The 72089-nt window shown below is 34.1% G+C and overlaps 2 protein-coding genes and 2 pseudogenes across 2 annotated transcripts; 1 reads left to right on the top strand and 3 right to left on the bottom strand.

Moving 5' to 3' along the window:
• Nucleotides 1-8656: 8656 nt before the first annotated feature.
• Nucleotides 8657-9220, bottom strand: LOC114163557 (uncharacterized). The gene has a single exon (XM_028047863.1). The coding sequence runs from the start codon at nt 9218-9220 to the stop codon at nt 8657-8659; it is 564 nt and encodes a 187-aa protein (XP_027903664.1).
• Nucleotides 9221-15507: 6287 nt separating this feature from the next.
• LOC114163558 (uncharacterized) lies at nt 15508-16071 on the bottom strand. Its single transcript, XM_028047864.1, has one exon. The coding sequence runs from the start codon at nt 16069-16071 to the stop codon at nt 15508-15510; it is 564 nt and encodes a 187-aa protein (XP_027903665.1).
• A 20321-nt stretch (nt 16072-36392) lies between these two features.
• Nucleotides 36393-38068, bottom strand: LOC146883802 (serine/threonine-protein phosphatase 7 long form homolog; annotated as a pseudogene).
• Nucleotides 38069-42748: 4680 nt separating this feature from the next.
• LOC146883803 (uncharacterized) lies at nt 42749-44669 on the top strand (annotated as a pseudogene).
• The last annotated feature ends 27420 nt before the right edge of the window (nt 44670-72089 follow it).

Genomic DNA, 72089 nt, shown 5'->3' on the forward strand with positions numbered 1-72089 from the left:
ATTCAGTGTACACAATATATTAATACAGTCTTACAAAAGATATGACTATAAAAATATATCACTTATACACTTACACTAAACTGATAAAAATATACCTAAACTGACCACCACTAAAGCTCCCACCTAAAATGATGACTCCTCATCCTCTAGAAGTGTCTCTGACATTGCAACCACATATGCTCCCACCATTAAGGTGATCATCGCAAAAGGAAACATAATACACGAGACAAAAACACAAAAAGCAAGGGTAAGCTAATAATGATTTAAAGAAGGTTACATTAGAGTAAGAGCATAATAACAATTAATTATCACAAATTCACACAGGAACATTCCAATACTCACATGCCATTCAACTCCAGACTCAATTATCCGGATATATGCAATTAACATCGGACCTCTTGGTGGCTTGCACCGTGTATGATTCCCAAACTCTACAGAGTTTGGCCTCAAGGGGTTATCACCAATCATCACACCAGGTAAGTCTCCTTCGCGCCAAAGACTTGATCATGTCTAGTGGCTAAGACCTCCTATTACTCCTCACGACATAACTCATTATACTCTATATGAGCCTTAATTGTTATTGGAGCGTCAGGATACCAACCAAAATCGAGTCCTTATGCATACCCTACCTCATCCACAGTTAGAATTTCTCCATGAAATTCCTCCATAATCCACATACAACATGTCCATATTCACCCAATCTCACTCAAAGTATACCAAAACAGTCAAAATAGTCCATTTCAGATCAATTAATGCAATGAAACATATCAAAACAGCAAACACATGAAATCTGGCAGCCAACGCTCAGCCTCAGATTCCAACGCTCAACCTTAGCATTAAATTCGTTTCAGACCTGCAGGGTCCCAGCGTTGGGGCACCGCTCGGCTGGCGCTCAGCCTCATTCTTCTCGCATTTTTCAACGCCAGGCAGCGCTGGGCTACGCTCAGTGCTGATCCTCTCACATTTTTCAAGGCTCAACCTTGAATTCTGAGGCTCAGCCTCACACCAGAAAACAGCACATATTCTGGTTTTCGTTGGGAGATGTTTCACTTGATTTCATGACCCAAATTGGCACCTCCATGGCAATGTTGTCTAGTTTTCAAAATGGTTTTTAAGCAAATTGAGATGATACCAATTAGAGCCATGATTCAAGTGTTCATTTTCCAATTCAACCTCAATTCACACAATGCAATCACAATTTCACTTATACCAAACATCAAACAATTCACAATCTCATAACAATCAAACAGGCAGGCCTAATTACATATAATTACATCTACTGAATTCTTTTAAGTACAATCAATTATTAGCTTCCCTTACCTGACAAAGCGACTTTGTAGACCCAAACCGCTCAAAGAACACCAAAACGCATCTAACTCCACATGATGCTCTGTCTACACATAGAAACATCATAACAACGATTAGGACCTACCATTATGATCACTGATCAGCAAAGACTCATATTGATGATTAAAATGTCGCATGCAAGCGGAAGAGAGCTCGTATGCAACAAAAAACCGAAAAAGACTAAAAAGAGAGCAGAAACTCAACTTACGCAAACAAAGAAACTAATCGGTCCAATTTGAAGAGCTCACCGACAGGATCAAACCTACGGTCTTGGTTCTTCAATCAAACGACCAGAGAGACAGAACCTCTAAAGAGAAGTCAGAGAACTCTAGAAAAGTGGTTTCTAGAGAGATAGTGTGTTTTAAAATAATCAAACTCGTTTATAATGATTCTATTTATACTAAAATCTTTTAATATTAAAATAATCAAGTCTCACTATTTTTAAACCACTATCACTTTTAAAACGCCATTTTCAAGGGTCTTACATATTTTATTAACTTTTTTTTTTCTATAGCACAAGATTTATATTAAAAATCATTTAAAACTTATCAAATTATGTTTTTAAGATAAAAGATTTTCTTTTTCTATCAAGATATAACAAGTTATTCTGTTAAAGATGTAAAAAGATAAAAGATATAACTAGAACATAAAATTCAATCAATGTAATGCAATAACGTCAAGTAATAAACATTGAAAAATTAAATTAAATGATACATCCAATTTGGTATTTTTTATTTTATTTTATGATTACCACAACCATTATTATAATGATATTTTATTCTATAATATTTTCTTAATTATCAATAAAATTACAAATTATTTTCAAGTAATAAAAAAGAAAAACTTAAATGAAATGATACACCACTTTGTTCTTCTTTTTTAACAGTTGAAAAGAATGTGTTATAATCTAACTTACCACAATAGTAAGTACAATTAGGTTAAAAAATTATTGACGTAGCCTAACAATGAACAAATCAAATACAACATTTTAAAAACTAATATATACCATTAACCACCTCTACAGTAATTCTTTTAAATAATTGGTCAGTCATAAGTAATTAGGACTTTCTTGTAGTACAATATTTCAATTAGAAAACTTAAAATGTTATCAAATTTAATAAAAAGTAATAATCTTTTCTATTTTTAATTTAAAATGCTTTTTTAAATATGTATTTATGGTTGAATATTTCTCAATGTTTCTATATATTTATATCTTTTATTTTTTAGACAATGATAATTTTACTAATATTTCATTATCTTATTTTTTTTTATTATATTATATTTCAATTATGAAACTAAAAACATTTATCAAAACAATTAAAAAAGATACTTTTTCTTTATTTTGAATTGAAAATATTTTGAAAATGCTTTTGTATTTTTTAATTTTTTCTCATTTTTTAATATAATTCTATTAAAAGATTTTTAAATTTTCTATTTTTTTTAATATTTATCCCTTAAGATTTTTAGAAAACTTGATGTTATTAATATTTTTTCTTATCATCTTTCTATATCACAAGATTTCAATGAAAACAATTTCAATTTTTATCCAATAAAATAAAAAAAGTAACTTTTTTATTTTTATTTTTTAGTTTAAAATATTTTAAAAATATTTATCTATTTTAAAATATTTCTCGTTTTTGAAATATAATTATACTATGAGCTTTTTAGTTAATTCTATTTTTTAAATTTTAGAAAGTGATACTTTAGTAATATTTTATTAACTTTTTTTTTCTATAGCACAAGATTTCAATTAAAAATCATATAAATCTTATCAAATTATGTTTTTAAGAAAAAAAAGTTTCTTTTTCTTTCAAGATATAACAAGTTATACTTTTAAAGATGTAAAAAGATAAAAGATATAACTAGAACATTAAATTCAATCAATGTAATGGAATAACGTCAAGTAATAAACATTGAAAAATTAAATTAAATGATACATCTAGTTTGGTATTTTTTATTTTATTTTATGAATAAGTTTTATATATTATGATTACCACAACCATTATCATAACAATATTTTATTCTATAATATTTTCTTAATTATCAAATAAATTACAAATTATTTTCAAGTAATAAAAAATAAAAATTTAAATGAAATGATACACCACTTTGTTCTTCTTTTTTAACACTTGAAAAGAATGTGTTATAATCTAACTTACCACAATTGAAGTACAATTTGTAACGTCCCATTTAATTATTAAGCGGAATTAAAAGGAACGTCACACAAAATAGTAATGTAGACTAGACTTGGGGTCCTTAACACAACCCCTACAAACTGGGCACACCATGATGCCAACGGAATCCAGATAAAAGTCTAACAAAATGAGAGTAATAGTAAGGCATAGAGCAATACATCGGCCGTAGCCCTAAAGAAAACCCATGAGGAAAAGTAACATAAGGTCCAGCCCATATGGCTAAGCAGCGGAATCGCCATTTCCTTGCTGACCGCGGGAACCTCGCCCATCTGCTCCCATCAAATGAATTGATGATCATCGCCAAAAAGAAGACCCACATACAAGAAAACCATACTACAAACAGGGTAAGCTAGAGCCAACAACATTTACATCATACAATCAAATATACTTTCACCATCCAATATCCATACAACAACCAAGCATCTTATGACTTTTCAATCAATACACTATGACTCGACTCGACTCATCCGGATACGTATAACCTGGTCGGATTCAGCGGATGATTGCACTTGTGGTGGATACCTCTGCTCACCCCCAAGCTTTGTGTTACAAGTGTTACAATAAATCAATTTCCCTCACCACAAGGTTAGCCCTTAATGAATTTCAGGCCTCCTACTACTCTCACCACAGGAGTCAGTCCGCTCTAGGTGAGACTAACTGACTCCTTAGAGTGTTAGGATGCAACCTTACCTTGAATCCTTACCTAGTTATACAGATGGGGCACCACCATGGACACCCACTAACAGGGGCCATGGAATTACGTCCCGACCACTGAAGCACGACCTTGGGAATCCCACCTAGAGAATCCCAAGGAATTACGCACTAACACGGACCAAACTTCCTTAATCAACCAAACAGGTTCAGCATGCATACACCCAAATATAAACAAACATCTCATACAATTTCTCATGATTCATCGCTTTCGTATTCTCAACCAAGCCATACCAACTCCTTATTCTCGAACCCAGAATATGGAACTCCGTCTCATATCGTTACCATGTCACGTTGATACCAACCCTTTCATGTCTCATGTCGAATTCATACCAAACTCATCATTTCAATTTCATGAATCATCTCATACAATTTTCATGCTAAGTTCGTACCAACCCATTATTCACAATTCATGATTTACCTCACACATGCATACTCATTTGTCTCATATACTCTCATCACACTACTTAAATTCAAGCCATACATTCACCAACCAAGTTAAGAGAACAATCACACTGCGTCCTGCCTTGCCCAACACCTCGCTCAGGCCGAAGGATCTCGCTCAGGCGAGACGTGCTCGCTCAAGCGAGCCCCCTTCACCTAGGCGAGGGCTCGAAAAAAGCATCAAGAAACCAACGCGGGATCTCGCTTAGGCGAGACCCCTCTCGCCTGGGCGAGATGTTCGCTTGCTCAAAAAAATTGAGCGGGTCACTTAGGCGACCTTTCGCGCAATAGGGTTTGGGCGAGTCCCTATTCGTCTCGCCTAGGCGAGACTGGCTCGCTTGGGCAAGATTATCAGGTCTTGCCACTGTTTCACTTGCAGCAGCTATATTTTTCACACCAGCCAATCATGCAAAATATCCCACGCATCAAAACGAATGATTAACCCATACAATCAACAACAAACTCAAGAACAGGCCAAAAAAACAACTTAAATTTGAAACCCTAACTTCCCGTACCTGGAAAAAGGGTTAACTGAAACCTTGACGGCATAACCTCGAGCATGGCAGCTCTAGGAACGAACTAGCGAGCTGAAAACAGAAGGTAAACGGGACAAAGGACAGAGTATTACGAAACTGTAACTGTGAACTACGAAGGAATAGCAATGGAACCCATACAATCTAGAAAGTGGCACTTACGTGGAGTAGGAGTTGGTTCCGAGCTAGTTCGAGAAGGCTTAGGACAAAACCCTAGCAGAGCGTCTTGTGAGAGCAAGAAGGGGATGACGGCTGGCTCTGTGGAATAATGAGAGTAAGTGTGTTACGCCAACTTAGGGTTTTGGTTTTATCACTTGGGTCAGCCCTAGGCCTAAATACAAGGGGCAGCCATTTTACTTTAGTGCAGAAAATAATAAAGCAGATTTTTAATAGGCCTTACATTCTCCCCAACAAGAAAAACTTTCGACCTCGAAAATAAAGACTCACTAGGTAAACAGATGCGGATGTGATTTTCTCATGTCCTCCTCTAACTCCTAAGTCGAGTCACTTATCCTCTGGTCCCAGATGACTTTAACAAGGCTGACCGCTTTTCCTCGGCGTTCCTCAACTTTGCTATCCTCTAAAGCGACGGGTGGTACTTCCACTATGAGGTTTTCCCTGATCTGTATGTCCTCAGCTTCCAACACATGAGCCGGGTCAAACACATACTTCCTCAATTGTGAGACGTGGAACACTGGGTGAAGATTCACCAACTGCGGGGGTAAGGCTATCTCGTAAGCCACCGGCCCAATCCTCCTCGTGATCTGATAGGGGCCAAGGAACTTGGGTGAAAGCTTCCTTGAGTGGAGGGCCCTTCCCACACTCGTGGTTCGGGTCACCCTCAGGAATACATGATCACCAGCTGCGAACTTTAGAGGTCTCCTCCTACGGTCTACATAGGCCTTCTGCCTACTCTAAGAAGCTTGCATCTTATTCCTCACCATTCTCACTTTCTCAGTGGTCTGCTCTAACAATTTTGGTCCAACCAACACCGCTTCCCCATCTTGATACCAACAGAGAGGAGTCCTACACTTCCTGCCATAAAGAGCCTCGTATGGCGCCATGCCGATGCTCGCATGGAAACTGTTGTTGTAGGTGAACTCTATCAAAGGTAATACCTCATCCCAAGCACCTAGATGATCCAATATGCAAGTCCTCAACAAATCTTCTAATGAATGAATCGTCCTCTCAGACTGGCCATCGGTTTGAGGGTGATAAGCTGAGCTCATAGTCAACTTCGTCCCCAAAGCCTCCTGTAAGGTTTGCCAGAACCGGGATGTAAATCGTGGGTCTCTGTCGGAAACTATGCTCGAAGAGACTCCATGCAACCTCACGATCTCCTTAACGTACAGCTGGGCCAACTTGGCCATGGACATCCTCAAGTTCATCACCAAGAAGTGGGCACTCTTGGTCAACCGATCCACTATCACCATGATGGTGTCATGTCCTCTAAAAGTCTGTGGCAAATGGGTTACAAAATCCATGAAGATGCTGTCCCATTTCCACACTGTTATTTCCAAGGGCTGTAGATTCCCACCGGGCCTCTGGTGCTCCACCTTCGCCTTCTGACAAGTTAAACATGCTAATACGAACTGAGCAACATCTCTCTTCATTCCCTGCCACTAGAAGGTTTCCTTAAGATCCTGGTACATCTTAGTCATGCCAGGATGCAGACTAAGACGACTTTTGTGTCGTTCCTCCAGAATTAACTTCTTCACCTTAACATCATCAGGTACGCATACCCTACCCTGAAACCGCAGTATACCATCATCACCCAAAGAAAAATCTCTAGCCTCATCTAACCCAAATTGTTCTCTAACTCTATTAAGACTGGCATCCAATAACTGCCTCTCTCTCACTAAGCCCAAGAAGTTACTAGATATAGTTAGGGTACTACATCTAATGAACTCAGATCCTACCTCCACCTGTAGCTTCATATCTCGAAATTTCTCTAGTAGTTCCACCTCCTTAATCATAAGGTGTGCAGTATGCACTGTCTTCCTACTCAAGGCATATGCCACTACATTCGCCTTCTCGGGGTGATATAGGAGCTCAAAATCATAATCCTTCAAGAATTTCATCCATCTCCTCTGCCTCATGTTCAGTTCCTTCTGGTCAAACAAATACTTAAGGCTCTTATGATCGCTGAACACACGGAACTGAGCACCATAGAGATAATGCCTCCAAATCTTCAAGGCGAACACTATGGCTGCTAACTCTAGGTCATGAGTGGGGTAGTTTCTCTCATGAACCTTAAGTTACCTTGAAGCATATGCCACAGCCTTCTTCTCCTCCATCAATACACAATCAAGCCCGAGGTGGGAGGCGTCACAGTAGACCTCGAACGGCTTCCCGACATCTGGGATCACTAGTATCAGAGCGCTAGTCAATTTTCTCTTCAACTCTTAGAACTTTCCTCACACTTATTTGTCCAAGTGAAGGGTTGGTCCTTCCGAGTAAGCAGTGTCAAGGGTGCCACTATCTTGGAGAATCCCTCTATAAATCTCCTATAGTAGCTTGCTAACCCCACAAAGCTCCTGATCTTTGTGGCCGACTTAGGACTTTCCCACTTTACTACTGCCTCGACCTTTGCTGGGTCCACTGCAATCCCCTGGGCGGATATCACATGCCCCAAAAACTGAACCTCATCCATCCAGAATTTGCACTTTGACAACTTGGCATACAACTGTTTCTCTCTTAGAACACCAAGCACCAACCTCAGGTGTTCTGCATGCTCCTCCTGAGTCTTAGAATAGATAAGGATGTCGTCTATGAAGACCACAACAAACTTATCTAAGAAGGGTCTGAAAATCCAGTTCATGTAGTCCATGAACACTACTGGAGCATTGGTCACACCAAAAGGCATAACGACGTACTCATAGTGTCCATACCGGGATCGGAAGGCCATCTTCTGGACATCATCAGCCTTTACCAAAATCTGATGGTATCCCGACCACAGATCTATCTTCGAGAACACCGATGACCCATGCTGTTGATCCATCAAGTCATCAATCCTCGGAAGCTGATATTTGTTCTTGATAGTCATCTTGTTCAGTTGCCTGTAGTCCACACACAGGCGCGAACTCCCATCCTTCTTCTTCACCAATAACACTGGTGCTCCCCAAGGCGAAGTGTTGGGTCGGATGAATTGTTTCTCCATCAGCTCTTCTATCTGTTTCTTGAGTTCCACTAATTCTGCCGGAGCCATACGATATGGAGCCATCGACACCACGCCCGTTCCTAGTACTAGGTCAATAGAGAACTCTACTTCTCTACTAGGAGGCAACCCTGGTACTTCATCCGAAAACACGTCTTCAAACTCATGTACCACAGGTATGACTGATGGTCTCTCTCTCTCTCTCCCACCTCCATACGGGCGAAGTTTATGAAGCACTGCGCGCCACTCTAGATCTCCCTCGCCACCCCTTAAGGAGAAACCAACTCAAGCTCCTCTGAGTCGGGAAAAAATAACCTCTTCTCCCGACAATCTATCAGAACGTGATTGGCAAAGAGCCAATCCATCCCTAAGATCACCTCCAACTCTTGTAGAGGCAGGCAGATTAGATTTAACTTGTATCTGCGTCCCTCTACCTCTACCGAAAGCCTAACACACAAGGACGACGTTCTGACTAGACCCGACGCCGGGGTAGATACTACAAGTTCAAACTGCAGCTCGCACACCGACATACCCAAATGCTCCACACAAGCAATTGACACAAAAGAGTATGTCGCTCCAGAATCAAACAGTACACACAAAGGTTCACCAGCTATCATGCATCGACCCATAACAAGATTATCTAAGCCTGCAGCCTCTGCCTTGGTCATGGCATACACCCTGCTTGTCGCCTGAGGCCTGTTGCCTCTGTCTCTCCGTTGGTGCTGGTGAGGGGTCTGAACTAGAGGGTGTGTTGTTGTTCTAGCAAGGTTGAGACAGTCCTTCCCAAAGTGGCCTTCCTTGCCATAGTTGTTGCATCTGCGGTAACCCTCCATGCGCGGGCAAGCACTCCTCAGGTGAGTACCTCCACATATATAGCACTGGACTCGACCCTACTTGGGAGGAAGACCCCTAGACCCCTAAGGCTGATGGTGAGGTCTGTCGTATGGTCTCCTCCGCTCGTCATGTCTGGGCTTGGACCCAGATGGTCCACCAATCCTCTGAGGTTGTTGAGATCGCTGGCCCTCCACCTCATTCTTCATCTTCTCTATTACCCTGGCCTTCTCGACCAGAGCAGCAAAATCCTTGATGGACAAGGGTGCTACCATCAAGCGAATGTCGCCGCGGAGTCTATTTTCAAACTTTCAGCATCTCTACTCCTCATCGAGTGGCAAGGTGTAGAAACGGCTAAGATGCTTGAACTTCTCAGCATAATCAGCTACTGACTTCCTTCCCTGGGTGAGCTGGAGGAATTCCACCTCCTTGGCGTATCTGACGTTGTCGGGGAAATACTCTGAGAGGAACTTTCCCCGGAAGGCCTCCCAAGTCATAGGCTCTCCTCTCTCCTCCATGATGGACTTCATGCTCATCCACTAGTGTTCAGCTTCCCCGGTCAGCATGTAGACGGCAAAGGCCAACCTGTTATCTGCTGGGCACATCTTTGCATCGAAGATTCTCTCCAGATCCTTCAGCCACTAATCGACTGCATCTAGACTAGTCTTTCCGTTGAACTTCACGGGGTGGTGTTTCAAGAAGTCTTCCAGACTTCACTCCTTGACTGGTGGTCGTGGCTCTGGGCCAAAAACAGGGGCATTCGCCCTGTTCTTCTCCAACTGGCAGAGTGCCTCCATGTGCTACCGATGGGCATCCTCAACAGCTGCCCTAGCAGCCTCCATCTGCTGCATAACAAGTTGTTGTTGCTCAAATGACGCTGTCTGTCGTTGCATGGATGCTTCGTGCTGTTGCATCATCGCGGTGCTTTGCTGCGTCATGGCAACCACCATCGCCTCTATTGCCCTGGAGATATCGGGCACGTCACCCTGGGACGATTGCGAAGTCCTGCGAGGAGGTGCCATAGTTCACTGGCACACAGAAAATCACTTGGTTAGGCTCGAATAAGGCAAGAATTTAACTAACAACACTCACAAGACACAAAGAAAGTTGAGTGGACATCCAAGTCCACAGACCTAAGGAATGACCGCTCTGATACCATAAATGTAACGTCCCATTTAATTATTAAGCGGAATTAAAAGGAACGTCACACAAAATAGTAATGTAGAGTAGTCTTGGGGTCCTTAACACACCCCTACAAACTGGGCACACCACGATGCCAACGGAATCCAGATAAAAGCTAACAAAATGAGAGTAATAGTAAGGAATAGACCAATACATGGGTCGTAGCCCTAAAAAAACCCATGAGGAAAAGAAACATAAGGTCCAGCCCAGATGACTAAGCAGCGGAATCGCCATTTCCTTGCTGACCGCGGGAACCTCGCCCATCTGCTCCCATCAATTGAATTGATGATCATCGCCAAAAAGAAGAGCCACATACAAACCAACCATACAACAAAAATGGTAAGCTAGAGCCAACAACATTAACATCATACAGTCAAATATACTTTTACCATCCAATATTCATACAGCAACCAAGCATGTTATGACTTTTCAATCAATACACTACGACTCGACTCGACTCATCCAGATATGTATAACCTGGTTAGATTCAGCGGATGCTTGCACTTGTGCTGGATACCTCTGCTCACCCCCGAGCTATGTGTTACAAGTGTTACAATAAATCAATTTCCCTCACCACAAGGTTAGCCCTTGATGAATTTCAGGCCTCCTACTACTCTCACCACAGGAGTCAATCCGCTCTAGGTGAGACTAACTGACTCCTTAGAGTGTCAGGATGCAACCTTACCTTGAATCCTTACCTAGTTATACAGATGGGGCACCACCATGGACACTCACTAACAGGGGCCATGGAATTACGTCCCGACCACTGAAGCATGACCTTGGGAATCCCACCTAGAGAATCCCAAGGAATTACGCACTAACGCGGACCAAACTTCCTTAATCAACCAAACAGGTTCAGCATGCATACACCCAAATATAAACAAACATCTCATACAATTTCTCATGATTCATCGCTTTCGTATTCTCAACCAAGCCATACCAACTCCTTATTCTCGAACCCAGAATATGGAACTCCGTCTCATATCGTTACCATGTCACATTGATACCAACCCTTTCATGTCTCATGTCGAATTCATACCAAACTCATCATTTCAATTTCATGAATCATCTCATACAATTTTCATGCTAAGTTTGTACCAACCCATTGTTCACAATTCATGATTTACCTCACACATGCATACTCATTTGTCTCATACTCTCATCACAGTACTTAAATTCAAGCCATACATTCACCAACCAAGTCAAGAGAACAATCACACTACGCCCTGCCTCGCCCAAGACCTCGCTTAAGCCGAAGGATCTCGCTCAGGCGAGACGTGCTCGCTCAAGCGAGCCCCCTTCGCCTAGGCGAGGGCTCGAAAAAAGCATCAAGAAACCAACGCGGGATCTCGCTTAGGCGAGACCCCTCTCGCGTGGGTGAGATGTTCGCTCGCTCAAAAAAATTGAGCGGGTCGCCTGGGCGACCTTTCATGCAATAGGGTTTGGGCGAGTCCCTGTTCGTCTCGCCTAGGCGAGACTGGCTCGCTTGGGCGAGATTATCAGGTCTCGCCACTGTTTCACTTGCAACAACTATTTTTTTCACACCAGCCAATCATGCAAAATATCCCACGCATCAAAACGAATGATTAACCCATACAATCAACAACAAACTCAAGAACAGGCCAAAAAAACAACTTAAATTTGAAACCCTAACTTCCCGTACCTGGAAAAAGGGTTAACTGAAACCTTGACGGCATAACCTCGAGCATGGCAGCTCTAGGAACGAACTAGCGAGCTGAAAACAGAAGGTAAACGGGACAAAGGACGGAGTATTACGAAACTGTAACTGTGAACTACGAAGGAATAGCAATGGAACCCATACAATCTAGAAAGTGGCACTTACGTGGAGTAGGAGTTGGTTCCGAGCTAGTTCGAGAAGGCTTAGGACAAAACCCTAGCAGAGCGTCTTGTGAGAGCAAGAAGGGGATGACGGCTGGCTCTGTGGAATAATGAGAGTAAGTGTGTTACGCCAACTTAGGGTTTTGGTTTTATCACTTGGGTCAGCCCTAGGCCTAAATACAAGGGGCAGCCATTTTACTTTAGTGCAAAAAATAATAAAGCAGATTTTTAATGGGCCTTACATTCTCCCCAACAAGAAAAACTTTCGACCTCGAAAATAAAGACTCACTAGGTAAACAGATGCGGATGTGATTTTCTCATGTCCTCCTCTAACTCCTAAGTCGAGTCACTTATCCTCTGGTCCCAGATGACTTTAACAAGGCTGACCGCTTTTCCTCGGCGTTCCTCAACTTTGCTATCCTCTAAAGCGACGGGTGGTACTTCCACTATGAGGTTTTCCCTGATCTGTATGTCCTCAGCTTCCAACACATGAGCCGGGTCAAACACATACTTCCTCAATTGTGAGACGTGGAACACTGGGTGAAGATTCACCAACTGCGGGGGTAAGGCTATCTCGTAAGCCACCGGCCCAATCCTCCTCGTGATCTGATAGGGGCCAAGGAACTTGGGTGAAAGCTTCCTTGAGTGGAGGGCCCTTCCCACACTCGTGGTTCGGGTCACCCTCAGGAATACATGATCACCAGCTGCGAACTTTAGAGGTCTCCTCCTACGGTCTACATAGGCCTTCTGCCTACTCTAAGAAGCTTGCATCTTATTCCTCACCATTCTCACTTTCTCAGTGGTCTGCTCTAACAATTTTGGTCCAACCAACACCGCTTCCCCATCTTGATACCAACAGAGAGGAGTCCTACACTTCCTGCCATAAAGAGCCTCGTATGGCGCCATGCCGATGCTCGCATGGAAACTGTTGTTGTAGGTGAACTCTATCAAAGGTAATACCTCATCCCAAGCACCTAGATGATCCAATATGCAAGTCCTCAACAAATCTTCTAATGAATGAATCGTCCTCTCAGACTGGCCATCGGTTTGAGGGTGATAAGCTGAGCTCATAGTCAACTTCGTCCCCAAAGCCTCCTGTAAGGTTTGCCAAAACCGGGATGTAAATCGTGGGTCTCTGTCGGAAACTATGCTCGAAGAGACTCCATGCAACCTCACGATCTCCTTAACGTACAGCTGGGCCAACTTGGCCATGGACATCCTCAAGTTCATCACCAAGAAGTGGGCACTCTTGGTCAACCGATCCACTATCACCATGATGGTGTCATGTCCTCTAAAAGTCTGTGGCAAATGGGTTACAAAATCCATGAAGATGCTGTCCCATTTCCACACTGTTATTTCCAAGGGCTGTAGATTCCCACCGGGCCTCTGGTGCTCCACCTTCGCCTTCTGACAAGTTAAACATGCTAATACGAACTGAGCAACATCTCTCTTCATTCCCTGCCACTAGAAGGTTTCCTTAAGATCCTGGTACATCTTAGTCATGCCAGGATGCAGACTAAGACGACTTTTGTGTCGTTCCTCCAGAATTAACTTCTTCACCTTAACATCATCAGGTACGCATACCCTACCCTGAAACCGCAGTATACCATCATCACCCAAAGAAAAATCTCTAGCCTCATCTAACCCAAATTGTTCTCTAACTCTATTAAGACTGGCATCCAATAACTGCCTCTCTCTCACTAAGCCCAAGAAGTTACTAGATATAGTTAGGGTACTACATCTAATGAACTCAGATCCTACCTCCACCTGTAGCTTCATATCTCGAAATTTCTCTAGTAGTTCCACCTCCTTAATCATAAGGTGTGCAGTATGCACTGTCTTCCTACTCAAGGCATATGCCACTACATTCGCCTTCTCGGGGTGATATAGGAGCTCAAAATCATAATCCTTCAAGAATTTCATCCATCTCCTCTGCCTCATGTTCAGTTCCTTCTGGTCAAACAAATACTTAAGGCTCTTATGATCGCTGAACACACGGAACTGAGCACCATAGAGATAATGCCTCCAAATCTTCAAGGCGAACACTATGGCTGCTAACTCTAGGTCATGAGTGGGGTAGTTTCTCTCATGAACCTTAAGTTACCTTGAAGCATATGCCACAGCCTTCTTCTCCTCCATCAATACACAATCAAGCCCGAGGTGGGAGGCGTCACAGTAGACCTCGAACGGCTTCCCGACATCTGGGATCACTAGTATCAGAGCGCTAGTCAATTTTCTCTTCAACTCTTAGAACTTTCCTCACACTTATTTGTCCAAGTGAAGGGTTGGTCCTTCCGAGTAAGCAGTGTCAAGGGTGCCACTATCTTGGAGAATCCCTCTATAAATCTCCTATAGTAGCTTGCTAACCCCACAAAGCTCCTGATCTTTGTGGCCGACTTAGGACTTTCCCACTTTACTACTGCCTCGACCTTTGCTGGGTCCACTGCAATCCCCTGGGCGGATATCACATGCCCCAAAAACTGAACCTCATCCATCCAGAATTTGCACTTTGACAACTTGGCATACAACTGTTTCTCTCTTAGAACACCAAGCACCAACCTCAGGTGTTCTGCATGCTCCTCCTGAGTCTTAGAATAGATAAGGATGTCGTCTATGAAGACCACAACAAACTTATCTAAGAAGGGTCTGAAAATCCAGTTCATGTAGTCCATGAACACTACTGGAGCATTGGTCACACCAAAAGGCATAACGACGTACTCATAGTGTCCATACCGGGATCGGAAGGCCATCTTCTGGACATCATCAGCCTTTACCAAAATCTGATGGTATCCCGACCACAGATCTATCTTCGAGAACACCGATGACCCATGCTGTTGATCCATCAAGTCATCAATCCTCGGAAGCTGATATTTGTTCTTGATAGTCATCTTGTTCAGTTGCCTGTAGTCCACACACAGGCGCGAACTCCCATCCTTCTTCTTCACCAATAACACTGGTGCTCCCCAAGGCGAAGTGCTGGGTCGGATGAATTGTTTCTCCATCAGCTCTTCTATCTGTTTCTTGAGTTCCACTAATTCTGCCGGAGCCATACGATATGGAGCCATCGACACCACGCCCGTTCCTAGTACTAGGTCAATAGAGAACTCTACTTCTCTACTAGGAGGCAACCCTGGTACTTCATCCGAAAACACGTCTTCAAACTCATGTACCACAGGTATGACTGATGGTCTCTCTCTCTCTCTCCCACCTCCATACGGGCGAAGTTTATGAAGCACTGCGCGCCACTCTAGATCTCCCTCGCCACCCCTTAAGGAGAAACCAACTCAAGCTCCTCTGAGTCGGGAAAAAATAACCTCTTCTCCCGACAATCTATCAGAACGTGATTGGCAAAGAGCCAATCCATCCCTAAGATCACCTCCAACTCTTGTAGAGGCAGGCAGATTAGATTTAACTTGTATCTGCGTCCCTCTACCTCTACCGAAAGCCTAACACACAAGGACGACGTTCTGACTAGACCCGACGCCGGGGTAGATACTACAAGTTCAAACTGCAGCTCGCACACCGACATACCCAAATGCTCCACACAAGCAATTGACACAAAAGAGTATGTCGCTCCAGAATCAAACAGTACACACAAAGGTTCACCAGCTATCATGCATCGACCCATAACAAGATTATCTAAGCCTGCAGCCTCTGCCTTGGTCATGGCATACACCCTGCTTGTCGCCTGAGGCCTGTTGCCTCTGTCTCTCCGTTGGTGCTGGTGAGGGGTCTGAACTAGAGGGTGTGTTGTTGTTCTAGCAAGGTTGAGACAGTCCTTCCCAAAGTGGCCTTCCTTGCCATAGTTGTTGCATCTGCGGTAACCCTCCATGCGCGGGCAAGCACTCCTCAGGTGAGTACCTCCACATATATAGCACTGGACTCGACCCTACTTGGGAGGAAGACCCCTAGACCCCTAAGGCTGATGGTGAGGTCTGTCGTATGGTCTCCTCCGCTCGTCATGTCTGGGCTTGGACCCAGATGGTCCACCAATCCTCTGAGGTTGTTGAGATCGCTGGCCCTCCACCTCATTCTTCATCTTCTCTATTACCCTGGCCTTCTCGACCAGAGCAGCAAAATCCTTGATGGACAAGGGTGCTACCATCAAGCGAATGTCGCCGCGGAGTCTATTTTCAAACTTTCAGCATCTCTACTCCTCATCGAGTGGCAAGGTGTAGAAACGGCTAAGATGCTTGAACTTCTCAGCATAATCAGCTACTGACTTCCTTCCCTGGGTGAGCTGGAGGAATTCCACCTCCTTGGCGTATCTGACGTTGTCGGGGAAATACTCTGAGAGGAACTTTCCCCGGAAGGCCTCCCAAGTCATAGGCTCTCCTCTCTCCTCCATGATGGACTTCATGCTCATCCACTAGTGTTCAGCTTCCCCGGTCAGCATGTAGACGGCAAAGGCCAACCTGTTATCTGCTGGGCACATCTTTGCATCGAAGATTCTCTCCAGATCCTTCAGCCACTAATCGACTGCATCTAGACTAGTCTTTCCGTTGAACTTCACGGGGTGGTGTTTCAAGAAGTCTTCCAGACTTCACTCCTTGACTGGTGGTCGTGGCTCTGGGCCAAAAACAGGGGCATTCGCCCTGTTCTTCTCCAGCTGGCAGAGTGCCTCCATGTGCTACCGATGGGCATCCTCAACAGCTGCCCTAGCAGCCTCCATCTGCTGCATAACAAGTTGTTGTTGCTCAAATGACGCTGTCTGTCGTTGCATGGATGCTTCGTGCTGCTGCATCATCGCGGTGCTTTGCTGCGTCATGGCAACCACCATCGCCTCTATTGCCCTGGAGATATCGGGCACGTCACCCTGGGACGATTGCGAAGTCCTGCGAGGAGGTGCCATAGTTCACTGGCACACAGAAAATCACTTGGTTAGGCTCGAATAAGGCAAGAATTTAACTAACAACACTCACAAGACACAAAGAAAGTTGAGTGGACATCCAAGTCCACAGACCTAAGGAATGACCGCTCTGATACCATAAATGTAACGTCCCATTTAATTATTAAGCGGAATTAAAAGGAACGTCACACAAAATAGTAATGTAGAGTAGTCTTGGGGTCCTTAACACACCCCTACAAACTGGGCACACCACGATGCCAACGGAATCCAGATAAAAGCTAACAAAATGAGAGTAATAGTAAGGAATAGACCAATACATGGGTCGTAGCCCTAAAGAAAACCCATGAGGAAAAGAAACATAAGGTCCAGCCCAGATGACTAAGCAGCGGAATCGCCATTTCCTTGCTGACCGCGGGAACCTCGCCCATCTGCTCCCATCAATTGAATTGATGATCATCGCCAAAAAGAAGAGCCACATACAAACCAACCATACAACAAAAATGGTAAGCTAGAGCCAACAACATTAACATCATACAGTCAAATATACTTTTACCATCCAATATTCATACAGCAACCAAGCATGTTATGACTTTTCAATCAATACACTACGACTCGACTCGACTCATCCAGATATGTATAACCTGGTTAGATTCAGCGGATGCTTGCACTTGTGCTGGATACCTCTGCTCACCCCCGAGCTATGTGTTACAAGTGTTACAATAAATCAATTTCCCTCACCACAAGGTTAGCCCTTGATGAATTTCAGGCCTCCTACTACTCTCACCACAGGAGTCAATCCGCTCTAGGTGAGACTAACTGACTCCTTAGAGTGTCAGGATGCAACCTTACCTTGAATCCTTACCTAGTTATACAGATGGGGCACCACCATGGACACTCACTAACAGGGGCCATGGAATTACGTCCCGACCACTGAAGCATGACCTTGGGAATCCCACCTAGAGAATCCCAAGGAATTACGCACTAACGCGGACCAAACTTCCTTAATCAACCAAACAGGTTCAGCATGCATACACCCAAATATAAACAAACATCTCATACAATTTCTCATGATTCATCGCTTTCGTATTCTCAACCAAGCCATACCAACTCCTTATTCTCGAACCCAGAATATGGAACTCCGTCTCATATCGTTACCATGTCACATTGATACCAACCCTTTCATGTCTCATGTCGAATTCATACCAAACTCATCATTTCAATTTCATGAATCATCTCATACAATTTTCATGCTAAGTTTGTACCAACCCATTGTTCACAATTCATGATTTACCTCACACATGCATACTCATTTGTCTCATACTCTCATCACAGTACTTAAATTCAAGCCATACATTCACCAACCAAGTCAAGAGAACAATCACACTACGCCCTGCCTCGCCCAAGACCTCGCTTAAGCCGAAGGATCTCGCTCAGGCGAGACGTGCTCGCTCAAGCGAGCCCCCTTCGCCTAGGCGAGGGCTCGAAAAAAGCATCAAGAAACCAACGCGGGATCTCGCTTAGGCGAGACCCCTCTCGCGTGGGTGAGATGTTCGCTCGCTCAAAAAAATTGAGCGGGTCGCCTGGGCGACCTTTCATGCAATAGGGTTTGGGCGAGTCCCTGTTCGTCTCGCCTAGGCGAGACTGGCTCGCTTGGGCGAGATTATCAGGTCTCGCCACTGTTTCACTTGCAACAACTATTTTTTTCACACCAGCCAATCATGCAAAATATCCCACGCATCAAAACGAATGATTAACCCATACAATCAACAACAAACTCAAGAACATGCCAAAAAAACAACTTAAACTTGAAACCCTAACTTCCCGTACCTGGAAAAAGGGTTAACCGAAACCTTGACGGCACGACCTCGAGCACGGCAGCTCTAGGAACGGACTAGCGAGCTGAAACAGATGGTAAACGGGACAAAAGACGGAGTATTATGAAACTGTAACTGTGAACTACGAAGGAATAGCAATGGAACCCATACAATCTAGAAAGCGGCACTTACGTGGAGTAGGAGTTGGTTCCGAGCTAGTTCGGGAAGGCTTAGGGCAAAACCCTAACAGAGCGTCTTGTGAGAGCAAGAAGGGGATGACGGCTGGCTTTGTGGAATAATGAGAGTAAGTGTGTTAGGCTAACTTAGGGTTTTGGTTTTATCACTTGGGCCAGCCCTAGGCCCAAATACAAGGGGCAACCCTTTTACTTTAGGGCAGAAAATAATAAAGCAGATTTTTAATGGGCCTTACACAATTAGGTTAAAAAATTATTGACGTAGCCTAACAATGAACAAATCAAATATAGCATTTTAATAACTAATATATACGCTTAACCACCTCTACAGTAATTTCTTTTAAATAATTGGTTAGTCATAAGTAATTAGGACTTTCTTCTAGTATAATATTTCAATTAGAAAACTTAAAATGTTATTAAATTTAATAAAAAGTAATAATCCTTTCTATTTTTAATTTAAAATGCTTTTTTAAATATGTATTTATGGTTGAATACTTCTCAAGTTTCTATATATTTATATCTTTTATTTTTTAGACATTGATAATTTTACTAATATTTCATTATCTTTTTTTTATTATATTATATTTCAATTATGAAACTAAAAACATTTATCAAAACAATTAAAAAAGATACTTTTTCTTTATATTGAATTTAAAATACTTTGAAAATGCTTCTGTATTTTTTAATTTTTTCTCATTTTTTAATATAATTCTATTGTAAAATTTTTAAATTTTCTATTTTTTTTAATATTTCTCCCTTAAGATTTTTAGAAAACTTGATGTTATTAATATTTTTTCTTATCTTCTTTCTATATCACAAGATTTCAATTAAAACAAATTAAATTTTTATCGAATAAAATAAAAAAAGTAACTTTTTTATTTTTATTTTTTAGTTTAATATATTTTTAAAATATTTATCTATTTTAAAATATTTCTCGTTTTTTAAATATAATTATACTATAAGGTTTTTAATTAATTCTATTTTTTAAATTTTAGAAAGTGATACTTTAGTAATATTTTATTAACTTTTTTTTTCTATAGCACAGGATTTCAATTAAAAATCATTTAAAACTTATCAAATTATGTTTTTAAGATAAAAGATTTTCTTTTTCTTTCAAGATATAACTAGTGTTATACCTGTGCGTACGCTAGGGATGGCAAAATGGGCCCGGCCCGATGGGCCGGCCCGCCAGCCCGGCTGAAAAGGTATGGGCCAGGCCACGAATTTCAGCCCGCCAGCCCATGCCAGCCCGGCCCGTCAAGCCCGTTGGCCCGGCGGGCCAGCCCGCGGGCCAAAACGGGCCAGCCCGCGGCCCGTAAGACAAAAACAGGTGGAGGACAGGACACTGCGCACACACATTACCCACAATTCATTTTTCTGCTTTTCTTAATTTTTTCCTATTCCTTTGCCAGTGCCACCCTTTCCTACTGCGCGCACCCCCCACCCCACCACCAAACCACAACATGACTCTTCTTCTCACCTCTGCGCCACACACACAGAGGCAAAGCGTCGCTTCTCCACCACCACCCGCTCTCGCCGCCGATTGTCTCCACCACCCCGGCAGACTCCGATCACCTTCTCTCCCCGCCTCAGTACTTTCGAAACCCTAACTCCCCCGACGCTTCCTCTTACCTCGACCCTCCTTCTTATACTGAAGCCGTCGTCGCTTCTCCACCACCACCCGCTCTCGCCGCCGATTGTCTCCACCCCGACAGACTCCGATCACCTTCTCTCCCCGCCGCAGTACTTTCCAAACCCTAACTCCCCCGACGCTTCCTCTTACCTCGACTCGACCCTCCTTCCTTCCTATACTGAAGCCGTCGTCGCTTCTCCACCACCACCCACTCTCGCCGCCGATTGTCTCCACCCCGGCAGACTCCGATCCCCTTCTCTCCCCGCCGCAGTACTTTCCAAACCCTAACTCCCCCGTCGCCGTGACTTTCCCCCAATTTCAATTTCGTTGTTCATCCTTCAATTTTCCCCCAATCCTTCAATTTTCAACTTTGTTCTGATATTTGGATTTTGTTATGATATCTGAAATTCCCCCAATCCTTTGTTTAAATAAGTTGTACTAAACTGTGTTTGACCTGATGTTACAGGTTCTTAAGGATTTGGCCACTTAATTTTCACGTTTGCGAAAGGTTGAAAAGAAGACAGTCCCCATTTGGATGCTATACGGTGGGGGAATTTCTAATTTTGATGTAAGTATACTCATTTTGCTGTAAGTTTGATGTAACTTTGTAGAAGAGTCAGTATACTCATTTTTGTTTTATCATCTTTTTATTAGGATTTAGTGAACCAGATTTAATATCATGGATGAGCATGAGTCTAATAGTAGTCCTCCTCCAAGTAAAGATCATGAAACTGAAACTGTGTGTAATGAGTATGAGTCTAAGAATGTTGATGCGGTTGAAGAGGATGTGGATGATGATAGTGTAAAACTTAGAGAATCCTCTAGTAGTAAGAAAACTGAAAAGTCAAGAACTTCTGATGTATGGAAATATTTTACAAGGATTGGGGCTGGTGATGATGGAAAAGAGAGGGCAAAGTGTAATGGGTGCAACAAAAAATATGTTATTGGTAGTCAAAGTGGCACATCTCATCTGAAGCGTCACATAGACAAATGTACTAAACTTAAATTTGAAGATGTTAGGCAAATGATAGTGGATGGGCAAGGAAAGTTAAAAGCTAGAAGAATAGATCCAATGGTTTGCCGTCAGTTGTGTGCCAATTTAATTATCCAACACGGTTTACCTTTCAACTTTGTTGAGTATGAAGCTCTTAGAATTTGGATAAGCTATATCAATCCTGATGCATGTTTAGTTTCTAGAAATACAATAAAGAATGATGTCATGAAAATACATATGAAAGAAAAAATAATTCTAAAGGAGGAGTTCAGGAAAATCAGAAATAGGATTTGTTTGACATCCGATTTGTGGACTTCTATAACTGGTGAGGGATATATTGTTCTGACAGCACATTATGTTAACACAAATTGGAAATTGTGCTCTAAAATTTTGAACTTTTGCCACTTCCCACCACCTCACACTGGCTTTGAGCTATCAAAGAAAATAAATGGATTTTTGCATGATTGGGGAATTGAGAAAAGAATATTTTCTTTGACTTTGGATAATGCATCTACTAATGATGTTCTAATTAGAACTTTAAAAAGTGAGCTTCTTTTGCAAAATTCTTTGGTATGTGATGGTGAGTTTATGCATATTCGTTGTTGTGCACACATTCTTAACTTGATTGTGCAAGAAGGACTAAAAGCTCTTGGTGATTCATTAGATCTTATTAGGGAGAGCATAAAGTATGTAAAGGGTTCTGAAAGTAGGATGATGAAGTTTAAACAATGCATTGAAAAATTAGGGGACATTGATGCAAAAACTGCTTTGTGTATAGATGTTCCTACAAGGTGGAACTCTACTTTTTTGATGCTTGAAAGTGCCCTCAAATATAAACGAGTGTTTGGAAGTTTCCACTTGGTTGATGAAAATTATAAGTATTGTCTGTGTGATGAGAAATGGAAAAGAGTGAAAAAAATATGTGTTTTCTTAGTGCCCTTTTATGAGATCACAAATATGATTTCTGCCACATGCTACCCTACATCAAACTTGTACTTTTTACAAGTGTGGACCATCCAAACCCATTTACTGGAAAGCTTAAAAGATGAAGACGAAGTTATCAGAGATATGGCTGAAAGGATGATGGTAAAGTTTGATAAATACTGGGATGAATATAGCATTGTCCTTGCATTTGGGGCAATTTTAGACCCAAGGATGAAGTTGGAAACATTGGGCTATTGCTTTGAGAAGATAGATCCTCTAACTTGGGAAGCAAAGTTAGAGAAGATTAAAGAAAAATTGTACAAGTTGTTCTCTGAATATTGTTCCAAGAATGACACTTCCAATCCCCTAAAGCGTAAGCATATGGATATGCATATGTCAACAACATCATCCTCAATTGATTCTATCAAGTCCAATGCACTTCATGTAAGTCATATTACTTTCTAGTACATAAATTACTTTCTAGTACATAAATTACTATGCATAAACTTATTGATTAATCTATGATTATTGTTTTTATGTTAGGAATTAAAACAACGCAAGATTCAAGCTTCTGTTAATACGAGGAAGAACCAACTTGACATATACTTGGATGAGCCAACATTGGATGCTGATATTATTGAAAGTATGGATGTTCTTGAATGGTGGAAGAGTAATAGTCAACGTTTCTCAGATTTGTCAATCATGGCTAGGGACTTGCTGAGCATTCCAATCACTACTGTTGCATCTGAATCTGCTTTCAGCATTGGTTCAAGGATCTTGAATAAGTATAGAAGTCGTCTATTGTCAAAACATGTTGAAGAAATTATTTGTACTAGCAGCTGGATGCATGGGTTTCGTGAATATGGTAACTTTTGAATTTTTAATTCTGACTTAAATATTTTCAATAATATTTTCAATAATAATTCCATGTATTCTTTTAAGATGATGATGATGATGACAATGGAATAGTTGAGAGTAGTACTTCTAAGGCTGCATCTAATAACCCTGGCACTGAATTGGATATTGATGAAAATTGAAGGTGAGTAACATAGTTAATATAAATTACAGATACTTAGTATATTCACTGTAATAACATAGTTTGTATATTCATTGTGATAAATAATGCTTCTGTTTTTTTTTATGTAGCTTGCACTTTGGAACTGCAACCGTGATCTTCATGATGACTATGAAAGAGGCAGACGTCATTTACATTTTGTTTTAATCATTTCAATTTGTTTGGACTTTGTGATGATGGACTATTGTTGTATTAATGCATATGTAGTATGTTAATATAAGCATATTTGCATGTAGTCAACTAAATTTGAAATGAAAAGATTTAAAATCTGATTTTGGGCCACAAAATGAACATATCAGGAAAAGGATGGCGGGCCGGCCCGCCGGCCCGCCGGCCCGCCACCCCACGGGCCGGGCCCAAAAAAACAACCCATTTTGTCTTGTCGGGCCAGCCCGGCCCGGCCCATTTAAAACGGGCCAAAAACGGGCCGGGCCAAAACGGGCCGTTTTGGCCCGTTTTAATTCTATATTTATAAAATAAAAAAATATTGATTATATTTGCAGTAAATAATTATTATATATATATATATATATATATTATTGTATAATATTATTGTTTATACAAATAACAAATATTAGAGTTAGATATTATTAGAATTAGGATTGATTTTTGTTAAATGGAACAAAATATTATGTTTTCATAATTGTTTATTAATAAATAAATTGGTTACAAATAATATTATGGTTATTATTATTGTGATATTTATGTATTAAAATGTCATATGGTTATTGGTTATTATAATCTTTGAAGGGATATATTAATTAAAAGTTTAAATATAGTTGAAAAAGTGCGGAATTGTTTTTTTTATAAATATTTTGGAATACAAAATTACAAACATTGAAAGTAATATATGAAAAAAAAAATGTTTTAAGAGGGAAAAAAACTGTTTGGTGGATTTGTCTGCATTCAAATAAAAAGTTTAATCCTGAAAAAGGAAAAGACAACTTCATGACTGTATCAAGATTATTGTGCACTAAAAATTTCCAAGATTCGTTATCGTGATTTCATATGAAAAAATAAGTTTATTTCCAAAATTCATTATTGTGATTTCATCCTGAAAAAATAAGTTTGTTTGTATATAATATGAAAGTGTATTGGATTGGAAGACGACCGTTAATTCAATATTTGTATAATTATTGTTATATTTAAATAGAAAAATTATATTAAATGTTATAATTATGTATAATTATATATAATATCTAAATAAATAATTTGATAATATCTACATGTAAATTTATTTGCTTTAAATTATAAAATTGATTAGTGATGTTTAATTAAACCGCATAAAAAGTTAAGGTGGAGTTTACACTTTTCCATATAAAATGTAGATATAAAATATTTTAGGAATCAGAACAAAATTGTTAGAATTGATGCAGCAATATTTCACAACCAAGAGGGGGGGTGAATTGGTTTTAACAAATCTTGCCCAGTTTTAGCACTTTGAAATTGTTTTGATAATAACCTTTGCTTTTGAATCAATTGAAATGGTATAGTGTGATGCTTGATGTACGGAGCATTTGTACTATAACAAAATATAGAGGGAAAGAGATAAAGCACACAGAAATTTATACTGGTTCGATTCTTACGAATCTACATCCAGTTCATCTAGCAAACCACAGCTAGATATATTCACTATATCACAAGAATTTCAAGATTTACAAATACAATTGATAAATCTAAATTCTAAGATAAGGAACACAAATGCAAGGCATCCACACACTTCCACAACCACACAACAGCAAGGCTATCACACACACTTGCTTTAACAACCAAAAACAGCAAGGTTATCACACACACTTGCTTTAACCAGAAAATAGTAAATCAGAGAGTTTCAAACTATATTTAGAACACAAGAACACAGCCCAAAGATTAGATTGAGTACACCTTTTCCAAATCTGAATTTTCTTCTTCTTGCCAAGCCAAATTTGATGTGTCTTGATGAATTCTCAAGAAGATCTTCCAAGATGGCTCCAAGAACCTGTTCCACACTTTTTTTACTTTCTTTTGATTGCACAACTTATTTTTAACAGCAGGTGCAGAGTCCATTTTATAAAACCAGTTGCTGTCAGCACGAGCCTAGTCGACTACATTAGTTGGCTAGTCGATTATCGGGGCAACAGATTAACAGATTCAGGATTTTACACACATAGTCGACTACATTAGTTGGCTAGTCGACTATCGAGGCAGCAGATTAACAGATTCAGGATTTTATACACATGTCATGTTAACCATTGTCATGCTATGTCATGTTAACCATTATCATGCTATTATGGACATCATCAAAAACATTTCAAATACATTTAATCAACAACAATCTCCCCCTTTTTTGATGATGGACAAACTTGCATAGAACAACAAACCTTTCTTCCCCTTTGGACATGATCAAAAACAGGGATAAAAAAAAAACAATGCAGAAAATAGCCAATCTCAATGAAGTATATAGCTAAAAGCATTCAGAACCATGGGCTACCTTTGCTCCCCCTACCTTGAAACTACCTATATGATGAATAGGCCAATGAACTCATAGAATGTCATAACTATGGAATGCATGTCATTATCTAATATGGTATCAAAGTAAACTGTAGCAGAAGCAGATAAGAGAAATTGGAATATCAAAGTACAAGCAACATTCTCAAATCAAGTACCAAGAAAAGAGCAACATGGACTTAATGGCAAACCAAATACAACAAATTTTATCATATTAGCAAAAAGTACAATCAATCACAAAAGAACAATCTTGATCCCAAAATCTAGGTGCATGGTTACTCCCCCTAGGAACAAACACCCAACACCTATAGGTACTTTCTTATAATAGATTTTCAAAGATTAAAATGTAGAAAGTGTTGGTGAAAGATGCATTATCAAAGCATCATGTAATCAATTTTGCAGAAGATTAATTGATATGGATCTTGGCATAAACGAATATCACAGAGAAAAAAATATAAGCACAACAATGTAGAGAAAGCAACCTTGTAATTGATTATCCAGTTGATTATTTTATGCAGAAAAATATGAAAAATGCACATTTTACTTCAAACAAGTTATGTTTAGTATGACAAAGTAATGGTTCTTCCTTTTTAGTGAACAAGCATGCAATAAATCCAAAAGATAAGTTGTTAAAAGCACAACGAATGATACTAAGCAACTTATATTCACCATATGTCTTTAGCAACTATTTAACAAAGTGGTGTGAAACTTCCCCTTTTTGGCATTAGCAAAATAAGGGTATGAAAGAAGAAATATTCAGTACCAATTTCACAAATGTGGATCAGACAAAGAAGTGAAAAAAACATATAATGGAGAAGCAAAAGATGTGCCTTATATCAGCTATCAAATTAGATTGGGCATTGTACATATTAAAACCAGATTAAGCTAAAGATGAAAGCAAAAGAAGAAGGATAGCAAGATTACAACGCATTAATCGAACATTTCAGCTTATGGAGATGCTTCCTCATCTTCAGCAATGGCAGTGGAAAATTTCTCTTCTTCTTCCTCAGAAGCATATGAAGGATGCGGGAAGAACGAATAACAACAACACAATTCAAGGGTTTTAAAGAGATTGTGAATTTTCAAAATAATTAGAGAATGGGGATTTAGAGTTCTGAACAGATTTGGGGGTTTGGAGGTTTTATATTGGAAAGAAGTTTAAAGGAGAAGAAAATTTCACCAAACCATTTGTGCCAGACGTAGTTAACTAGGTTACTTAATGTAGTCGACTTGCTTCGAAATATAACACAGGAAATATGAAAAATGCATGACTAGTTAACTAGCAAGTTGACTATTTTATGCAGAAAGATAAAACCTGATGCAGAAATTTCAAAGTCTGATGCAGTATGAAACAATAGTTAACTATGAAGTTTACTACGTAATGCAAAAACAGAAAATCTGGTGCAGTGATGACAATTCTGGTGCAGTATTTGGATGATAGTTGATTTGTAAGTCGACTATTTTAATGCAGAATGGTAAAATCTGATGCAGATTTTTATGCTGTAAATGCGAAATCAAGTATACCTAATTCATTAAAATGTTGAAAAATAACAACATAGATGCAGTAACACAATTTGTATTTGTAGAAAACACTTTTGGTGCAAAAAGATTAATTTTTATGTCCTAAGAAACATCATCAAAAAGTGTTAAAAGTTGTTTTACTCACGCAGGGAATGATTGGAACTTTTCTTTACTTGTGCAGCCCAAAAAAAATAATACCACATTGATTATTAGGCTTTTCACAAACCCTGCAAAACAGGTAAAATACATCTAGGTACCCACTTTGTATTTGGGTCCTTTCATGTTAGCAATATAGAAGGTGTTTTTAGGCAACCAAAGATATTTTCCGCTTGGAACACCAACATTTTTGAAATAACAAGAATTTGATGTATGACCATTCTTTAAACAATAAAAGCAAGATCCAAAAGTTGTATTGAATGCCTTCTCAGGATGAAAGAAAAGATTTTTGAAAGACTTTTGTTTCTTTGAAAAGGAATATCCATATTCATCCATTACATGCTTTTGAGAATTAAGAAGGGTATCCAAGTTGGATTTTTCTGCTGTAAACTTTGCAAGAGTTTCCTCAAGAAATTCAACTTTGTTTTTAAAGTTCTTGCAATCTTTACAATCAAAATTTTCAACTTGCAAGGTTGAATTACAATTACAAGAGGAGGTTTTATGAATGATGTCTAAATTTTCCAAATCAAAATCCAATTTCTTATTTGCCTCTTCTAATTGATCCAATCTATTTTTCAACTCTTGATAGTTCATCTTAAGCTTTTTGTTCAAACAATTAAGTTCATTTGCATCTTTATGCAATTCTTCAAATGTATCAAGAAGTTCATCATACTTTGCTTGAATATTAGAATTAGAAGTACTTATCTTGCTTTCTTGGGACTCAACATCAATCATGAAGCATGTGTTGACATCTTTACTGCTGTTGTTGCTTTCTGAATTGTTATGGCCATGTTCTTCAATGCTCTCTTGAGCTTTCTCCAAGGTTTCCCACATTTCTTTTGCATTCTTACATGTAGAAACTTTGTAGAATTCTTCCATGGTGAGTGCTGAGGAGATGATGTATCTAGCTCTAGCATCATATTGCACTTTCTTGTTCTCATCCGCAGTCCACAAATTGAAGTCTTTCTCAACCTGCACTTTGTTAATGGTATGCATAGGAATAAATGGTCCATTTACAATAGCATCCCAAACACCCATGTCAATGGATTCTAAAAAGATTTTCATTCTTATTTTCCAGAAAAGATAATTTTCTCCAGCAAACAAAGGTGGTCTATTGATAGAAACCCCTTCAGAAAACATTTGTGAAATATTGGCCATCTGTCAGGATCTAGTCGACTATGTATTCGACTAACCAGCTCTAGTGCCACTTGTTAGAATTGATGCAACAATATTTCACAACCAAGAGGGGGGGTGAATTGGTTTTAACAAATCTTGCCCAGTTTTAGCACTTTGAAATTGTTTTGATAATAACCTTTGCTTTTGAATCAATTGAAATGGTATAGTGTGATGCTTGATGTACGGAGCATTTGTACTATAACAAAATATAGAGGGAAAGAGATAAAGCACACAGAAATTTATACTGGTTCGATTCTTACGAATCTACATCCAGTTCATCTAGCAAACCACAGCTAGATATATTCACTATATCACAAGAATTTCAAGATTTACAAATACAATTGATAAATCTAAATTCTAAGATAAGGAACACAAATGCAAGGCATCCACACACTTCCACAACCACACAACAGCAAGGCTATCACACACACTTGCTTTAACAACCAAAAACAGCAAGGTTATCACACACACTTGCTTTAACCAGAAAATAGTAAATCAGAGAGTTTCAAACTATATTTAGAACACAAGAACACAGCCCAAAGATTAGATTGAGTACACCTTTTCCAAATCTGAATTTTCTTCTTCTTGCCAAGCCAAATTTGATGTGTCTTGATGAATTCTCAAGAAGATCTTCCAAGATGGCTCCAAGAACCTGTTCCACACTTTTTTTACTTTCTTTTGATTGCACAACTTATTTTTAACAGCAGGTGCAGAGTCCATTTTATAAAACCAGTTGCTGTCAGCACGAGCCTAGTCGACTACATTAGTTGGCTAGTCGATTATCGGGGCAACAGATTAACAGATTCAGGATTTTACACACATAGTCGACTACATTAGTTGGCTAGTCGACTATCGAGGCAGCAGATTAACAGATTCAGGATTTTATACACATGTCATGTTAACCATTGTCATGCTATGTCATGTTAACCATTATCATGCTATTATGGACATCATCAAAAACATTTCAAATACATTTAATCAACAACAAAAATAATTATAAAATAATAAGAAGAACAACGATCACAATAATGATAATGATAATTATTATAATACTAATACAAAATAATAATACTAATATTTACACTAATACTACTAATACTAATATTTACACTAATACTATTAATACTAATAATAATAATTGAAATAATAATAATAATAATATTATGGATCCTGTAAAAAAGAACAATAATATGAAAACAAGTAAATAACTAATCACAAATATTCTTAGTAATAAATAATATTTATTTCAGGAAAATAATAATAATAATAATTTTTATAATAATGTTAATAATAATACTAATGTAATACAACTAATAATAATAAGTAGTGGTTGGTACTGAGATATATGCATGTGTACGACTATTATTTTTTTTTAAAATTATATTAAGAAAATTAATATAATTATAAATAATATGATATTTTTTTACTAATATATAATCAAAGAATGAATGTTAATTGTGCGCACACATACCTATATATAACTTGTAATTTAATTATATGTCTTAGTCTATGAAATTATTTTTCAAAGTATACTTTGTATGATCTATATAATATTTTATGATTAGATTAGATAAATTAAAGTTAATTCCTTTGTACCTAACTTCTGTGCAAATGATCCTAAAGAAAATTTCTCTGGTCAAGTGTCAGAAAAATTTCTTCGATAAATTTTTATCCCGCAAAAGACAAATATTTTACATCCATATCTATCTTTTTTACTGTAATTATTACTTAGAACGTCAGGAAAATATCATAATTTTGGAAAACATGTGACTTTGTCACTTTTTTTAGTAAAAAATTTCTATTACGTAATTTAAATACACTTTATTGTGCTATAATTAGACTTTCATATTGTGATAAGTTAATCTTGAATAAAGTATAGTTTTCTTATATTTTTTTTCTCTATCATGACTTTAGTATATTTTGCCATGATTCTGTTAATGTTTATTTTTTACTTTAACAAATATTCCATGTTATAATAAATGAAATATAATTTCATAATGATATTTTATTTGAGACTATAATTTTATAATTTACTATTAAATTTAAATAAAAAATATTGTAGCAAAAATTAAATATTAAATATTAAATTTATTTATGAATTTATAAATATTAAAATAAAAATTTAAATAGAATCAAATATGTTATCCTAATTTAACTATCGGCATTAGCTATATAATTTTTGCTATGTTGGTTTCTTGACACATCTCCTAATATTTCTAAGACTATTTCCAATTAATGATATAAAGGAATAGTTTAAACATATTAGTTTATTACTAATAACAATATTAATAATACTAATAATAACATTAATAAGGCTAATTCTAATTTCAATGTTTATAATAATAACAACAATAATCATAATTATATTAATAATAATAATAAAATATAAATAATGATTATAGTAATAATAATAATGTAAATCATATTAGAACTCGAAGTTGTGGGGGGAAAAAACTATGACACAATAATCCACCATATTTCAAGTCCTTCAATTACTCACCCAATTTTATATTTTGGAAACAAAAGAACACATAGTGGGAAAACTTTCACAAAATCTTTCAGATATAGATATTTTATTTCATTCCACACCTCTTAATTTTTTTTATCTTAATTTATATTAAAATATTAATGTAATATTCTTATATTTAAATAAATAATTATGAGTAATTTTTATATAAAATTTTTAATGATATGAGAAAAAGATAAGTAATTAATTATGAGTACTTTTATATAATATATTAAATAAAATTAAAATTTATAATTAAATTTCTGAATTATAAATTACATTAAAATAAAATGTATACATATATGGATTGTTGTTAAATTAAGATGTAGATATATTATACAATACAATCAAATTAATGTTTAAATTTTTCAATAGAAGCATATACAGATATAAACCTATAAACAATTTAAACCAGAGAAAGAGGTTTAATTATTGATTTAATTATTTAGTTTTATTTCATTTTTGTCTTTAATTATTTTAGGGTTTAATTTAATTTTTCATTTTTTTAAAAATGATATTTGATCCACATGTTATTTTCGATTTAATTTAGTCTTCTTCTTTTTTAAAAATATCCAATTTTATCTTTTTTGAATTTAAGATCAAATTATTAATTGAGTTTAATTAATATATATATATATATATATATATATATATATATATATATATGTGTGTTAAATTATTTTTTAAAATTTATACATCAAATTACTTTAAAAAAAATTTAGTATTTATTGAAATATTAAGAATAATATAATTTTAGTATTTAAGTGAAGTAATTCGATATATAAATTATACAAAATTAGTTTAACATGTATACATGATTATATATAAGCTTAATTATATTATTATATTACGTGTTATTTTTATAGTTGATTATAAATACAATATTTAATTTTAGAATGACAATATAAGAAATTTAAATCTTAAATTGTGTATATTTTTATAACAATAGTCATTTAACTATAAATAAGTAGTATTTTTCTAACATTTATTTCTTAAAATTAAAGTAGTAAATTATATTAATCTTAGTAGTCATTTACAATATTTTGTTGATTTACTTGTAATTGATACAAAGAATGACATTAATCGATGAATGGGTGAAAATTGAACGATTAAGATATTTTAATTTCTTAAAATACTTTTAATGAGTTATTATTGTGTAATTAGGGTTGGATTATTATTCTTTAGTTATTATTGTTTATTAAACCAATATTAAATAAAAAATATGTTTCCCAAGATATTATTGCACTTATTGTTTGGTAGACCAATATTAAATAAAAAATGTGTTTGCTAAGGTATCACTGCACAGGTCAATTTTTTTTGTTTTCTTTGAACTTAAGGTTAAGAAAATTATTATAATAATAATTATTTTTAAATAAATAATTTATTTATATAATTATAGTTAAGTGTAATAATTGTGTAATTATATATATATATATATAATATTAAAAAAATATAATAATATTAGATTATACTAATAATAATTCTATTATTTATATTAATAATATCAATATTAAATAATATTCCATGTTTAAAATTTACCATTAAACTTTGGAATATTATTATATAAAAATAATATATATATATATATATATATATATATATATATATATATATTAAAATAAAATATAGATATATTGTTCATTAGATCTCGTACACAATAATAATAAATAGAATTAAAATATTTAAATAATTAATCATAGGTATTTTTGGTAACAAAATAGTTTAAAAAAATAATATTATTTTATACTACCCTTTTAAATGAAAATAATAAAGTGTAATATTATTATTCGTTTTCTGAATGATTAAAATTCAAAAATAACATTTGAATATGACTTGGTTTAAATTTTAAAATTGACATATATGATTAAAATTTTGAATTAAATTTTTTAGTTAAATATTATATTAAATGAAACAAATTTAATATAATCATATCACTCCATTTAAGTATAAAAAGGTATTTAGAAATTGAAAAACATTTATACATCAAATCACTTCATTTAATTATTTAAGTGGAATATAAAAAGTAATTTAATATATAAATTATAACAAATTAGTTTAACATGTATATATAATTATATATAAGCTTAATTATATTATCATATTAAGTGTTATAATTATATTTGATTATGAATATACTATTTAATTTTAGATGTAGTATTGTGTTTTTAATTATTTTAGGTATTATTTGAAAGAAAAAAAATATTTTTTTCTTTTTGTATTTGTTGATTTAAAAATACATTTTGTATTGTGTAGTAAGTTTTTTATGTGTAATTTGAAAATATAAACATCAATTTAATTTAATTTTGTTTTATAATTTGTGTAGTATTAATTTTTTTTAATAGGAGTAATTGGGTGCTGTGTTTGGAATCTTTCCTTTGTGAACTTTCATTTCATTGTTGGTTCTATATGTGGGGAGTAATGCTGGAATAAGTGGGGAGTTTTTCTTAATATTATGAACATCGCTAATAGTTTTGTTAATGTAAAGTATGAAACTTGAGTGTTAAGACAAAATGTTCGTTGTCATTGTATCATAGAAAAAAACTATTTTCATTTCCATGAAATTGAAAAGCAGCTTTTTTGGATGGTGTAATAAAAAGATGTCCCTTAAAGTATGTATGAGGTATGTGAGGAGTCTTGTTGGATTAAGTTGTGAGTCATTGTTATTATTTTGAACATCAGTTGCAGTAATTCAATGGAAAGTATAAAAATGGAAAATATAAAACTTGAGAGTCAAGAGAAAAATGTTCATTGTAATCATATGATAACACAATAATATTTCTAAGACTACTAAATGTTAATTAGATGGGGATAATGGAAAAAGGTCTCATAACTAATGAATGAGGTAGGTAGGGACTAATGATGGATTAAGTGGGGAGTTATGATGGACATTTTGATCTTGAGTTATTAACAAAAAAAGTAAATTATTTCCATGACTACCAAATTGAATAGTAGCTTATTTGGATGGTGAACATTACAAATTATCCCATAAGTAACGTAAATGGTATGTGAGAAGCCGTGTTGGATTAAATGGGGAGTTATTGTAAATTTTTTTATTATCGGTTGCAGTAACTCAAAATATGAAACAAAAACTGGTACTAATGACCAAAATATCCAACATAGCTTCCCACTTAATTGTTCTTCACTCCTCAATTTCGAAGATAGTGTGACTCAAAAATTCTAAAAAACCCCCGTGGCCATATCACCCAACATTTAATGTCATGGTCATGGAAATGAATTTGTACTATGTTAAGGTTAGTTTGAGGATATTATGTTCACAATGAAATTTGATTTTTATATAAAAATTGGATAATGAAGACCAAAATAGTCATCACAACTCCCCACTTACTACCTCTGTACTCCCCACTTACAAACAATATCAGTATTAGCACAATTTCAAAAAGGTCCACCGTCCACATAACCCAGTAGTGAATGTTGTCATACTGGCTAAATTTTTTAAGTACATAATGTACCATGCATGAATCATTCCATAAGTGGTGAGTATAAAGTAGAATAATGGGGAGTGGTGATGAATATTTTGGTCTAATGTGTACGGCTAAATTGCAGGGTGAGAGTAAATTTCTAAATTATGTATCTTTATGAAGTGGTAAAATTATGTATCTTTATTCGCACACTATCCCAATAGCGTTGACAAGTCTTGTCCAAATTGCAAGGTGAGAGTAAATTTCTGAATTAAATATCAGCCTTGGCACCTCCTAATAAAGTTGACAAGTGTTGTCATAATTAGAAGGTGCAAGTGATGCCATTTATTTCAAATATGCGTCAGCTTTTACAATGGTGAAAGTAAATTTCTGAATGGGCACGTTATCCCAATTGGAGTATCTTTAACATTTTACAAGAGTGATATAATAAATCAGCTTTGGCACCTCCCAATATAGATGATAAGTCTTGTCATAATTAGAAGGTGAAAGTGAGGCCAATTATTTGAAATATGCGTCAGCTTTTACAGTGGTCAAAGTAAATTTCTGAGTTGGCACATTATCCCAATTGAAGTATCTATTACCTATTAGAAGAGTAATATAATAAATCAGCTTTGGCACCTCCCAATAAAGTTGATAGGTCTTGTCATAATTAGAAGGTGCAACTGAGGCCCTTTATTTCAAAGATGCGCCAGCTTTTACAGTGGTGAGAGTAAATATGTTTCTTTGCACGCTATCCAGGTGAAGATAGTCAATTATATTTAAGGTTGTGGTTCCTTAGTTTGAAAGTTGTGGAATGCTCTAGTATAATAAGTAAAAATGGTTTTATTTGAGGAGTTGAATGCATATAATTCCTTTAATGCTGCTATTGATTTTGAAGATGGAAGGTTCTCCCTATGTAGACTTCCAAATGGGGTTACTCTTAACCATATGCGCATCATCATAAGAAGTCATTTGATGAGACCATCTGAGCCCCCACTAAGCCATTTGTGGTACCATGTCCCTCCTGAATTTGTTGCGGAAGGCATTGATGAGTTCCTTTTTGTAAGGAATGACGAATATCTTCAACATGCCATTCAGTGGAACTCAATGATGGTCCCTACGGTGACAATATCTTTTTATGTCAACTTCATGAAAGTTGAGAAGTGTGACAAATTTGTACCTATTTAATTTTTTTTTATGTTGTAACATTGGTCTTTAAGATCATTGAACTTGTTGAGTTTATCTAAAGAAATTGTTGTTCGCTATTTAGCAATGAAGCATTTGCAATTATAAAGTTTTTCCATTGATGATCTTCGAAATTGTGTTAAACACGGTAAACTCTTACAAACACATAAACACGACTTATTTCATATGTAATAAAATATTAAACTACATCTTTGTCCTTTTAATCACCGTAGTGGTGTCCAGTTCCACACCGTGGTCGACGCCTGTTTCTAGTGGGGTTCCTCCTACGCACTTCAGGTCTAGGTTCTTCTATGTGTGAAGGTTGTGGTTCATGTTCCTCCTGAGGTTGATGATCATCATGCGCAACAGATGATGATGCTTCTGCATATGGATTGTGGACGTAGTAAACTGAGTCTTCTTGAGGCTGATCCAATCCTTCTAAGAAATTTTGCCTTTGAGGATACGTACGCAACCACGGTTGTGCAGAAGGTGGTGTTTCATCATAAGTTGCAAACATACTTCGTATGCCTAGTTTTGTGTTTGAAGAAATTGAATTGCTTCTTCCCTCCATACCTGATGGTGGAGGTGGAGTGTTGAAGTCATGCCTAGTTTGTTGTGGTGGAGGGACATTTGTTGATGTCGATGCACGATGCATTCTAGGATCATTTAACATTTGTGGAACTGACAAATACAAAAATGAGTTTGAAATGTACTATGACATGTACTCAATTGTGTGTTGAAGTGGCCCAAGCATCGGTAATCCATTCAATGTTAGGTTATGCCGGTTATTCCAAACCTCTATCCATTGTGCATGTCTAGTAACCCAGTTCTCATCTTGTCTCCCCCTCATGTCTAATTTATGTAGATGATCAAGGTTGTTGGGTTCTTCAGGGATCTCTTGTGATAGCTAAAATTATAACTTCACCCTGTCTGAATGGTGCCACTCCACAATGGCAAAACAAATTAAAGTTGTGCATGACGTCCATATTGCTTGGTCCCGATATGCTTCAACATTAATAATAGAGCCCAAACCCTCATAAGGAACCCAAATAAACTACAACAAAAATTGAAAATGTTAGTCATTCATTTACAACCATTTATCAATATAGAAATGGTAAATGTTACCTGATTTTGTTGCATGTGATCTATCCTTGTCTGGTATCCGACTAAATCATTGTGGGGGACATTTCTGTAGTTCAGTACTCAACCGCCAGTCCATTGGCAAACTAGCGGGAAAGTTGGTGAAACTCTTGAAATGGGTGCAATAAAGGGCATCCGAAACCATGCCCATGATTGTAACAACGAAGCACATCCACCCATAGTCCTTGCACGTCCATCTGTTGCTCTGCACATCTCCCTATACAACACAGCCAAACACGTTGAACCCCAACTATATCTCTTGCTTCTTCGAAGATTAGTCAAATAGTTCAAGTACATTAAATGTACTTTATTCCCAGTCTTATCGGGCATTAAAACCCCTCTAATAAGTCCTAATATACAAGCTCTAGCATATGCATGAATGACCTCAATACCAGAATTTTCATCTATAGGAAATAAGTTATCCCTTAACCATTTTAGTTTGATCATAGAACCGATAATCGATTCTCCCTTAACCGGTATTATACCTAATAAGGTTTCACACATCTCGTCCCAATCCAACATAGTTGGACCAATGATAGGGGGTCCATCGATAGGAAGCCCTAATTGAAGTGAGACATCTTGCAAGGTTATGGTGCATTCTCTAGTTGGAAAATGAAATGTGTGTGTTTCAGGCCTCCACCTTTCTACCAAGGCAGTCACTAAACCGTGGTCAACCTTTAGATGTCGCAATTTGGCCACACCGCCAAACCCTGCTTCTTCTATTATAGGCACAATACTTGGATGAGGTTCAGGCATTGAGTGACAGTAAGACGACACAATGCTCCCTTCCGTGTCCTAAACAAAGAAGTAAAATATGCGATTACATAAAAACTTATGTGTGTTAATAAGAAATGAAGTTGACATACCCGAGAAGAAATGTATGCAGCCCTATGCTCTTGTTGTCTCCATAGCAACATTTTTTTTTCACTCTTTGTAGGTTTCTGTCGATAGCAAGAATTGAAAACAATAACATTAAACATTTATAGACAATGCAAGACTTCATGAGGGAAAACATAGTCGTTGGATTACTCAAAGGAATGACATCCCTTAGATTGAGGTTGATGCATTGTCATGTCAATGATCATTAATGTGAATCCGAAAATTTGTCATGTGCAAAGACCTTTTCAGACTTAATCTTACATGTTATTTGCACAGCATGATGGTGAGTAAAGCTTGTATGAAGGTGACTACACGGTGCACACACCTTTTCAAAATTCGGGTTCAAAGATCAAAAAATTCGTGAATACCAATAAATTTTATTCATGAGAAGATAAATTAACCATACAATAGTTTTTCAATTGTAAAAAAGGGTGGAGAATGAAGTAAAGTGAATGTCTTTGACAATTTTATTTGTGGTCTTAATGATGGGATAAATATTTCTGTCTGTTTAATTTTTTTGGAATAGAGGACCCAAAATTTGAATATAAAGGTTGAAAATTATGTTGGGGGGTCATCTGTAAATGGAGAGTCAACCATTAATATGTGGGGAGTGAAGTTGAAAATTATGTTCCAAGGTTGCAGCTTTTTAAAAAATTCAATAATCGAATTGCGATCACGCAACACATTCAATTACTCAAATTTTGTCTTCCAAATTCCATGACCTAAACACTGAATATTGACCATCGTGGGTCTTTGTGACTATTTAAAATTATCAAAATTTGCAAGTCATCCGTAAGTGGAGAGTCAACCATTAATATGTGGGGAGTGAAGTTCAAAATTATGTTCTGAGGTTGCAGATTTTTAAAAATAAAGAAAAATGGTATTACAACCACACAATTAAGTCAGTTACATAAATTTTCCATCCTACAATTTCCATTCACTAACAGGGGTTCTTGTCTTATTTAAAAATTGTCAAAATCCTCAACTCATCCATACATGGGGAGTCAAGCATTAATATGTGGGGAATAGTGTTGTAGATTCTAGACTGCATCTTTTTAAAAATTTGAAATATCGTATTGTCATCACACAATGTAGGGATTGACACACATTTTCCTTCATACAATTTCCATAACCTAAAAACTGAATATCCACCATCAAACGTGTTTCTGGTGCTTCAAAATTGTCAAAATCTTCAACTTATTCGTAAGTGGGGAGTAAAGAATTAATATGTGGGAAGTACCATTGTAAATTCTGGACTACACGTGCATATTTAAAAAAAATTTAAATATGGTATTGTGATCACACATTTCAGTCTCTTAAACAAATTTTCCATCATATAATTTTCGTTATCTGTCGTGGGTGCTTGTCTTACTTAACAATTGTCTAAATCCTCAAGTCATCCGTAAGTGGGGAGTCAAGAATTAATATGTGGGGAGCAGTGTTCCAAATTATGAATTGCACTTGCAAGTGGTTAAAAAAATTAAAATATCATTTTGTGATCACACAATGTAGTCACTGACACACATTTTCCTTCATAAAATTTTTCTAACCTAAACACTGAATATCCACCATCAAATGTGCATATTTTAAAAAAATAAAATAGGATGAACTTTTGGTGGTGACATTTAATTTTTTCTTTTTTTAAACTACTGCAACTGATGACCAAAATATCCAACATAACTCCCATTTCGACCATCACAACTCCCCACATAAGTCATAATTAACTTAGGAGGCTTTTTTCATGTACACCATGCAAAGAAGACGCTATTAAACCAATGACATATGTTTCAGATACGACAACAAATATTAATCCATACATAATGTCATCGAAAAATAGGTACTTAGTACTTAAAATAAGTTCAAGTAAACACAAATACTTTGTTACATTGCACACACTAAAGTCGTTAATGGAAATTAAGTACTAATCATAAATATTACTAAACACACTATTCAGACTTCCCTAAACACATAAAGAACTAAGCTTTGGTCATCGATATTATTGCCTGCAACTGAGTTTATTGCATCCATGTTGTCACTTTCAGGAGGATGTAAGGTCACTGAAAGCTTCATTGGGAGATCATGTGGGAGTGGAAGGAAGAAGGCAACCATGTCGCGAACATCATCATCCGTGAGGAGCTTAATTTTTTCATACTGGTCCCCTTCTCCTAACACGGGCTTGTGAAACCATACATCTTTGACTCTTCTTCCCTGACTACAGCAACGATAGCTTGCAATTTCTTCTTTCAACATCTGTAAATTCATAGTAGTAGACACATAAAAAGCACAATTAATGCGACCTTCATAGTTAACAACAAGAAGAAAACTATTGTGAATGTTATTCTCGTGATGGATCACCATCCTTGTTTTGGTAATAAGCAACTATAGTTATGAGCTGAACGACCTAATAATTTATAAGCGGATTGGTTACTTGATAGTCAAAAAAAAAAAATCTTAACCCCTGCATTAAAGTGGGTTCACATGACAAAGTAAAGTGGGATAAAGCCTGATTGACATTCATCGTGCAGTGTGTATATTAACTATGCATGTGATGTTGGTATCACGTGATGACATTGACTAAAGCCTACCACTCATCAGGTCCAGTGCTTTTAATTTTAACCTGACATATCACATGCCAAATAATTAAAGCTGCAACACATAGGGAAAATCACTACATCACAAACCACTATGAAAAAATTCCAAGGTTGTTCTACAAAGTGGATCTAAATTTTGTGCGTTCGATTAGTCTACTTTGAATCTAAACCATTAGCATAAACAAACAAAAATTGTCATTGTTATAACCCACACCGAGCCATTCAGGCTATAAATAATGCCCTTCATCAATTCATTCATCAATCTAATCAAGTCAGTGCAAACTCCTACCCCCCAATGACATCTACAGCATTCACTGTGTTGGTGTACTTCAATGGCAGCATCTATGCTGAAGATAACTATTTCGATAAATTCATTAGCTCCAACACGGCATGGGTGACCATAACAAATACCATGACGCTGTCCCAACTTAAGCAGGCAATCCTCAAGGAATTCAATTGTGCAACATTGGACGACTATGAAGTAGACTTACGTTATAGGTTACCGATCTTCATATCGGGCGACATTACACACTACCGATCTTGTACGATATGTGGAGATGACGATGTTGAGTCCATTTTTTACATGGGAATGACAAAAGCATGTCATCTTCCAGTTGAGATAATGGAATTTATTACAACAAGGCAAAACAACGCAATCCCTGACGAAGTTTATTTTGATTTTTCTAATAACTTCAACATGTCCCTCAATATAGATTGAGGTTTATATTTTCTTATTTGAAGTATGTATTTTTATTTATGATGTTCTTCTTCATCAAATGTTTATGCATCTTTTAATTTCAATGAATTTGAACTTACAAAATGGAGGTAATGAAATGCTAATCTCTTATAAAATGTAGTCAAGTCACATGCTAACATTAGAGGTCGTGCCAGTCACATGGGTTCATAATAATTCGTGCCCCTCACATGGGTACATAAGAATTCGTGTCAATCACATGAGTACATAAAAGCTCGTGCCACTTACATGATAACATTAACTATCGTGCAAGTCACATGTTCACATAATAGAAAGTGACATGATAACTTTAATTTTGGTATAAAAGACTACCCTCACTTTCTAAACTCACAATCTTAATCTTGCAATTTCTCTTCGCTTTGAAAAATCATCGAAAGTCAGATTCAACCACAACCTCAAATGGAAGGGTCAATGTTTGTTTGTGTATACGATGATGGAGAAATCGACAGTGACGCACAAACTGGTGTCTACTTTGCATCTGCAAAGACAATCATGATCCGCATCCATAGAGGTTTCGGCTTGTCCAAACTTATTCACATAATAATGGACAAGGCAAATAGAGATCCAACGGATGGAGTTCCACTTATTCACTTCAAATTTCTGACTAAAGTTTGTGGCCAACATGTGACATACACAACCACTCAGATCCAAGATGACAACGACTTAGACGGCGCTTTCGACATGATACAGGCCACCCCAACTGTTACATCTATTGAACTCTGCACCACCTACAACTCAGGTACGAGACCTTCTGAAAATATTTCTTTAACACATTTTGATGCACATCATCCACATCCAAACACCGAACCGCACCAAGAACTATTTGACCTTAACACTACCTACCTAGGGGATTGGGGAAATGATATACAGTCATATACCGAACTACTAACTGGTCCGTCTACCTCAAATATTTTTCAAACTCCCGCACATCACAACACCCAAAGGTCCTCTCCTCCAGCTATCATAGAAGTTGAAAACCTAGGTCTACCTACAACATCCTTAGACGCGTTTAGCGAAGATGAAGACAATATACTTTTTGATCAACATGATGACCATGACCAAACCCTACATGTCCACCTCATACAACAACAACACCCTCACCCTCACCCTCAGACACATGTCCCCTATAACCCACCACAACACTTCCAATTATATGAAGAATACAACTAGACCCCACACCAGGAATTCCCAAACGCTTATGACCACCACACAATGTTGCATGACAACTTTGAGCACGATGTTGGTACACTGACCCAAGGAATGAGGTTCCAAACAAAGGAACAACTTCTAGATGCTTTAAATAGGTACCACATAACAAACCATTGCACCTACAAAACCACACACTCAAACACAACAAGGTTGAGGGTGCAATGTGTGCAACACATGTGTCCTTGGAAATGTCAAGCAATATTACGTACAAGGGACCAAGTGTGGGAAATTAGAAAGGTTGAAGGTGTGCACACATGTGCCACACAACTCATAACGCAAGACCACAAGCACCTGGGCTCAAGAATAATATCTCAACATGTAAGACAAATGGTGGAGTCAGACCCATCCACACCAATTGTAACAATAATTTCTTCCATCCAGACCTCTATGGGATATAACATAACCTACAGAAAGGCATGGTTGGTGAAACAGCAAGCAATTGAAGATGTGTACGGAAACTAGGAATAGTCTTACAACCGATTGTCGTGCCTACTACAAGCAATGCAAACTTATTTGCTTGGGTTTGTATACAAGTTGAAAACCAATCCAATTACAAATGGGGAGGAGGTCCTAGAAAACCAACAACACTTTCAAAGAGTGTTTTGGACATTCAAACCATGCATTGATGGCTTCCCATTTTGCAAACCAATAGTGCAAGTGGATGGAACCTTCCTTTACGGAAGGTATAGGGGCACCCTTCTAGTAGTTGTTGCACAAGATGGGAGAAATAACATTTTCCCCATTGCATTTGCTATAGTAGAGGGTGAAACCGCCGAAGCTTGGTTTTTTTTCCTTAAAAACCTAAGGACACATGTTATGCCTCAACAAAATTTATGCTTAATGTCAGACCGCCACAATTCAATCAGTGCAGCATTCAATAGACCCAGTAGTGGTTGGACTAAAAGGAATTGTGTGCAGGTGTTTTGTATTTGACACATTGCACAAAATTTTACAAAAAGATTCAAGAATACAACTTTGAAAAAGGACCTCATCAACATGGGTAAGTTATTACATGTAAATTTGTCTTTTTCATTTTTTTGGCTGTTAATTTTTCACACTCATTATTAGAAAATAATTTCTTCTTATAATTATATTTGTAGCGTACGCAGTAACGGAGCCACGTTGTAACTACTACTACAACATCATTAGAGAAGACAACCCAGAAGCAGCAGCTTGGGTAGACCAAATTCCAAGGGAGCAGTGGTGTCTTGCATATGATCAAGGAAGAAGGTGGGGTCACATAACAACGAATCTGGCTGAAGCAATAAATTATGTGCTGAAGAAGACAAGGAATTTGCCAATTTCATCCATAGTATTGGCCATGTACACTAGGTGCAACATATACTTCACAAAAAGAAGTAGGCAAATAACTGCAATGGTCAATGCTGGTCATGTGTACTCTGAATATGCGACCAACTTCCTACAAGATGCGGACTCCAAGTCAAACACGCACCATGTCCTTGAATTTGATAGAAATACCACAAGATTCAGAGTGGAGGAGATGGTCAATCCTAGAGAAGTACGTCCTGTAGGAAAATTTGTAGTCAGATTAGATGAAAGGTGGTGCGATTGTGGAAAGTTTCAAAAAATACATCTACCATGTTCACATTTTATTGCAGCTTGCAAGCATGCACATCACGACTTCAGCATGTACATAAGTGCCCATTATAGGCTGGATGTCATCATGAAAGTATATGACAATTTATTTGGTGAGTTAAGACATGAAGAATATTGGCCACCATACCATGGGCCACAGGTTTGGCCTCATCCTGCCACAAAAAGGAGCAAGAGGGGTCCTTCTAAATTAAGTAGAATTAGGACTGAGATGGACATTAAGGAAGGAAGACAATAAAAAAAGTGTTCCTATTGTAGAACTGAAGGACACACAAGAAATCATTGTCCTAATAACCCTGCACTTAGATGATCCACATTAAACCACTTAGTTTATGTTGTACTTTTAATTGTGTTCAATAAATTTGTACTTGATTCAATTCAATGGTACATCTTTTCTTATTATCTTTTATTGTTACTTATTTTACATAAATTAAAAACAAATAACAAAATTATTTAAAATACAATAATGAAATGCTTTCAAATTATTTTACTTATTTCCATCATTTTTAAAATATTTTTTACAAATTTTCAAAGTTTATAATATACAATTTTTTAAAATTATCAAAAATTAAAAGATAACTGTAATTTCAATATTTATAAACATCTATTAAAACAATTAATACTACACAAATTATAAAAAAAAAATTAAATTGATGTTTATATTTTCAAATTACACATAAAAAACTTACTACACAATACAAAATCTATTTTTAAATCAACAAATACAAAAAAAAAATATTTTTTTCTTCTTTCAAATAATACCTAAAATAATTAAAAACACAATACTATATCTATTTTAAAAAATATATATTTAACCTTTAATGTAACATTTTTTATAAAAAAAAACAAAAAATAACTCTTATATATATTCTATTAAAAGCTTAACGATTGGAATTTGGGTCCCGGAGGACCAAATTTCCAACTACAATCAAAACAATGCTACGTATGTAAATATAAGGCACAATGTGCTATGCTGGTAAATAAAGGAGCAAACAGTGCTCTTTTGGAAAAAAAAATCATTTTTTTTATATTGATTTCTTAAAATTAATGTAGTACATCATATAATCTTTGTAGTCATTTATAGTATTTTGTTGATTTACTTGTGATTGATGTAAAGAATGACATTAATTAATGGATGGGTAGAAGTTCTACTATTAAGATATTTTTAGTTTATTAGATTACTTTTAATTAATTGTTATTGTGTAGTTAGGGTTGGATTATTATTCTTTATTTATTATTGTTTAGTAAACCAATATTAAATAAAAAATGTGTTTCCTAAGGTATTATTGATTATTTTTTGATAGACCAATATTAAATAAAAAATGTGTTTGCTAAGATATTATTGCACTGGTCAATTTATTTGTCTGTTTTCTTTTAACTTAAGATTAAGAAAATTATTATTTTTAAATGAAATGTATATATATTTCATAATGAAATGTATATATATTTTAAAATGCAATGTAGATATATTTCTTATTATGAATATCGTACAAAATGATAATACATAATATTAAAATATTAAAATAATTAATCATAGGTATTTTTGGTAATAAAATACTTTTAAAAAAAAATTATTTTATACTACTCTTTTAAATGAAAATAATAAAGTGTATATTATTATTTTTTTCTGAATGATTAAGATTAAAAAATAACATTTGAATATGACTTTGTTTAAATTTTAAAATTGACATATATGATCAAATTTTTAAATTAAATTTTTTAGTTAAATATTATATTAAATGAAATACTTTAGTTTTTTATTTATTTGTAAATTTATGACAAAAAAAATAATGGTACTATATTCATTTAGTTTGTAAATATATTACAAAAAGATATTTAGAAATAGAGAAAAAAAAACAAAAAATACTTTTAAAAATGAAAAGATAAGACAAGACAAATAAATGTAAGTAACATATGATCTAATAATACAAAATTTAAACTATTTAAAATATTGGTGCATCATAATGACTTAATGACTTTGTTTGTTTTAAGTGATGAATACTGCAACTAGATAAGACTATAGATCAATACTACAAATAATAAATAATGATAAGACTAATATTTGACAATGACTTTGTTTGTTTGTTTTAAATTATAAATTTGACACTATAATTGATTAGTGTTATGTAGTAAAATAATATTATTATATAATTAAAATTTACAATTAAACTTTTGAGTTATATATTATATTAAAATGAAATATGTACGTGTGAGTTATCGTTAAAATAAGATGGACGAATAGAAACCTCGTCAATGCACCACCGAAATCGGCGAACAAAACATCGCTAATGCACCACCAAAATCGAAAATCCACACCATTGCCCTTTCTTCCAAGTGCACGAACCACACCCGACACAATTTTAGTGCACTCTATTGGCTTCAATGACAATTTGAAATGGAGAAATGCAGCAGATAAATCCATAATCTTCCATTTTGAAAAAAGGTAGATATACGTCAATCAATCATAAAAGAATTGAGTAGCATAGATGAGCGCGGGAAACAAAATTTTACAATAAACCCATCGATTAGAATGAAATTATGGGGGTAAAATCGGAACTGAATCCATGGGCTGAAAAAGGGCAGAAACCAACTTTCAGCACAGGTAAAAAGACAATAAAACCAAAGAATGGAACACGTGTCAGATAATTAGATAGGGGTGTTAGGGTAATATCCCTAGTAGTTTGTTTTCTTAGTTTTTAAGTAGACAAGTTATTCTTTTAAAGATGTAAAAAGATAAAAGATATAACTAGAACATTAAATTCAATCCATGTAATGCAATAACGTCAAGTAATAAACATTGAAAAAATAAATTAAATGATACATCCAATTTGGTATTTTTTATTTTATTTTATGAATAAGTTTTATATATTATGATTACCACAACCCTTATTATAATAATATTTTATTGTATAATATTTTCTTAATTATCAATGAAATTACAAATTATTTTAAGTAATAAAAAATAACAACTTAGATGACATGATACACCACTTTGTTCTTCTTTTTTAACAGTTGAAAAAAATGTGTTATAATCTAACTTACCACAATTGTAAGTACAATTAGGTTAAAAAAATATTGTCGTAGCCTAACAATGAACAAATAAAATATAGCATTTTAAAACCTAATATATACGCTTAACCACCTCTATAGTAATTTCTTTTAAATAATTGGTCAGTCATAAGTAATTAGGACTTTCTTCTAGTACAATATTTCAATTAGAAAACTTAAAATGTTATCAAATTTAATAAAAAATAATAATCTTTTCTATTTTTAATTTAAAATGCTTTTTTAAATATGTATTTGTGCTTGAATATTTCTCAATGTTTTTATATATTTATAGCTTTTATTTTTTAGACAACGATAATTTTACTAATATTTCATTATCTTATTTTTTTTATTATATTATATTTTAATTATGAAAATAAAAATATTTATCAAAACAATTAAAAAAGATAATTTTTCTTTATTTTGAATTTAAAATACTTTGAAAATGCTTCTATATTTTTTAATCTTTTCTCACTTTTTAATATAATTCTATTATAAGATTTTTAAATTTTCTATTTTTTTAATATTTCTCGCTTAAGATTTTTAGAAAACTTGATGTTAATAATATTTTTTCTTATCTTCTTTCTATATCACAAGATTTCAATTAAAAAAATTTAAATTTTTATCCAATAAAATAAAAAAAGTAACTTTTTTATTTTTATTTTTTAGTTTAAAATATTTATCTATTTTTAAATATTTCCCATTTTTGAAATATAACTATACTATAAGCTTTTTAGTTAATTCTATTTTTTAAATTTTAGAAAATGATACTTTAGTAATATTTTGTTAACCTTTTCTTTCTACAACACAAGATTTCAATTAAAAATCATTTAAAACTTATCAAATTATGTTTTTAAGATAAAATATTTTTTTCTTCTTTCAAGATATAACAAGTTATTCTTTTAAAGATGTAAAAAGATAAAAGATATAACTAGAACATAAAATTCAATCAATGTAATGCAATAACGTCAAGTAATAAACATTTTATATATTATGATTACCACAACCCTTATTATAATAATATTTTATTGTATAATATTTTCTTAATTATCAATGAAATTACAAATTATTTTAAGTAATAAAAAATAACAACTTAAATGAAATGATACACCACTTTCTTCTTCGTTTTTAACAATTGAAAAGAATGTGTTACAATCTAACTTACCACAATTGAAGTACAATTAGGTTAACAAATTCTTGACGTGGCCTAACAATGAACAAATCAAATATAGCATTTTAAAAACTAATATATACGCTTAACGACCTCTACAGTAATTTCTTTTAAATAATTGGTCAGTCATAAGTAATTAGGACTTTCTTGTAGTACAATATTTCAATTAGAAAACTTAAAATGTTATCAAATTTAATAAAAAATAATAATCTTTTCTATTTTTAATTTAAAATGTTTTTTTAAATATGTATTTATGGTTGAATACTTCTCAATGTTTCTATATATTTATATCTTTTATTTTTTAGACAACGATAATTATATTAATATTTCATTATCTTATTTTTTTTATTATATAATATTTCAATTATGAAACTAAAAAGATTTATCAAAACAATTAAAAAAAGATACTTTTTCTTTATTTTGAATTTAAAATACTTTGAAAATGCTTCTGTATGTTTTAATTTTTTCTCATTTTTTAATATAATTCTATTATAAGATTTTGAAATTTTCTATTTTTTTAATATTTTTCGCTTAAGATTTTTAGAAAACTTGTTGTTATTAATATATTTTCTTATCTCTTTTCTATATCACAAGATATCAATTAAAACAATTTAAATTTTTATCCAATAAAATAAAAAAAGTAACTTTTTTATTTTTATTTTTTAGTCTAAAATATTTTTAAAATATGTATCTATTTTTAAATATTTCTCGTTTTTGAAATATAATTATACTATAAGTTTTTTAGTTAATTCTATTTTTTTAATTTTAGAAAATGATACTTTAGTAATATTTTATTAACTTTTTTTTTCTTTCTATAACAAAAGATTTCAATTAAAAATCATTTAAAACTTATGAAATTATGTTTTTAAGATAAAAGATTTTCTTTTTCTTTCAAGATATAACAAGTTATTCTTTTAAAGATGTAAAAAGATAAAATATATAAGTAGAACATAAAATTCAATCAATGTAATGCAATAACGTTAATAAACATTGAAAAATTAAATTAAATGATGCATCCAATTTGGTATTTTTTATTTTATTTTATGAATAAGTTTTATATATTATGATTACCACAACCATTATTATAATAATATTTTATTCTATAATATTTTCTTAATTATCAATAAAATTACAAATTATTTTCAAGTAATAAAAAATAAAAATTTAAATGAAATGATACACCACTTTGTTCCTCTTTTTTAACAATTGAAAAGAATGTGTTATAATCTAACTTACCACAATTGATGTACAATTAGATTAAAAAATTATTGACGTAGCCTAACAATGAACAAATCAAATATAGCATTTTAAAAATTAATATATACGCTTAACCACCTCTATAGTAATTTCTTTTAAATAATTGGTCAGTCATAAGTAATTAGGACTTTCTTGTAGTAAAATATTTCAATTAGAAAACTTCAAATATTATCAAATTTAATAAAAAATAATAATCTTTTCTGTTTTCAATTTAAAATGCTTTTTTTAAATATGTATTTATGGTTGAATATTTCTCAATGTTTCTATATATTTATATTTTTTATTTTTTAGACAATGATAATTTTACTAATAATTCATGATCTTATTTTTTTTATTATATTATATTTCAATTATGAAGCTAAAAAAATTTATCAAAACAGTTAAAAAAGATACTTTTTCTTTATTTTGAATTTAAAATACTTTGAAAATGCTTCTGTATTTTTTTATTTTTTCTCATTTTTTATATAATTGTATTATAAGATTTTTAAATTTTCTATTTTTTTAATATGTCTCCCTTAAGATTTTTAGAAAACTTGATGTTATTAATATTTTTTCTTATCTTCTATCTATATCACAAGAATTCAATTAAAACAATTAAAATTTTTATCCAATAAAATAAAAAAAAAGTAACTTTTTTATTTTTATTTTTTAGTTTAAAATATTTTAAAATATTTATCTATTTTTAAATATTTCTCGCTTTTGGAATATAATTATACTATAAGCATTTTAGTTAATTCTATTTTTTAAATTTTAGAAAATGATACTTTAGTAATATTTTATTAATTTTTTTTTTCTATAGCACAAGATTTCAATTAAAAATCATTTAAAACTTATCAAATGATGTTTTTAAGATAAAAGATTTTCTTTTTCTTTCAAGATATTACAAGTTATTCTTTTAAAGATGTAAAAAGCTAAAAGATTTATAACTAGAACATAAAATTCAATTAATGTATTGCAATAACGTCAAGTCAGAAACATTGAAAAATTAAATTAAATGATGCATCCAATTTGGTATTTTTTATTTTATTTTATGAATAAGTTTTATATATTATGATCACCACAATTATTATTATAATAATATTTTATTCTATAATATTTTCTTAATTATCAATAAAATTACAAATTATTTTCAAGTAATAAAAAATAAAAATTTAAATGAAATGATATGTGAGCCCCCTTTTTCCAGCTTATAATTTGTTGGGCCTGGTCTTTTTGTAGGCCCAAGGCCAGCCCAGAAAGGGACCCCCAATACCCCCTTCCAGCTACTAACTATTCCAGCTGTCTCCTTTTTCAGAAGCTGTCTCCCTCTCTCAAACACCCAAGACTCCAGATAGAGCTCTGCTAGGGCATATAGATTGTTTCATTTTCGAGCTAGATATTGTGGTTCTGTCTCCAAGTAAGTTACTTCTCATGTCTGCTATAGCCTTTCTTTCCCTTTCTAGTTGGGCACTTTAGTTGCGTTAGAGTTCATCCTCTTATACTCGTTTTGGGTCCTAGGGTTTCTGCTTCAGCTCATTATCTTAGCTGGTGGAGCTGTTGTGCCTGAGTTACATTCTCTAAGTTACTGCTCCCTTCTCTTGCGCCTAAAAAGGTAAGGGAAGCTAGGTTTTTAAGTTCTAACGCGATTTTTGTATGTTTGAGGGTTGTTCTGTGTTTTGGGTTCTTGAATGGTATATTAATCATGTGTAGATGGTTGGCTGGTAGTTTGGATGTTACTTTGTGTGGTTTTTTTCCTTGCATGCGTGGAACAGTGGGGGAGAACTGGTATTCTCGCCCAAGCGAGCTCGTCTCGCCTAGGCGAGAATATCAGAGGCTCGCCTAAGGTTCTGCCTCGAGCGCTCGCCCAGGCGGCCCATTCGCGTTTTCAGCGACACCCCGTCTCGCTCAAGCGAGATGGACTCACCTAAGCGAGAGCTCGTGAAATCTCACAGGGGCCACTGTTGCAGTCTCGCCTAAGCGAGAGCCTGTAGCTTAAGCGAGGCAACTTCCCTCACCTGAGCGAGGGCTCCTAGCTTGAGCGAGGCTGGTGCTGAATTGTGTTCTAACACTATTCCCTTGTATGCTTGGGTGATTTATTGCATGATTGGCTTAAGTTGCCTCTTTAAACCATGAAGTATTGATGAGTGCGTATTTTTGCCCTCATTCAGTGTTTAATTCTGGGTATTTAATTGAATTTGTGTGTTTAAAGATTGATTTAATTGTGATTTCCTATAATTGGGTTTATTGAGTATGAGATACAAAAACATGTTAAAAATAGCTTTTTAGTTGCATAAATGTTCTTTGGATATTTTGAGGTATGTTAGTACAGCTGCAGCTAAGTTGAGCTCATGGAGGTGTGGAAAAAAATTGATTAAAGCTTCATGACACCTTAAAGATAAATCCAAAATATAAGAAATTATCAAAAGCACAAAAATCCAAGCCAAGCATTACATGAAGACGGCAAGAAAAGCTTGAAAAAGTGAAGAAGTTTGGCTAAACCAAGAAGGAGGAAAGAAAAATTGGACCTTGCGGTTTTCTTTATCTTTATGATAGAAGATAATTTGGGAAAATATATCTTTAGATATTTTATTTGATATTTTTAAATAATTATCTTATTTAATTATATCATAAAATATTAAAAGATAATAACTACCAAATCTTTTTAAATATGACAAGATCTTCTTTAATCCTTTTAGTTCCACAACAAACAAATATATCTTGAAGATATTGGATTATTTATAAGATAATTTAAGGAGATTGCAAAGAGTTGATTTGGAAAATTTATACAAATACTAATTGGTGATAATTTATCATATATCTTTAATTAATTAATTAATTTAATTATATTAGATATTGATATTATCAACCAATTATATTTGTCAAATAGTCTATATCTCTCCAAATATTTTTAAATATTTATATTTATCTTTATTTGAAAAGATATTTGAGAGATTTTAGCAACAGAAAAGCCCAGTCCAATTCCTATATAAAGAGACCAAGGGAGAAGTAAAAAACAAGCTCGGGACTTCAGAGTTTTGGAACCCTTAGGGGTGCCTAATTTCGTTTCCTTTCTCTCTCTTTTCTTCTCTCTATTCTTCTTTTGTATTCCATGGATTGCTAAACTTCTTGGGTTGATTCCATTGTAATTTCATTATGGATTTTGAGGTTAGAATGAATTAATTTCTTTGTTCTTTTTATTATTGTTGAGGTTTTAATTCATCTATGTCTTTTATCTTTGAATCACGTAAAAAGTAATGATTTAAAATCTATATGCATGTTGATCATATGAGTTCAAGGGTTTTTAAATTTAATTGAGACTTTACTTTGATTTTATTTAGAAACTTTCATATGATTAAATGAGTTTTTACCAATAATTGAGACTTTACTTTGATTAAAGGTATTTACTCTAACAAAAATTAATTGAGACTTTACTTTGATTAATTAAGCTTTTTATTTGGTAAGGAGATAAAAGAATAGACATGATTAGGCATAGTAAATTTGATTGAGACTGTACTTTGGTTGAATTTACTGTGGATAATCTAAAAGTTCTCACTTTTAATTGAGACTGTACTTTGGTTAAAAGTGAGAACGCCAACAAATTAATTGAGACTCTACATTGATTAATTTGTAAATCTATAACAATAGTTAATTGAGCAATAATCTTTAGATAACCGATGATGAATTTATTTTGAAAAAGCAATGGAATCAATCTATTTTCTTTACTATTGTTTTTATTTCTTTTTATCTTTTAAATTTTATTTCTATCTTTGTTTATCTTAATCCCCTATATTTTTTATTTTATTTGACTAACTCATTTGTATAGTTTTATAAGACCTAATTTGTTAAAAATCAATTCCGTGTTCGTTGGGAGACGACTTAGGGTTACTTTACCCTTTCTATTTTCTTGACTACTATCTTAGCAATACTGAAGTTACTATAGTTTAGTAGTATTAATTTGATCGCGTCAACGACAGCGTTATCAAGTATGTATATGGGTATAGTTGTTTGATTTATATGAACTAAAATTGGTATGTTGGCATGAGTAGCACATGGATTTTGGGTTGTATGGTTGAGACCTTGCATGAGAATTGGATGTTTGAGATAAAGGTGGTGTATAAGGCATGAAACATGAATTTGGTGTGAGATAGGCGTTATTCCATGAGTCTCGTAGGGAGCTCTCATGGTGGTGTGTAATGTATATATATTAGGATAAGGATTCAAGTAAGGACTGCATCCCGAAACACTAATGGGTCAGTGAGTCTTAGGTAGAGCAAACTGACCCAAGTGGTGAGAGTGGCGAGAGGCCCTAGTCTTTTGCAGGATAATGGCCTTAGATGCTTAAAGGCTAACCTTGTGTGTGGTAGGGTGAAACCCATTGGCAATGACTCTGCAGAGCAGTAGAGGCCACCACAAGTGTAAGCATCCAATGAATCCGATCCTAGTATATTTATCCGGATAATTGAGTCATAGTGTCCTGCTTGTTTGCTATAACATGATTCTCTGTGCCTATTGTGTTGCATGCTTGGACTGTTTAAGCAGTTGTCTGTTATACTATGATAAATTTAAATTACACTAGCTTACCCTTTGATTTTTATGTATGTTCTTGTCCTATTTTCTCTTTTGCGATGATCACCTTATTGGTGGGAGCAGATGGGAATAATGCGGGAGATAGGCTTGATGGTGGCAGCGGTGCGATCTAGTGGGAGTGTTGTATGTGACTCTCAGGAGTGGTTTGTGGCCCTAGCGCCTATTGCAATTCCTTGCTCTAGGAGTATATCTTTGGCAAAACTGTTAAACTTTTGGATCCTGTTATGTCCATGACATTGTAGTGTGCCTAAGTCTCCTTTAAAAGTACTCTCTTGGATGACTGTAATAGTGGATTTTCTTATGTGCACTATTCATCGGATTGCTCTTGCATTTCTATAATTATGCGATGTTTTTATTTAGTAGATTTGATCTTTTTAAATGGGATGTTACATTTTTATGGTATCAGAGACTTCGTTCCTTAGTTTCCGTGGGCTATGTGTTTGCTTAGATTTCGTTGTGCCTTTCTTGTCGTGTTTAGATGAGTTTCTAGTCTAACCAAGTTTCTAATGGTTCATTCTATGTGTCCAATGGTATGACACCCCCTCGTATAGCTCCTTCTGCACCCCCACAGGGCGACGGGCAAGACCTTGCTAAGGAAATTGAGGTTATGGCTGCAGCCTTGACGCAACAGAGCAACGCTATGTTGCAACAGCATGAGGCGGCTATGCAACGCCAAGAGGCCTCCCTTGAACAACAACACCTACTGATGCAGCAGATGGAGGCTGCGAGGCAAGCTTCTGAGGCTGCCTAGAGGTAGCACATGGATGCTCTCCGTCGGTTAGGGGAGAATGCAGCTAGTGCTCCGATGTATGGTCATCGTCCCCAACCTTCACCCCCTGAATGGAGTTTGTAAGATTTCTTGAAGCACCAACCTGCCAAGTTTGATGGCAAGGCGAGTCCTGACCAGGCGGACCAGTGGATGAAGGATATGGAGCACATCTTTGATGCCAAGAGATGCCCCAATCAGAGCAGGCTTGCTTTCACTGTCTACATGCTCACATGAGAGGTTGAGCATTGGTGGGCCAACATGAGGCTGGTTATGGAAGAAAGGCATGAGGAGATCATATGGGAGGCCTTCAAGAGGAGGTTTCTTTCAGAATACTTCCCAGATAGCGTGAGATACGCAAAGGAGGTGGAGTTCCTCAGCTGACACAAGGGGACAAGTCAGTGGCCGAGTACGCCAAGAGGTTCAAGCATCTGGGGCGTTTCTACACCATGCTGCTCGATGAGGAGTGGCATTGCAGGAAGTTTGACAATGGTCTCAGAGGAGACATTCGCTTGATGGTAGCCCCACTTTCCATCAAGGACTTTGCGACCTTGGTGGAAAAAGCCAGAGTCATGGAGCGAATGAAGGTAGAGGTAGAAGCCCAACAACAACCACAACAGAGGGTTAGCGGATCATTTGGGTCCAGGCCGAGAGTTGAAGAGAAGAAGAAGCCGTATGCTAGGCCTCATCCACAGTCTCAGGGGTCTATAGGCTTTTCTTCCCCGCCCAACTTGATCCAGTGCCATCATTGCGAAGGACCGCATGTGAAGAGTTTTTACCCGCAACTATCCGGGTTCCGCAGGTGCAACCATTGTGGTAGGGAGGGCCACTTTGGCAGAGACTATCCGACCTTGAGGAGGACCGTGGCATGACCTTCATCACAGACTCCGAGTCAGACTCAACAGAGGAGGGCAGGCCGCAGGCAGGGTCTATGCGATGACGGGGTCAGAGGCAGCGGGTTCAGGTAACCTCGTCGTTAGTTGTTGTGTGATTTCTGGCAAGTCTTGTTGCGTGCTTTTTGATTCTAGAGCGACACACTCTTTTGTGTCAGAGTCTTGTGTGCGGGAGTTGGGTCTGCCGGTGTGTGAACTATAGTTGATCTCGTGGTATCTACTCCGGCATCTGGGTTGGTTAAGACTTCTACAGTGTGTGCTGGGTGTCAACACCAAATTTCGTCCGGGTAAATGCATTTGTTTGGTAAAAAAATATAATAATAAAAATAATATATAATTTAATAATAATAAAATAAAATAAAATAAAAAATATGGTTTGATTGATGGTAGGTTTTTTAAACTTTAATTCTACCATGGGAAAAAAAGAAAAGAAAGAAAGAAAAAAAGAAAAAAAAACAAACACTCTTTTCATAAGTCCAAATGTTTTACATATTTTTACCCCCATTTGTTTGCTATTTACACTCTTCACATGACATGTCCGAAAAGAACGTTTATTCATTTCTGTTTTTAGAGAAGCGTATAATATTAGGAGAAATTTTTTTTATAATAATTTGAATAAATATCTTGCATTTACACTTATGTGTCTCTTTGTGTTGTCAGACTGAGAATGTTTTATTTTAATTAGAAGCAAATATTCCCGATATAATGCTTTTAGAGAATGGTATGATTTTAATATTTAGACGAAAATATTCCTGGTAATAATTAGAATCAATTATATGAATAATATGTTATGATTTGATCACGATCTTTATGTGACAGAGAATATTATTCTAGTAATTAGAGGCAATATTTCGTTAATAATTATAATCAATACTGTGGATATTATGCAATGATTTAATAAGACCAATTCCTTCCCCATATATTTTATTATAATTAAATACTAGGATCTTAATGATACCCCAAGGCACCTATATATGCACAAAATTACTCTAATGCAAGACATAGAGAAAAAAATCGGAAAAACCCCTCTCCTTCTTTATTATCAGAGCACGCGTAAAAGGGAGTCACCTTAAGGTAAATGCTCTTTGCACCTAATGCTTTTCATGACAATCGTGTAATATAAAATATATTATCGTTTGAACCGTTGTATGATTAAATGTGTTCGGGATTCTCATGTTAGATAATTTTGGGTTTGTCATAGATGTGCTTAACCTTTCTCTTTCCCTTTATTTTTATCTTGGTAATTAAAAATGTGGTTTTTCATAGGCTTTAATTCTCTAAAAAAATAATAATAATAAATATAAAAAATAAAAATTATATTATTTCTTTTATATAAGTATTGAATATCATTTCAAGTCTCGGACTTGCTTGATAATCAAAACATCCTTGTGTAGGCTTTTAATTCTCTTTTAATTAATAATAACAAAAATAAAAAATTATAAAATCATTTTAAATATCATGTCAAATCTCGGATTTTCTTGATAAGGAAATCTTTTATCATGTAAAATCTCGGGTTCTCTTGATGTTAATACAAAAAAATATATATTAAAATCTAAAAAATTAAAAAAACAAAATAATAATATCAAACAAAAAATGTTTTTACAAAGAACTACGTTATCCCTGATTTTCCAAATGGAAATACGTAGGAGCGAGGTACAATCCTCGTCGGGCCCAAAAAAATAAAAAATAATTTTGTTTTAATCTTTAATATTTTTGTATGTGTTTTTTATTTTGTTTGATTTTTGGGGAATAACAAATATTTTAAACATCGAATTCTATCTTGCACACTTAATTAAAGAGGGAACCGTCTTAAGACGGGCGTTGTGGGGTGGTAATACCTTCCCCACACGTAACCGACTCCCGAATCCAAATTTGGTTTTGAAGACTATTCTTTTTAAAGTTTTTCTATAGTTTTCCATAATAAACTATGGTGGCGACTAGAGATTGCAAATAAACTCGTCCCCCTAGGTATTGCCCGAACCCGTCCCCGTTTTGACGGAGAATTCCCGCATAGACTGGGTATGGGTATGGGTATGGGGGAATCCCCGACTTTTTCAGTTGGGTATGGGGATGGGTATGGGGATGTACATATCCCCGCCATATCTCCATTCTCATTTAAATTATTAAAATATTCACAATAATTAAGTAATCCTATATATATATATATTCTATTTTTTATTTATTTTAATTATTTGGTTTGTCATGAACGTAATTTTTGGATCATTGAGCAGGTGCAGTTTAATCCTTTAAAATCGTGAACAGTTTCTGCCAACATTGTTTTTGGGTGCAATGGAAGTGGATTTGAACCATACAAAGATAGCTACAACAAGACAAGGTTAGCACATGAAAAACACCATATTCAAGATAACTTGGCTCTGATACCAAATGATGAAGGATTATCTTGTTCCTTTTTAAGATTATTGAATATGGTGTGAGTTGATTAAGAAAGCTAAGTGAAATCCCCACTGGACATTAAGATAGCAAGCTATCTAGATGTGAAGGTTCCTTTCAAAAAGCTCAAGAGAAGAGGATGATGGATTGATTCAAAACAAAAAGGAAATGAAAAGCACATACACCATAGAAAACCAAGAACAATTAAAGGAAGAAAAAAACATAAAATGGAAAGGAAAGAAATGGTAAAAATGTGAGAAGCACGCCACTACAAGGTTAGGCTAGAAGCCATGACAACCTTGAAGATGAGTGGATGTGTGCCGCCACTTGCTATGCAAGATAAGGCTTAAAAGTTTCACTCCCAAGGGAGGAAACTCTCACAAATGGTTGAGACACAAGAGTGTTTTTACTTCAAAATGTTCAACCCTTTTACATGTCTAGGAGCACCCCTTATATAGAAGAGTTTAGGGGCCTCTAAGCAAATAAAAGATACCTAAGGATGTCTCTACAAAAACCTAACCCTAGCTTCTAGAAACTAGGTCAAATAAGGTTACAAAAATGAGAGACAAAAGACCTAACTATGGTGTGTGCAAGGCTAATTTCGTTCTAGCACAAAAGGAGACAAAGAATATGTCTCATATGTCTCCAAAAAATGGCCAAAGTGTGCTAAAAACAAAGGAGACCAAAGGTACATACGTACACTTGCTTCATGCCTTTTACTTTATGCTTTATGCCTTTGCTTTACTCTCTCCTCCACATCATTTATGCTCCCCAATCACCATGCGCCACCTAGCATTGCTTTCTTACTCCTAATTAACCTACAAAGCAAATAAACATAGATTAGCATGTTGGCTTAAGTCAAGTCAAATATAGTCAACAAGTCAAACCTAGTCAAAGGTCAACAAGTCAACTAAAGTTGATTCAACTAAGTCAACTTAGGGAATCAAAAATATCAAACACAAATGAAAGGGATGAAGGATTAGTGAACTTCCTTTCTAAACATGCTTAGTCTTCTTAAGCATGTGCCTCCATCCTTGGTTGGGATCAATCCTTCATCAACTATAGGCAGTTGAACAAGCTGACTATCAAAAACAAGTATAAAAAACAAGTATGTGGTTATGCCATTTGGTGTGACCAATGCTCCAGCCATGGATTACATGAACCGAATCTTCTGGCCGTTTTTAGATAAGTTTGTCGTGGTCTTCATAGACGACATTCTCATCTACTCTAGGATGCATGAGGAGCATGCCGAGCATCTGAGGATAGTGCTTGGTATCCTGAGGGAGAAGCAATTGTTTGCCAAGTTGTCAAAGTGCGAATTTTGGATGAGGGAAGTGCAGTTCTTGGGGCACGTGATATCGGCCCAAGGTATAGCTGTAGACCCAGCTAAGGTGGAGGCTATGATACAGTGGGAATGTCCCATGTCCGTGATGGAGATTCAGAGCTTTGTGGGTCTAGCTGGTTACTACAGGAGGTTTATTGAGGGGTTCTCCAAGATAGTAGCACCCCTAACACATCTAACAAGGAAGGAACAACCTTTTGCATGGACTAATATGTGTGAAGAGAGCTTCAGGGAGATTAAGCAAAGACTGACGAGTGCTCCGGTGTTGGTGATTCCGGATGTGAGTAAATCCTTTGAGGTTTACTGTGATGCCTCTCATCAGGGTCTTGGTTGCGTCTTGATGCAAGAGAGGAAGGTGGTGGCCTATGCTTCAAGGCAGCTGAAAGTTCATGAGAAGAACTACCCTACTCATGATCTAGAACTAGCGGCGGTGGTTTTTGTTTTGAAAATTTGGAGGCACTACTTGTACGGTGCGCAGTTCTGTGTATTTAGTGACCACAAGAGTTTGAAGTACCTCTTTGATCAAAAGGAGTTGAATATGAGGCAGAGGCGGTGGATAGAGTTCCTAAAGGACTACGACTTTGAACTCCTTTATCACCCGGGGAAGGTGAATGTGGTGGCGGACGCATTGAGTAGGAAGACGATGCATGTGGCACACTTGATGATTAAAGAGTTGGAATTGCTTGAAAGTTTCAGAGACATGAAGCTTCAGGTGGAGTTGGAACCAGAATTCATTAGATGTAGCACCTTAACTGTATCTAGTGACTTCTTGGGCTTGATTAAGGAAAAGCAAGCGGGGGATGCTAGTCTACAAAAGGTGAAAGAGCTACTGGGATCAGATCAGGCCAAGGAATTTGCCTTGGGTAATGATGGTGTGTTGAGGTTCAGAGGCAGGGTCTGTGTGCTAGATGATGCTGAGTTGAGAAGATTGGTTCTTGAGGAGTGACACAAGAGTTGTTTTAGTCTACACCCTGGCATGACTAAGATGTACCAAGACCTCAAGAATAACTTTTGGTGGCAAGGCATGAAGAAGGAGGTTGCACAGTTCGTATCCGCCTGTTTGACTTGTCAAAGGCGAAGGTGGAGCATCAGAAACTCGGTGGAACGCTCCAGCCCTTGGATATTTCGGTGTGGAAGTGGGATAGCATAGCTATGGATTTTGTTACCCACTTGCCTCGCACCGTGAGAGGACATGATGCTATATGGGTGGTGGTGGATCGATTGACAAAGAGTGCTCACTTCTTGGCGGTGAATCTTAGAATATCTATGGCCAAGTTGGCCCAGCTCTACATCCGGGAGATAGTGAGACTTCATGGAGTGCCTAGTAGCATAGTGTCTGATAGAGAACCCCGGTTCACTTCGAGCTTCTAGCAGACGCTGTAGGAGGCTATGGGTAGCAGGCTGAGGATGAGTTCTGCCTATCATCCTCAGACGGATGGCCAATCAAAGAGGGTGATTCAGTCCTTGGAAGACTTGTTGAGGACGTGTATCTTGGACCACCTTGGCAATTGGGATGAGGTGTTGCCGCTGGTGGAGTTCACCTATAAAAACAATTACAAGGCGAGTATAGGGATGGCGCCTTATGAGGCTTTATATGGGAGGAGGTGTAGGACTCCCTTATGTTGGTACCAAGATGGTGAATCGGTTTTGGTAGGACCTGAGTTGTTGCAACAGACCACAAAAAAGGTGCAGTTGGTGAGAGATAGGTTGCAAGCATCTCAGAGTCAATAGAAAGCATATGCAGACCGGAGGAGAAGACCCCTAGAGTTTGAGGCTGGGGAACATATATTCTTGAGGGTGACCCGGACCATTGGTGTGGGGAAGGCTATCCGCTCAAGGAAGCTGTCTCCTAAGTTCTTGGGTCCATATTAGATCTTGAAAAGGATAGGGCCTGTAGCTTATGAAATTGTATTGCCACCCCAGTTGGCTAATCTCCACCCAGTTTTCCATGTCTCCCAACTAAGAAAGTACGTGTTTGACCCGTCACATGTGCTGGAGGCGTAGGATGTGCAAGTCAAGGAGGATCTTTGGGTAGTGGTACAACCAGTGGCTATAGAGGAGCGCCAAGTTAAGGAGCGGAAGGGAAGAGCCACTAGTCTTGTAAAGGTCATCTGAGACCGGAGGACAACTGACTCTACTTGGGAGCTAGAGGAGGATATGAGGAGTTCATATCCACATCTTTTCTAGTAAGTCTTATTTTTCGGGAACAAAAAATTTTGTTGTTGGGGAGATTGTGAGCCCCCTTTTTCCAGCTTATAATTTGTTGGGCCTGGTCTTCGTAGGCCCAAGGCCAGCCCAGAAAGAGACCCCCAATACCCCCTTCCAGCTACTCACTATTCCACTTGTCTCCTTTTTCAGAAGCTGTCTCCCTCTCTCGAACACCCAAGACTCCAGATACTGCTCTGCTAGGGCACAAAGATTGTTTCATTTTCGAGCTAGATACAGTGGTTTTGTCTCCAAGTAAGTTACTCCTCATGTCTGCCATAGCCTTTCTTTCCCTTTCTAGTTGGGCGCTTTAGTTGCGTTAGAGTTCATCCTCTTTTACTCGTTTTTGCGTTAGAGCTACATACGTTAGGTTTTTAAGTTCTAAAGCGATTTTTGTATGTTTGAGGGTTGTTCTGTGTTTTGGGTGCTTGAATGGTATATTAATCATGTGTAGATGATTGGCTGGTAGTCTGGATATTACTTTGTGTGGTTTTTTTGCCTTGCATTTTTTGTTTTTTTGTTATTGATTTATAATTACATCAGAGGAATTAATTCAAAAAAATAGTTACTACTATTATTATATATTATTATTATTATGAGTAAAGAAGTAATTAGAAAAAATATTAACTATAATATACGAAAATTAATACTTAAATTAGTAGTGAAATTATTAATACTACTATTAGTATTATTACTATTATATTTTGTTATTATAAAAATTATTACCATTATTATTAGTAATAGTAAAATTATTGTTGTTATTATTATTGTTATTGTTATTATTAGTATTATTAACAATATTAACATATAATATATTAATATTATGATTATATACGATTGTTGTTATTATTAAATTTTTTGATAATATTAGTATTAGTAAAAATATTAGTATAATATTACTTATAATATCAATATATAATTTATTAATCTTTTTATATATTATGAAAAAAAAAACTAGAAAAATTTATTATTACTAATGATATTATTATTAATAAAATTATTATTATTACTATTATTATTATTTATGGTTATTAGTAATATACTTATCATAAATAATATTAGTATTATTAGTATTATTTAATTTTGACACAAGATTATACTTTAATTACTTACATTTTATTATTTGGATTGTAGTATTTAGATACACATTTAACTTTTATATACTACAAGATTATATTTTAATTACTTGCATTTTTATTTGCTTTGTTGTTGGTTTGTCTTTACATCCGAGTAATTAGTTGAATCCAAAAAAGTAGTTACTAAAATTAGTAAAATAATAAAACTAAAATGTATTTTTTTAATTATAAATTATCATTTAAATTTTAAAAATAATAATTAATATTAGTATTAATATTTATATTAATATAATAATAATTTTTATTTTTATTTTTATTTTTATTTTAAATAATATTAGTGTTATTATTATTATATTAATATCAATCTTAGTGTTATTATTTGAATCGTAGTATTTAGATACACATTTTACTTTTATCTACTATGGATTATATATTAATTACTTGCATTTTTATTTGTTTTGTTGTTGATTTATCTTTACATCAGAGTCATAAACTGAATTAAAAAAAGTAGTTACTAAAATTAGTAAAATAATAGAACTAAAGACTGTTTTTTTTTATTATCAATAATAATTTAAATTTAAAAAATAATAATTAAGAGAATATAATTGTAAAAATAAATTAGGAGACCTTGTATCTTTATATATGTAGTTGTGTATTATTATTATTATTTTTATTTTTATCAATACGGGATATTATTATTATAGTTAGATACCGATTTTATTGATATTTACTACATGATTATGTTCCAATTACTTGTATTTTTTTATTCCATTTGTTGTTGATTTATCATTACATCGAAGTAATTAATTCAAAAAAATAGTTACTATTATTATTATTATTATTATTATTATTATTATTATTATTATTATTATTATTATTATTATTATTATTATTATTATTATTATTATTATTATTATTATTATTATTATTATTATTATTATTATTATTATTATTATTATTATTATTATTATTATTATTATTATTATTATTATTATTATTATTATTATTATTATTATTATTATTATTATTATTATTATTATTATTATTATTATTATTATTATTATTATTATTATTATTATTATTATTATTATTATTAGTAAAGAAGTAATTAGAAAAATTATTAACTATAATATACGAAAATGAATACTTAAATTAGGAGTGAAATTATTAGTATTACTATTAGTATTATTACTATTATATTTTGTTATTGTAAAAATTATTAACATTAGTAGTAATAGTAAAATTATTACTATATTATTATTGTTATTATTATTATTATTATAATCATTAGTATTATTAACAATATTAATATATAATATATTAATATTATGATTATATATGATTGTTGTTATTATTAAATTTATTGATAATATTAGTAATAGTAAAGTTATTAGTATAGTACTACTTTTAAATATTTATTTAATCAAAATGATAATATTTATTTTTATTTTATTTAAATATTTCTATTACAATGACCATAAATTATAAATATTATTATTAAATTTATAAAACTATAATATCATATTTTTATGAGATAATTTTATATTATATTTAAATAAAAAAAGGTACATATAGGTTACTATTAAAAAATGTGTATTTTTTATTTCTTTTCTCTTAAAAATTTTTATTTAAAAATTAATTACACATTTTCTATAAATAATAAATATAATATCAATTATATTATTTAAAAAAAAAACAAAAAAAAAGACACGTGCATATGCACGGGTCAGAGACCAGTTAGTTTAAAAAATTATTGACGTAGCCTAACAATGAATAAATCAAATATAGCATTTTGAGAACTAATATATACGCTTAACCACCTCTACAGTAATTTCTTTTAAATAATTGGTCAGTCATAAGTAATTAGGACTTTCTTGTAGTACAATATTTTATTTAGAAAACTTAAAATGTTATCAAATTTATTAAAAAATAATAATCTTTTATTTTATGAATAAGTTTTATAGGATTATCTGGGTTTGGAATAGGAGGAGGAGGTCTAGGTGCCATAACTCTTTGACCACACAAAGAGGGAATCATTAGTCTAACTAATAGATACCACAACCACGCCACAACACTAAGAAGAACATACAACAGAAACTAAGCAAGCTCACACCTACAAGTCCTTAAGGAACCACTGCTCTGATACCAACAATGTAACATCCCATTTAATAGTCTTTTCAGCTACTAAACAAAATATCATATTATGATAGAGCAAAGCAGATAGTCGGAAAAAGCCATACAAGAGTTTAATACAGTCATCCCAAGTAACCTGTTTTAAACCTTTGTACTACTCCCAGAAGCTATATTAAGGAAAGATATAACATATACATCCCAAAATGCTCTATTCTAAAAGCATGAATCAAAAGCAAAATGAACATCAGGAGCCACAGATCAGATCCGGTCCAAGGGAGGAGTACCATCACCTGGATTCTTCTTTGCTCACACCAAGTCATAGGTGGTCATCGCAAAAGAAGACATTCAAGGAAAAACAAGCCAGGCAAGAAGGGTAAGATAAAAAATCAAACAATAAGAGGGAAGTCATGAATAAAACAAATAAACAATTTCACACACATCATAATTTAAATCAAGTCACCACTACAAGACACATAAGTACCTGACTCTAACTCAATATCCGGATTATGTAAGCACATTGGATCTCTTGGTAGCTTGCACTTGTGAAGGTTCCTAAACTCTGCAGAGTTTAGGCTTAAGGGGTTATCATCCAACCACTCCCAAGGTAAGTCCTCTTCGCGTCTATGACTGATCGGGTCCATAGACTAGGACCTCCTGCTACTCCTCACGACATAACCCATCACACTCTACATGAGTCTTAATGGATTATTGGAGCGTCAGGATGCCAACCAAATCTGAGCCCTTAAGTGCTTACACACACTAAGTACTTTTCCTAGGATTTCCCATGAAATCCTAGTTCATCTCATCCCTTCACAAATCTCATTCCTCAAACTTTCATCATACAATTATATGTATATACTACAAATCATTATTATCCAACATACTGTAAGCAAACATCATCTTATCTCACTCAATACAACTGTTGTGCATTTAAAATAAAGAAGAAAACATAACTCTGCAGTGAAATTCGCCTAAGCTAGTGAATCTCGCCTAGGCTAGGGAGTAATCTCGCTTAGGCGGACTACTCTCGCCTGGGTGAGACTCCTTGTAGTGGGCAACTCGAACACCTGAGCGAGCTCTCGCTCAGGCTAGGCTGGTTCGCTTAGACGAGAGGATCTCTCGCTCAGGCGACCCCAGCTCGCCTAGGCGAGACTTCGCGCAACAATCAGAGGTAACTCCCTGATACTTTCGCTAAGGTGAGAGCTACTCGCCTGGGCGAAATTATCAAGTTTTCCGCACTATTCTTCACATGCAGAGTTACGAAATTCATACCACAATCCAATTTCACACCACAGGTAGTTCAAAAAGGAAAATAAGCTAAGAATCATACCATCCAAACATACAAGGATCCAAATTACTCGAAAATTAAGTGAAGGTTAGCTTCCCTTACCTCCTTTGCTAAGATTTGAGCTTGGTGAAGTTTGAAATGGGTACCAAGGAGGCAGAGATCTCAAATTAACCTAGGAGTTCATCATCAAGACATAAAGAAGAGGGAATCTCATAATTAAACCCAGAATTCAGAGACAAACAGATGGACTCTAGCTGGAATTGAACTACAACGGAAAAATGGAACCTACCGAGGAAAAAGGGAGCTGAGGGATGAAGCACCAGAGGGTTCAGTTGAGTCTGATCTTCCAGAATCTGGTCACAGAATGCAAGGAATCTGGTGAGGGCATTGATCAAATAAGAGAACCAGAACAGGAGAATTTGAGAGCAGATAGGGAGGGTGGAAGTTGTTGTGTTACTGGATGTTTACAGAGAGAGGGAGAGAAAATATGGTTTAGTTAAGGGGTTTCACATAATTCTATTATAGGATTTTTAAATTTTCTATTTTTTTAATATTTCTCCCTTAAGATTTTTAGCAAACTTGATGTTATTAATATTTTTTCTTATCTTCTTTCTATATCACAAAATTTCAATTAAAATAATTTAAATTTTTATTCAATAAAATAAAAAAAAGTAACTTTTTATTTTATTTTTTAGTTTAAAATATTTTTAAAATATTTATCTATTTTTAAATATTTCTCGTTTTTGAAATATAATTATACTATAAGCTTTTGAGTTAATTCTAATTTTTAAATTTTAGAAAATGATACTTTAGTAATATTTTATTAACTTTTTTTTTCTATAGCACAAGATTTCAATTAAAAATCATTTAAAACTTACCAAATTATGTTTTTAAGATAAAAGATTTTCTTTTTTTTACAAGATATAACAAGTTATTCTTTTAGAGATAAAAGATATAACTCGAACATTAAATTCAATCAATGTAATGGAATAACGTCAAGTAATAAACATTGAAAAATTAAATTAAATGATACATCCAATTTGATATTTTTTATTTTATTTTATGAATAAGTTTTATATATTATGATTACCACAACCATTATTATAATAATATTTTATTGTATAATTTTTACTTAATTATCAATAAAATTAGAAACTATTTTCAAGTAATAAAAAATAAAAATTTAAATGAAATGATACACCACTTTGTTCTTCTTTTTGAACAGTTGAACAAAATGTGTCCTAATCTAACTTACCACAATTGAAGTACAATTAGGTTAAAAAATGATTAACGTAGCCTAACAATGAACAAATCAAATATAGCATTTTAAAAACTAATATATACACTTAACCATCTCTACAATAATTTCATTTAAGTAATTGGTCAGTCACAAGTAATTAGGACTTTCTTGTAGTACAATATTTCCATTAGAAAACTTAAAATGTTATCAAATTTAATAAATAATAATAATCTTTTCTATTTTTAATTTAAAATGCTTTTTTAAATATGTATTTATGGTTGAATATTTCTCAATGTTTCTATATATTTATATTTTTTATTTTTTAGACAATGATAATTTTACTAATATCTCCTTATATATATTTTTTTTATTATATTATATTTCAATTATGAAAGTAAAAAAATTTATCAAAACAATTAAAAAATATACTTTTTCTTTATTTTGAATTTAAAATACTTTGAAAATGCTTCTATGGATGGCAACGGGGCGGGGCGGGTACGGGTATCATGATCCCATCCCCATCCCCATAATAAAAATTCATCCCCATCCTCATCCCCAAACCCAACGGGTATACAACTTTTGACCCATCCCCATCCCCACCGGGTAACGGGTATTTTCTTATACCCATACCCATACCCATTTTTTTATTGTTCCATATATCAATTAAATATTTTTTATAAAAAAAATTTAAAAATCACACCAACGGAATCATGATACTATCAAAATATTCAATATTAAAATAACATACTCTTTTTGATTTTCATGACGTCAAATATTAAGAAAAATATTATAATAGTATAAATCTCAAATTAAAGTATCAAATAACAACTAAATAAAATTCAAATAATTATATAAAAGCTAAAAAATTACACATTACTAAAATTTTATAATAACCAAAATATTTATTAATTTTACAAATGATCAGTGATTTCATTTGCATTTGATCCACCTATACATAGAAAAAAAATGAAAAATTAGATATGATATAATAATTGAAATTGAAAATTTTAATTACTAGAATATAATGTACCTTCTTCATCAGATTCATTTTCACTCATGAGAACATCTTTTCCTTTTAATTTTTTAACACCTACAAACACCAAATGTAGAATATTAGATGAGAATTCACATAAAATACTAACAAAAAATATTAATAAATTTGAGTAACTTACCTAGATGGTTTGAGTTCCATATCCAACTTCTTGTACACATCAAAGCCTCTATAGTAAATAATTAAACATTATCATGAAACAAAAAATAAATAATAAATAAAATTATCATAAAGGAGTAAAGATAATTAAATGTGTGACCCAAATTTGAGAATATCCATTTGAACATAACATAACGGAAAAAAAAATGTATAATTAAGATTATGATAAAAGGAAAAGTACCTTGAAGATCTGCTTAAACCTTAAAGAACAAGCCAAACAATTAAAAGAGAGTAAAAAAGTGTATAACCAAAGTAACAAAAAGAAGAGCTACAAAATAAGAGTCAAACATTTTCATGAAAATAAATAAATAAATAAAGATAATCAAATGTGTAACCTAAAAATTATTTCATAGAATGAAATTGAGGAACACCTATTTGAACATAACCATGTACAGAGAGTAAAAATTATGTAATAAGAAGAAGAAAAATTACCTTCAAAATTAAATTTTGAAAAACAAACCAGACAATTGAGAGAGTAAACAAAGTGTATAACAAAAAACAAAGAGAAGGAGAAATATGTTATATATATATATATATTATATTATATTATATTATATTATATATTATATTACTATGTATATATATATTATATGTGTGGATATCTTATGTTTATATATATATATATATAATTATTTATATATATTATATTATATTATATATTATATTATTATTACTATGTATATATATTATATGTGTGGATATCTTATGTTTATATATATATATATATATATATATATATATATATATATATATATATATTTTATAGATATATATTTATTTTAAGTATATATTATATTATATTATATAATAATATAAATATAATAATATATATTATATTATTATGTATATATATTATATGTATATGCGTAGATATTTTATGCTTTTATATATATATATATATATATATTTCTTTTAAATTTTTATAAATTTGTCATGTTATAAATTTGTTTATAAAAGATCTCACTAGTTAAATGATTAATTTGTTTTATACGTATATATTATATATATTATATTATATTATTATGTATATATATTATATGTATATTATATTATATTATATTATATTACATGTATATGTGTAAATATATATATATATATATATATATATATATATATATATAAAAGTATATTTTATTTATATGTATATATACTATATTATATTATACTATATTATATTATATTATATTTTATGTGTAAATATATTATTTATTTATATATATTTTTTAGATTATTTAATAAATTATAAATAGTTTAGTAATTTAAGCGGGGACGGGTATTTGGGCGGGTATATATATATCCCCATTCCCATCCCCATCCCCAGTTGAAAATTTCGGGTATTACCCATACCCATACCCAGTCAAAGCGGGGATTCCCCGTCAAAACGGGGACGGGTTCGGGTGATACCCACGGGCACAAGTTTATTTGCCATCTCTAAATGCTTCTGTATTTTTTAATTTTTTCTCATTTTTTAATATAATTCTAATATACGATTTTTAAATTTTCTATTTTTTTAATATTTCTCCCTTAAGATTTTTAGAAAACTTGATGTTATTAATATTTTTTCTTATCTTCTTTCTATATTACAAGATTTCAATTAAACAATTTATATTTTTATCCAATAAAATAAAAAAGTAACTTTTTTATTTTTATTTTTTAGTTTAAAATATTTTTAAAATATTTATCTATTTTTAAATATTTCTCATTTTTGAAATATAATTATACTATAATCTTTTTAGTTAATTCTAGTTTTTAAATTTTTAGAAAATGATACTTTAGTAATATTTTATTACCTTTTTTTCTATAGCACAAAATTTCAATTAAAAATCATTTAAAACTTATCAAATTATGTTTTTAAGATAAAAGATTTTCTTTTTCTTTCAAGATATAACATGTTATTCTGTTAAAGATGTAAAAAGATAAAAGATGTAACTAGAACATAAAATTCAATCAATGTAATGTAATAACGTCAAATAATAAACATTGAAAAATTAAATTAAATGATACATCAAATTTGGTATTTTTTATTTTATTTTATGAATAAGTTTTATATATTATGATCCACAACCATTATTATAATAATATTTTATTGTATAATATTTTCTTAATTATCCATAAAATTACAAATTATTTTCAAGTAATAAAAAATAAAAATTTAAATGAAATGATACACCACTTTGTTCTTCTTTTCTAACAGTTGAAAAGAATGTGTTGTAATCTAACTTACCACAATTGAAGTACAATTAGGTTAAAACATTATTAATGTAGCCTAACAATGAACAAATCAAATATAGCATTTTAAAAACTAATATATATGCTTAATCACCTCTACAATAATTTCTTTTAAATAATTAGTCAGTCATAAGTAATTAGGACTTTCTTGTAGTACAATATTTCAATTAGAAAATTTAAAATGTTATCAAATTTAATAAAAAATAATTATCTTTTCTATTTTTAATTTAAAATGTTTTTTTTTTAAATATGTATTTATGGTTGAATACTTCTCAATGTTTTTTTAATTAATAGCCATAATCGAAGGAAATGTCACAACAAAATAGTATTGTAGCGCAGTCTTAGAGTTTCCACAAACCGCCTTACGATAAACCAAGGCATACAACGATATCAAACTAAACAGATACAGAAATTTAATTGAAATGAAATTGGAAGTTTAAAGGACCGCGAATAAATGGGCCGTGGCCCCAAAAGAAAGCTGAGAATAGAAAATCCAGCCCAGATGGCTAAGCAGCGGAGTCATCGTTCCCTTGTTGACCGCGAGGACCTCGCACATCTGCTCCCATTAATTAAATTGATCATCATCGCAAAAGAGAAGAGCCACAAACAAGACAACCATACAACAAACAGGGTAAACTAGAGTAAAATAGTTCAACAAGTAGTTACATGTCAATACACAATCCAAGCATTTCATATATCATCCAAACATGTTCTAACATTTCAAACAATACACTAGACTCTGACTTGACTCATCTGGATACATATAGTCTGGTTGGATTCAGCGGATGCTTGCACTTGTGGTGGATACCTCTGCTCACCCCCGAGCTATGTGTTACAAGTGTTACAATGAATTAATTCTCTCACGCACAAGGTTAGCCCTTAAGGAGTTTCAGGCCTCCTGCTACTCTCACCACAAGA

This window comes from Vigna unguiculata, chromosome 9, assembly GCF_037176805.1.
Source record: "Vigna unguiculata cultivar grain cowpea cultivar isolate G323 ecotype 2 chromosome 9, ASM3717680v1, whole genome shotgun sequence".
Classification (NCBI taxonomy): Eukaryota; Viridiplantae; Streptophyta; class Magnoliopsida; order Fabales; family Fabaceae; genus Vigna; species Vigna unguiculata.

Coding starts and splice junctions, on each gene's coding strand:
- LOC114163558 (XM_028047864.1), bottom strand. CDS start 16,071: ATGGAGGGTTACCGCAGATGCAACAACTATGGCAAGGAAGGCCACTTT.
- LOC114163557 (XM_028047863.1), bottom strand. CDS start 9,220: ATGGAGGGTTACCGCAGATGCAACAACTATGGCAAGGAAGGCCACTTT.